We start from the raw sequence: 72,089 nt of genomic DNA on the forward strand, positions 1-72,089 counted from the left end.
CATATTCAAAGTAATTATTGATATAAAATGTGTTTTCAGCCGTGTATCACCTTCAATGGTGATCCTATGCATGGATATGTCGTAGAGTTTAACTTTTATATATAAATATATACCTCTAATGCGAGACAAAAATTGAAACTAAAAAAATTTTTGCTTAACTCAATCAATATGTGCTAGTTTTAGAATCCACTTCTAATTGGATTAGTAAGAGTTGTCTTAATCCAAAAACAACTATGTGAATATCAAGCCTTACTTATCAAAAGTACATTTTAAAAAGAAAATTACTGTAAAGACTGAAGTGGCAATATAGTTGTCTTAAAAGTGTAACAAGCTTAAGTATATAAATTGGCATTCTCGTCCACTTTTATTCGGAGATACCTGGGACAGGACATTTTTTAGCCAATTACTATGAACTATTAATTGATATTTTACTATCCACAGCGGTCAATGTTTATATGCAGATTAGTCATCAATTGCTAATCAAGTACACCTCCCAAATTACAATCTATATAACGAATTGGTGCATGTACACATTTATTTACATATATCATTATTAATTACAAAATTCTTTTTTTTAATGTTAGTTGACTATATTTGAAAGAAACTGTATGTCAACTATTAAAATTTAAAGAAGTACAAGACCTGTATTAATTATTTTTAAATATACACATCCCTTTGTCGAGCGTTTTCCCTTGGGGAAAAAATCGGAGATTGTAAATAAACAAGATTAACTGCAGACGAAGAGATTGTTTGAAATGATGCTTAATAAAGTATGATGCAATCCCAGTTATCAATTTTAACAGAGACAAATTCTGACTAACACTTTGAATTCGATATTTCTGAAATTGCTAGAAAAATTTCTGTCATATAATAAATACCCAAGGAAATTAAATAATATCTATACTATTAAATGAGAAGACCTCATTTTGATTGTCGCTTCTCTTCCTTCCACAATAAATTAATTAACATGCCTCTGTGTCCTATAAGTACCATGCATAGTCGCATTTGTCATCCTCGCTTATGATTATTCAGTTTGGGCTATTTTGGCAGGAAAACGAAAATAAAGGCGTCCGAATATTGTTTCCGTCATCGGACAGACTTTTAAGTCATAGACAAGATTTCCTTTAGGTTAGGACTGTTTTAAAATTACACATAATTTTCATAAGTACTTGGGAACAGGACAATTATTTTCGCGTTTTTCTGTATACTATGATCATACAGATACTATAAATAAAGTGTATTTGCTATTTACTATCAGTTCAAATATAATATATCAGTGACCGCCGTGGGTAGTAAACTTGGAATTGATAGTAAATAGCAAGTACACTTTATTCATAGTATATATATGTTCATAGTATACAGAAAAACAGAAAACAAAAAATAACGGACTTTGGAAAAACAGGGGGAGGGCTAAAAATAATTGTCCTGTCACCAAGTACCTATGACTTTTGATACCTTTCCTGAAATTCTCCAGTCATAAAATCGTTTACAAAAATTCATCCTACAACAGTTTGCATACTTTCAACCACGCTCTAAATGCCCGCGATTTCGCGGGTGTGTTCTAGTAAAACATTAAGAGACGAAAGGAAAAAGGGACACCAATCTGATAACGACAAATAAAAGCATGTCAAATATTAAATAATAAAATCGTTCATTTGCAAAGTATATCGAAAAACAAAGTCATGGTCAAAACCATGAAAGACAACTCAAATCAATCGTATGATAGGTAAAGATACGTGTATATACGTGGTCTTATGACAGTAAAGTTTTGGCGGGAATCTCAATAATCACGTGATATATAAAAATCATGATATCTTTCGTTTACCATCATCTTAGAAATACTTGATATTGATAAAATTTATCCTGCATGGGCTTTATAGTTTAGGAATACTTCGTTAAAACTTGAATGACGCATTAAACAAAATTAATAGGTTAGCAATAACCGGTCCCGTTACGTGCGTACGTCGAGTTATGTACGTATGTCATTTTATTGGAAATCTCTATAAAGAGGTTAAACTCCTAACTATCCTACTGTCTGTCGATACATTTATTTTTGGCATTGCACAAGTCATGTCTTCTTTGACTGTCCATGACGTTAAATTACTAAATCCCTGGGATATGTTTTAGTTGATTTTAGTCTCTGATGCATGATTTATTATTATTAACTGTTTTGGCTTTTAACTAGCTGTCAGTAACTGCGAGTACTCTCAAATCGTACTTTCTTGTTTATTTGACGTGTTGATACTAATTGTAATGCTTTTTTGTTATTTAATGTTATTCATAGTTATATCTGGTCTGTATACCAGCTTTGATAAGTGTTTGGTATTACTATGAATTTTCACTTCGTACTATGAACATCAAAATCATTTATTTTGTAAAAATATTTCCTTTCTCTGTTGGAACTGTACACGTATACCTTAATAACAAAATTATTTTCATTTACCTGTGTTTAAAGAAATTGCAAATGGCTGGTGTTTTTGTTCGAGCATATTGTTTTTCTTAAATTGTTTAACATTTCATACCGGTATAACATGTTACTTTTATTATTTTTCCCTTAGTTTATTTATTTTGTATTTACATTGTATCATAGGTCAAATTTATTTGTTCAGTGTATGTTCACTGGTGTTAATATGTCCTTTGATTGAGTTAAGCTATTTCAGTTGATATTTTATGGTGTGTTTTTCTATGTTGTGATGTTACACTATTGTTTCAGAAAAAGGGTGTAGGTTTGGTACCATTAAAACGTTTAAACCCGCTGCATTTGTCAGGAATCTGATGTTCAGTAGTTGTCGTTTGTTGATGTGGTTCATAAGTATTTCTCGTTTCTCGTTTTTGATATAGATAAGACCGTTGGTTTTCCCGTTTGAATGGTTTTACACTAGTAATTTTTGGGGCCCTTAATAGCTTACTGTTCGGTGTGAGCCAAGGCTCCGTGTTGAAGACAGTACTTTGACCTATAATGGTTTGCTTTTATAAATTTTGACTTGGATGGAGAGTTGTCTCTTTGACACTCATAGCACATCTTCTTATATATATTGTATTCATCTAATTTCTTCGATATCTTCTCATAGATGTTGGCACAATAATTTGAATCTTCCCGTTCTCATGCAGACAGGGTTATAATATTCTGGTTTTTGACATAGGAGGTAGCGGAAAATTGAATCTGCATATTGACTTTCTTTCTCTCTACAAGTTTTTGCATTTTAAGTGTTTGAAAAGCTAATAACTTTACATGGTCATGCTGCTTTAAACATGTAATGCTTTGTCTATAACTGCCAAAGAGAAAACAACCCAAACAAAGGGCAGAAAACAGCCCAAGGCCACCAATGAGTCTTAAACACAGCGTGAAAATCCCGCATCCGCATCCGCTTCAGCTGGCCCCTAAACAAAAATGTGCACTAGTTCAGTGAAAATGGACGTCGCACTAAACTCCGAAACATATAAATGAACTAAAATAAAACAAAATATACAAATAGTATACCAAGATATCGTATAAACTAAGCCAATGTGATTTTTTTTAACAGAAAGCGAGCAAAACCAGGCTGTCATCCCTTGCTGCTTTATAAAAGCAAACACATATTCCTTTTTAGCTTCCCCATATACAGGAGAACTCCTTAATTTTTGGCAGAATTTGATACCCTTCATTCTGTCTAACAAAAGTATCTTTAGCACCAGGTGCTAATACATCATGAATAATAACTTTTTCCCCTTGCATTTTAGATTTTAACTGACTTATATCCTGCAAGAGCTTATTTTGACTTGTTTTTTTAATTTGTAGAAAATATTTTTTATGGACAAAGCTACTCTTCTATCAAGATTTCTCAATCCCCGTTTGCAAATAGTACTGTAATGTAATAGAGTAATGTGCTAATTGCTTTATTCTCCACAATAAGTTGTAGGAAACGACAATAATTCATTATTAATATCTTCGAAGATCTTTTTTAGGCGTATTACCTTAAACAGGTTTTTAATTCAGTGTTTTGCCACATTCCCTGAAATCAGCTGGTTGCAAAACTATTCATATTACCTGTATTTCTCCTGACAGGTTAGTTCCCTCAGTCTGGTTATCACTTTCAATATCAGAATCATTATTTCTATTTACATCATCATGTGGGTAATTTAGGGGATGTCAACTAACAGAGTTGTTCCCTATATTTACAGGAGGCACGATACAATTTCTGTCTAACTATTTCCAATTTTCTGTGTTTGGGTGTGCATTTAATATTTATAGTTTCACAATAATTTAGCATACGAGGAAGATACCTCACTGTTTTTGGTTTTTTTTTTGTATTTCCGCAGAAACATTAACTACTTACCTTTTTAGAGATAGCTGCCCTTCTCTTGGTGATTTTCCGTTCTTCTAAATCAGTTAAAACCCTGCAATTTTGACGGAATATCTGGAAATGTCATACCATTTTATACCGAACACTTAGGTACATTCCTAGTATCCAAATATTTGTGCATGTTCCTCAAATCCATTCTTTATTGTCAACAGATATTAACCCTTAGGAACATTTTCTGAACAAAGTTTTATCACATTCAAGGGAAGTTGATAAGGAAGCACCCTCTACAAACCAGGTTTGATTACATGGTGTACAAACATATGGCGGAACTTTGTATACAGACAGGTGAAACACTTTTGTGGCTATCAAGATCATAGACTATTGAATGAGTTTGTCCCTCTCCGTTAACTGAGGATAGATTTGCATTTTGCTTTTCATTATTTATACATATGCTCTGCAAGTGATTTACTAAATGTTTTTGAAACTTGGCTTATCTCTTTTTCCGTGTTTTTATTCCCTGCAGCTGCTTAACTTCCCTTTTCTTTAACTCAATGTTCTGGTAGGGATTTTTAATGGTGTATTATTATATAAATATTCAGGTGCATGTCCCAATTCTAAATACTTTATACATGGCCTCTAACCTATATTCACACTATTATCTGGAGATTTGCTTTCATTTTTTTTTTTGATGGGTACAGCCATTTGAAAAAAAAATTATTTTCCATTTCGCTTACGTGTAATATGTGTACAAATGTATCAGTATCTATATTTTCAAAAGTAGCTTTATCATTTTTGTATTACATTCTGTAAATACTGTGTAACTGGTTGATTTCCTTTTAGCAGATGCTCCTCTTCTTATTTCACTTTTTTGGTTTAGTTGAACAGTGTGTGTTTTCAATTTGTACTTGTCAAATGGTATATATCTAGGGGGAAAATTAATTTTGTAAGAGTGGTTCAATTTCTTTGAGGGAGCAGTAGGCATACCATTTTATACTGTACTTCTTGCAACTCATTTGTAAGTGACCCACAATAAAGATTTCGTTAAAAAGTGCACAACGACTGCACACTTTCATGCAAAAAAACAAGCATTTTTCATTACCAGAACAAAGTCTGTCATTACGGCTATGAGGATCAAACTCAGCAAAGCTTCCACTATCTTTATAGCTATAGCACAGTCACAAAATATAATTATACATGCATGAATATATTCTGCTGAATGAACAACTCAATTTAAAGTAAATTCCAAGCACATTATACTCGTGTCTACATAATACAACTGAGACTTTAAATTTCCATTATTTAATCTCAATATTGTACCATCTACTTGTGTTAGGGAAGGTTATTCTGACACAGTTAGGAACCTTGGTGATAGATTTAATGACAACCAGATGTCTTTGTACTTCACCCTCCTGTAAAGTAAAATTTATGTCATCAGTTGTCCAATTTCCCAAAGAAAAAATTATGGTTAAGAGTATGAAATTAAACAGTTCGGGACACATTGTCTTCCTATACTCATTTCAGAAATAGCCTAGTCAATTTAGCTCTAAAATCGTCCAACCTGCAACTAATTGCAACACAAGGTTTTTTTAGTGCAAATTATAATTTAGACTTGTACTAACAACATACTAAAACTATACATTGATATAATTTGCGGAAAAGGTTATTTTGGAGTGAAATATGTGGTTTTTAGAGAAAAAATGCTGAAAACTGGAAAAGAAGAAAAATTGTTATTTATGGTTACATTTTTAGACCTAAAGCTTGTTGAAGACAGGAAACCTTATCTTAATAGAGTATTATGTAGTCCCCTTGTTATTATTATTCATATTGAAGTAATTTTGAGGTGAAATGAGTGGTTTTTATTGAAAAAACGCTGAAAACTGGAAACGTCGAAAATCTCCGTTGTTAATAGTTAATATTTTTGAAATTTGATCTATATAGAAAAAAGTACAAACTATTTTATGTTTTATTTGTGAAGTCCTTTAGTTATCAATATTAATATTTGGGAAATTTTGGTTGAATATATGTTTTAAGACCGAAAACCCGGAAAACTGGAAATGAAAATATCTCGGTTATTGATGGTTAAAACTTTCAAATTGGGATCTTAACAGAAAATAGAGAATACTATCTGATGTTTATCTTAAGAAGTCTTATAGTTATTAGTATCTAAAAAATTGTAATTCTTGTGTAAAATGTGATTTGTAGAGAAAAATTGTGAAAAATGGAAATAAAAAACTCGATTATTCATGGTTAAAACTTTTAACATAGGATCTTTATAGACAGACTATATTATCTTATGTTTATCGCATATGTATTCCTCTTGTTATCGATATCAATAATAATCAATGTGTTGTGTGAAATATTTTGTTTTACACACTAACTACAAAACAAGAATATATCCATAGTACACGGATGCCCCACCCGCACTATCATTTTCTATGTTCAGTGGACTGTGAAATTTATAAATAGCCGTGTCCATTACCAATCCCAGCAAAACATATTAAAACCTTTGTCAATAGGTGAAATATATCGATTTCTGTATCGACTTTTCTAAAGTTATGCTGCGTATACTATACATTTATTTTGTGGTTATTTCTATCGTAGACTGATTTGACTTTTTATAAATAGCCGTGTCCATTACCAATCCCAGCAACACATATTAACACCTTTGTCAATAGGTGAATTATATATCGATATCTGTACAGACTTTTCTAAAGAAGTTATGCTGTGTATACTATACATTTATTTTGTGGTTATTTCTATCGTAGCCTGATTTGACCTTTCTTGTGTAAAATAATTACTGTTAGAAAGGTGTGTGTCTGTGTGAAGATTATCTGGATTTACTCATTTGCATATAGGCAATGGTTATTCATCTGTAATGATGTGTGGTAATTAAGTAGAAGTCTTCGATTTTCAATGATTTAAAAATGATTAAGCTGCACCTGGTGTTTCGGATATCATTTAGGTCATTTTTTACCAAGGCCGTAAATCCTCATCAGGTACTCTAGCCTTGTATAATTATAATTACTATGTAATTACAATTAGATTAGTTCTTGCTGTGGTAACATATCAAATGTAGTAGTATTTTTAGGGCACGACACCTGGTGAATCTGCAATATCATTATTATTTTGTGTCCTTTCTTATCTAATTACTATTTAATTGTTTACAGTGATTATAATTTTGCCGAGGTCAAGTACTCCTTCACGTTCTTATGTTTACGATAAGCAATCATAGGTGGTCTGGGAAATAAATTCTTAGCAATTATATCATTTTCAATTAATTGCCAATGTTTTCTTATTCGTCTTCCTAATTGTTTAAAGAGTGGATTGAATTTAGTTGCTAGAACTAGTGGTGGACAGTTTTGTTTATTTCTTTTTTTATAACATAATGTATTCTGTCTGTTTTTTCTCAGTGCTTTATCTATCAACGGATTAATTTCAGCTTCCAAGTATCCTCTTAGTGTAAGTTTTTGTTTGAATACTTCTATCTGTGTGTCGATGTCATCTCTGTTACAATACGATCTAATGAACCTTGTAATTTCACCAATTATAAATCCTTTGAATACAGATGCTGGGTGAGCAGACGATTTTTCTAAGTATTGGTAATTATCTGTAGGTTTGCGATATAATTTGACATCTAATATCTTTTCTGTTTCAAATCGGGTTCCTTTAAATATTGTTACATCCAAAAATTGTATTTGATTATTAGAGATTTCATGTGTAAATTTTAATAGTGGGTGAATACTATTTGCAATTTGGTAAAATTCCTTAAGAGATTGTTCGCTTCCTTTAAATAATAAGAATCCGTCATCTCTGTAGACAGAAAGAAGAGAAATGTCAGACGAGTATGGAAAGCGTTTCAATATTTCAGAAACGATTTCGTATATTCTTATATCTGTTAAACTAGGCGACATTGGGGATCCCATTGGAACCCCAATTTTCTGTTTGAAAATTTGCCCGTTGAATTCAAATTCATTATTTGCAAGGGCAATTTTAAGTAATTCCAGTAAAGCCTTTTTGGGTGGCACTGGGATGTCAAATTTACACTGCATTATTAGTGGCCATGCTCTGTCAATTGCATTAATAATTTCAGTATGATGTAGATAGGTGTACATACTTGAAATGTCAAATGAGCTCATTAATATGTCCGCAGGTGCTCTTATTTTTTCCAATTTGTTTATGAAGGAAGTTGTATCTTGTGTGTATGTCCAAAATTTATTGACAACTGGTTTAATAAAATAATCGATATATTGTGCAATTTTTTCCAATGGGCTATTACATAAGGATACGATCGGTCTTCCTGGGACGTTTACATTCTGTAAATAATTGATATCAGTTTTAATCTTTTGTCTATCCGATTGATTAATTTTATGAAGTTTTGGTAGGAAGTATAGTCTCCCTAATCTATTTCCCTGGTCATTGATTAGAAACTTAAATGTAACTTCATCAATGTAGGATTCATTGTGTAGACGATGAATAATAGTGTTGATACTTTCTAGTATTTCCGTTGTATGAGATTCGTTAATTCTTTCATAGTGTACATTGTCATTTAATTGGTCTTTTGCCATTTTTATATATAGCTCTTTATCAAGAACAACTGTTGAGGAATTTTTATCTGCCTTTTTGATAATGATACGATCATTTGAACGTAGTGATTGTAATGCTTTTCTTTCATTTTTAGGCAGGTTGTCCTTAAATGATTTAATTTGTATTTTTTCCAATTCAATTCTTGTTGAAAATAAGTAGTTTTCAATTGCATTATTAGCCCAGTTTGGCTTATTACCACTTTTGGAAAGAAATGGATGACGATTGTATTGGTGAGATCCATCATCAAAATGATATTTGCATCTCATTTTACGGGCTAGTTCATTGAAGTCATTTATGAGAGTTTTCTTAGCGTTTCGAAGATTTGGACTAGGAATGAATTTAAGTCCTTTCGCTAGAACTAGAATTTCAGCATTACATAACTTTTCTTTTGTGAATATATCAACATATTTTGCAGCTCTCTGTACTTTTTCCGTGTGTTTATATTGTCGTCTCTTATGTTGTCGGTTTATATTGTATATTTTCCTTTTTTCTTTATTTTTAGCAATTTTGCGTTTCTGATCCCTAGCTTTGAACGATCTATTCTTTCTATTAGACATGATTGGATGATTAGTCTTCCTTGTGTGCTTCTTCTTATATATATAATAATTTACGTCTTTGAGTTTGAATTGATATGCTTAGTTCAGATTCAAATTGAGATAGGTTTGCTTATAATCTCTAATTACGAGATATAAGATGTAGTGAATTTCTTTGGTGTAATATAGTTAATAATCAATCTCCTTTTTAGAAGTTTTTTTCCGATTGCGAAAAAATCTTCTCAGAGATGATACCTATAAGTGTGTCTATTTGGTATCTTTTAATTATACATTGATCTCGTTTTTAGAAGTTTTTTTCTATTTCGAAAAAAATCCTCTCAGAGATGATGTCTATAAGCAATAATTTTGTTTCTTTGAAATTTGCTACATCGATCTCGTTTTTTAGAAGTTTTTTTTCTATTTCGAAAAAAATCCTCTCAGAGATGATGTCTATAGGCAATAATCTTGTTTCTTTGAAATTTGGATTGGTAATGGACACGGCTATTTATAAAAAGTCAAATCAGGCAACGATAGAAATAACCACAAAATAAATGTATAGTATACGCAGCATAACTTTAGAAAAGTCGATACAGAAATCGATATATTTCACCTATTGACAAAGGTTTTAATATGTTTTGCTGGGATTGGTAATGGACACGGCTATTTATAAATACTGTGTAACTGGTTGATTTCCTTTTAGCAGATGCTCCTCTTCTTATTTCACTTTTTTGGTTTAGTTGAACAGTGTGTGTTTTCAATTTGTACTTGTCAAATGGTATATATCTAGGGGAAAAATTAATTTTGTAAGAGTGGTTCAATTTCTTTGAGGGAGCAGTAGGCATACCATTTTATACTGTACTTCTTGCAACTCATTTGTAAGTGACCCACAATAAAGATTTCGTTAAAAAGTGCACAACGACTGCACACTATCATGCAAAAAAAACAAGCATTTTTCATTACCAGAACAAAGTCTGTCATTACGGCTATGAGGATCAAACACAGCAAAGCTTCCACTATCTTTATAGCTATAGCACAGTCACAAAATATCATTATACATGCATGAATATGTTCTGCTGAATGAACAACTAAATTTAAAGTAAATTCCAAGCACATTAAACTCGTGTCTACATAATACAACTGAGACTTTAAATTTCCACTTTATTTAATCTCAATATTGTACCATCTACTTGTGTTAGGGAAGGTTATTCTGACACAGTTAGGAACCTTGGTGATAGATTTAATGACAACCAGATGTCTTTGTACTTCACCCTCCTGTAAAGTAAAATTTATGTCATCAGTTGTCCAATTTCCCAAAGAAAAAATTATGGTTAAGAGTATGAAATTAAACAGTTCGGGACACATTGTCTTCCTATACTCATTTCAGAAATAGCCTAGTCAATTTAGCTGTAAAATCGCTCAACCTGGAACTAATTGCAACACAAGGTTTTTTTAGTGCAAATTATAATTTAGACTTGTACTAACAACATACTAAAACTATACATTGATATAATTTGCGGAAAAGGTTATTTTGGGGTGAAATATGTGGTTTTTAGAGAAAAAATGCTGAAAACTGGAAAAGAAGAAAAATTGTTATTTATGGTTACATTTTTAGACCTAAAGCTTGTTGAAGACAGGAAACCTTATCTTAATAGAGTATTATGTAGTCCCCTTGTTATTATTATTCATATTGAAGTAATTTTGAGGTGAAATGAGTGGTTTTTATTGAAAAAACGCTGAAAACTGGAAACGTCGAAAATCTCCGTTGTTAATAGTTAATATTTTTGAAATTTGATCTATATAGAAAAAAGTACAAACTATTTTATGTTTTATTTGTGAAGTCCTTTAGTTATCAATATTAATATTTGGGAAATTTTGGTTAAATATATGTTTTAAGACCGAAAACCCGGAAAACTGGAAATGAAAATATCTCGGTTATTGATGGTTAAAACTTTCAAATTGGGATCTTAACAGAAAATAGAGAATACTATGTGATGTTTATCTGAAGAAGTCCTATAGTTATTAGTATCTAAAAAATTGTAATTCTTGTGTAAAATGTGATTTGTAGAGAAAAATTGTGAAAAATGGAAATAAGAAACTCGATTATTCATGGTTAAAACTTTTAACATAGGATCTTTATAGACAGACTATATTATCTTATGTTTATCGCATATGTATTCCTCATCGATATCATTAATAATCAATGTGTTGTGTGAAATATTTTGTTTTACACACTAACTACAAAACAAGAATATATCCATAGTACACGGATGCCCCACCCGCACTATCATTTTCTATGTTCAGTGGACTGTGAAATTGGGTCAAAACTCTAATTTGGCATTAAAATTAGAATGATCTTATCATAGGGAACATTTGTATTAAGTTTCAATATGATTGGACTTAAACTTCATCAAAAACTACCTTGACCAAAAACTTTAACAAAAAACTTTAATCTGAAGCAGGACAGACGCACAGACAGAAAAACATAATGCCCCTAAGTGAGTGGCATATAAAATGAAAATTTTAAAATCTTGGTTATTTCTAGTTTGATTTTTAAAAACGAAAAAATGGAGAATGGAAACAGGGAATGTGTCAAAGAGAAAACAAGGCCACTTATGGGTCTTTAACATAGCAAGTAAATCCGAAACACGGAGGTGGGCTTCAGCTGACCTCTTAATTATTTTGTACACTAGTTCAGCAAAATGAAAACCACCCTAAACTCCAGTACATACAAATGAACCAAAATTATCACAAAAAAAAACACACACAAGACAAACAAAGGCTAGATGATCCTGACTTGGGATAGGAGCAATAATGTGGCAGGGGTAAAACATGTTGTGTGAGAACTCAACCCTCTCCTAGTTTCTCTAGACAATATAGAATAAACAAACACACAGTAAAAATTTTAAATATGTGCATTTTGTGGAAGTTTGAAATTTTATCTTATGTTTCGGTCATGTATAATTTATAGTAATTATACGTGTAGGTATAATAAACAAAAAATGATTGTGTTAAAAAATAACTGTAAATCAGTTTGGTTACTGACTTTGATTTTGTCATGTTAATTGCTGGAAAAAAGTCAATTTTCTAGTGTCCTTGCATCGTCATTGATTGTAGTCCTTTTTGTGTATTTTTTCATTAGCTACGTTTACAATATTTGAATTGCATAAAGTCACAGTTAAACACAGACGACGTGATTGCAGATTTCTCTTAATGTGTTGCTAATTTTATTTAGCAAGCTCTATCACTATCCACGTTTAATTTCAGGTATATAAGCTTTTTAAATTTAGGAACATATACTAGTTCACTGAATTAGCATTAAAAGAGGGGCAACAGATACCAGAAGGACAGTCAAACTCATAGATCGAAAATTAAATGTAGATCTGATATTGTTTAAGGCAATTTCAAGAGCAGCTTTGTCAATACGATTATAAGTCTACCTCAAGAGCTTGAATTTAAATAGTAATTGTACTAAAGTGGTCCAATTTTGGATGTTGAAAATGAGATAAGCACTGTTGAATGAATTAATGGGATCACTTCCTGGAGGAAGTGTTAATAGCAACAGCGCCTTATGCGTGTACCCTATAAACCTGCATGTATGTGGTGGTCTGAAACATCAACCAAATGGTAATGACAAAGAACTAACATGGGTAGTCTGCTATATGGAAATATTATGGTCAAAGATATATATACTTACTAGTATATAAAGAAAAGCATTACCAAGTTCTTTATTTAATATATCTCATTGAATTAATTTAATAAAAGGTAATCAGCTTTAGCCTAAGAACTGTAAAAATTTGATCATGCATCATCTGTGTATGAATTAAAATGTGTAGTGTCTGTGGGCGACTTTGATGGCCAGATATAGCGTTTAGATAGTCATGTCTAATCTGAAAGTATGTCTGCTGGTTTTTATTAGTCGTTTGGGTTGCTTTCTCGTTGACTTTAAAAACCTCAAATCTCTCTTTATTCATAAATATACTCTATTACAGATATATCAATGTTAAAGACGCTGTTTTCTGCTTCCGGAATGCTGACCTGTATTCAACTCATTTGAACGAAACTATAAAGATATTTAAAAAAAAAATACACCTCATGCCAAAAGAATATAAATGTTTATCTTTTAAGGTCCACTAAACTCTATCAGTGATCTCTTGGTAGTAAGTTTGGTCGCTTGCCAATGAAAAAAGTAAAATCACAAAAATACTGAAACCATCACTTATTATAAAATCTCCCCACTTTAAAAAAATAAGAAGATGTTGTACGATTGCCAATGAGAAAACTTTCCACAAGAGATATCAATGATGTGGGTGTGGATGTAAACAACTATAGTTCATCGTCAAAATATAAAACAAGTCAAACGAGAAACTCAAAGGCCTGATTAATGTTAAAACAATAAACGGAAAAACAAATATGACAGACAGCAAACAATAACAAACAAGTAATAAAGGGCCACTGACTTGTGATAATCATATTCATAGTGTGCAGGGTTAACCCTGTTTGCGAGCACTCAACCCTCCAATAATCAGGAACAGTTTTTATTTAGGGGCCGACTGAGGACCACCTCATGGTGCGGGATTTTCTCGTTGCGTTGAAGACCCATTGGTGGCCTTCGGCTGTTATCTGTTCTTGATCTGGTCGGGTTGTTGTCTCTTTGACATACAATATTCCCCATTTCCATTCTCAATTTTATTTAAATAGCAAACAACGTAAGAACAAATTGTAAAACCCAGTTGGAAAGGGCTCAACTCAAAAAGACCAGCACGGAGTATATAACCAATTAACAAAAAGACACTGAGTTCTCATAGCTAGTTCAAAGCTTAGTAATTACAGTTGATGAATAAATACTGTTGGCACCGACTAAAATATAAATTAGTACACTTCCGATTAGTAACCAAAGTGAAAAGTGGATTCAGTGATACAGTCAAAGCTTTATTTATATGGTGTGTGAGTACTGAGATCGTCGCAAATTACATGAGTAGCTATTTGCTTCGAGGAGCCTGAAATTTTCATTTGTGAAAAAATATTTAACATAAAATCATTTTACACTCATCATTCTTATTTTTTTATGAAACATTGTTGGGTTCTAAATCTTAACATATTTGTTCCAGAAGGTAAATGAAAAAAATATATTGTTTTCTTTCTAAAGTTGTGGAGAAAAAATACATTAAAGACTTTGAATCTTGGAATAATTTTGAATCTTGGAATAACATTTTTTATAAAAGAACAAAACATGTGTTTCTGGAACCCCTCCCCAACAAAAAATAAACTGTCTGTGCCTTTAACACAGGGGCAGAATTCTTTCAAATACCAAGTAAGAATGTGACTAAGTTGGTTACTCTAATTCAGAACAGTTTTCCATTTATAGGTTACTTACCAACACTATTTTGGAGAATTAGATTCTTGGATTGTAAAATAGCAGAACACAATCTCGGTGTATATCTTTATTCAAATATACAAATTTTGAGACAGGAAAGTGATTCATTTGTAATATTATTCTTTTAAATTGAAATAATTATGTATTGTATTGTATTATTTCAACTGTTTTATAAAATACAGAACATCTTTTGTATAATTTTATTTTTTTCAACTTTGGCAAATAAGGGGAAGCAACTCATATAACCTTACTTTTACTACAAAACATTTTTATAAATTACACCACTTTCCGCAAAATATATTTTTATATAGTTTTAGTATGTTGTTCATAGATAGTAACAGACTTGTTTTTCAGAGAAAAACTTTGTGTTGCAATTAGTTGCAGGTTGTTCACTAAATTGACTAGACTAAAAATAAATCTGAGCATTGGTGATAATCACCGTGAATATATAATTTTATGTACCTCGACATGGTACACACTTTAAAGGTACACAATAAAATTTCCTTGTGATTATAATAGCCAATTAATGTACTATTGAATTAGTTACCATAGTTAAGTAGTGCAGTCTATAAACTAATATAAAACAAGCGTATGTAGCATAGAAACTTTAAAACTTCCCGGCTGCAAAGCAACTCAAGAATATTTTTTTTTTAGGAAAATATTGATTTTGATTTATTCTTAACATAGTGCAATTAAATATTTAGGTTCAAGTTTGGTTTTCACTATTTGTGGTTGTTCATCATGATAGCTTGGTGTATCTCTGGAACATTGAGTTATATAATGTTACATCTTCATATGTCAACTTTTTTTTCCAATAACATAATTTTTCTTCAAGCAATTGCCCCAAACAACATTAATCTCCAAGTTAATAATTCCAAGTATGTAATTCCAAGTATATCTCCATGAAATGACCATGCCAGGTCATTAAATATTGTTCGTTATTGTCAGTGTTCAACTATGAGAACACCTGGTACTATTATATTTTTTATGTCTGCTCATCTGTCAGTTTTGGAAGGATATAAAGTTTTCGCTTGCTTCTGATAGTGAATGAAAGTACGGATGAACTGAATATACTCTCATCTGTAATTACGATAAGTTTTATCTTCGTTCTCATGGATGCTATTACTATGGTTTTAGTAGGTACTGATTTGGTCAGGATTACTTCGCGTTCTTTTGTATACTAGTAAATACCAATTTCAATTTTGAATCCAAAATACATGTAATTATGGTGGATTGAATAAAATGCTGTCCAATTGAGCCATCTATAATCATAACTTATCTTCTATTAAAACAAACTAGAATTATATTAGACTTCAATATGCATTCAGAAATATTAAAACAAACTAGAATTATATTAGACTTCAACATGCATTTAGAAATATTACATTCTTTAGATTATCAGACGGAACACAACTTCGAGACAGAGAGATAGACATACAACCTGTGTTGGTGTAAGAGGAACATTGTCTGGTTCGTCAACGATTATAATGGGGGAAAAGGGGCTATGAATTGCGTACCTTATTTTTCTGCCCTAAAAAATGGTGCATATTTTTCATTTATTACACATTTGTGAGACTTAAACCAGTTTTGCATACAAGCATGCTGCAGTGGTTTGTGTTGTTTCCGTCGTTTAAACGATTCTAGAGTCGGGAAGTGGTACAATAGTCCTATGATAACTGCTTATTACCTACGGTATGTGAAGTGAACTTTTTATTTGTACGCTTTACATGTTTTACCTGTCAATTAGGTTTTCTTTCACTTCTTCTGCTTCTGTTACAAACACTCGAAAATTCTTCCAAAAACGCGTATCACTGAACTAGGAACCGAATGAATTATGCCGAATTCCCGTAGTATCACTTTCTTCTCTTTTGCAGCAAATCATTTCGTCACTATAATATTATAATTATTAATTTGGCGGGAAATTACATAAATGTTACATAACTGGCGTTTACGTTAAGGACTCAACTATTGAATCAACAAAAACCGAAAATGATTATGTCCTTCACGTGTTTACACTTACTTGTTTTTCACTTATGCTAATGTGCTATGTCTATATGTCATTTTGTTTTTCTTTGTTGACAAATTTGTTTGTTTTTTATAATGATTAAGATTATAACACAGTGTTGACTGCTGTACCCCTATTTTTGACATTTTTACCTATGATGTCTGTTTGTTTTGTTCACACATCGTTGTCAATGTAATGGAAATTTAAGCGACTGTCATACAATTGAGTTTGGTATTTTTTGTTATTTTATTTTTCAAACCTTTATATTGCATCATATACACTTGAGGCCATGTTCAGTCGACTTTTCATTTTTATATAATCGAATGAAATGATCTTATAAACAACTTTCGATAAAAATTACCCTCGAAATAAATCCGATTCTTTTTTCAAACGGATTTTAAATAATTATAGTTTGTCAATCGGTTGGCTGCTCATAATGCAAAATGCAGCTCTATCGAAAGTTTTGAAAACTAACAAAACACACCGTTCGCTTCTTTAATGCCAAGTTTTAAGGAATTACAAAAATAAATACCACACAATATCACAAATAAAAAGAATCAACTTTTCGAAATTTCTATGATGATGTATTTGCCACCACGTAAAAACGAAATGGCCATTGCCTCATACCATTTAAGTCACTGCCTTTAAAAACCATCGAAAAAAGTATGGTATTTTATTCAATTTTTAGATCTAAAGTTCCATAGAACAAGATTTTTTATTTCTTTATTCTGTATTATTTAAAATCACCATAGATTATAAAACTATTGAAGATAAGAAGGCATCAAATGTACGTTTTAAATATTTTCTAATGTAGTGTCGCATTGAAGTGCAGTTTGCATGGGCGTCTGAACATTTGCCCTTCTTCACGGATCCACTTGGTACAAACTGAAAATAAAACTGCATTTAAATAAAAATAAGCTTAGTAAATAGTATTTTGATCTAACTTTCAAACTTTTCGAAATCAGTATACATCGTCATTATTGTGCCTGGTTTTTATATCCATAATCTAGTTCGAAATGAAATATAGTAATTTAAATGTATTGAATTAAATCCACAATTAAAATGTAGAATTTTTTGAACGGCTTTATAAGTTTACACAATATATTATATTTTATCTTTTAGTTTTATAGATATGTACATAGTAGTATTGATTCACCAGTCCTTCACCATTCATTTGATATCTTAATTACCAATATATATTCTACTGAGGTTTGATATTCACACCTATGCGTGGGAGCTGTTTTGTTTTGAGTGTGTACTTCTTTCCGATATGTTCTTTTTGACCGGGCCTGAGTTGGTGGTATTACATCTTATAAAGTCTACCCCAATATTTGCTGTATACATAAGTTATTTCCTGCCAAGTTATCTAATATGTATCGCAATGTACCCGTGGTTTTCTAAATGTTTGTATAGTTTTTGCTCGCATCAGTGTGATTGTCGGGCTAAATAATGACAGCAAATGTTTGATTTCTATGCCAGATTTAATTATTTTATTGATACTACTCCATGGCATTGTTCTTCAATTCACAATTGTGGCGTGAGCGTCAGTTTGGTGCTAGGGACGGTTATAATATGTAGTGATTTTTTTACACCGTGTTGAAGGCCTCACTGTGACTGAGATGAAAAACAGCATAAAAAGCGCGGTTCCTTCTTTTTTGGTGGTTTTTGCTGTGCATAAAACTGAGAATGGAAATAGGGAATGTGTCAAAGAGACAGAAAACAGCCGAAGTCCACCAATGGGTCTTCAACACAACGAGAAAATCCCGCGCCCGGAGGCGGGCTTCATGCACTAATTTTGTGTCATGAATGGAGATATACCATGTCCTTTCTATTCTACTAAATGTAACAATAGTCAATTCATCATATAAAAACATCAAACACATGACTAAGAAGTTTCTCGTTCAGAAAATAATCCCGAGATAATTTTGATCCGGACGTATTTGATTATTTTTATATTTTGTATTACCTTTTCTTTGATCATTGTTATGTTGGATAAACCTATATATATATAAATAGTTTGAGATGGCTTTATTAGTTCCACTACTAAGAATTCTTGCCCTTTGACAGTTTCAGTTTATGCTTTACACGTAACATTAGGCTCCTAGTTACATAATCATTATAAAGTATAACATGTATTTTTTACATCACAGTGTATCAGGGAACAAACCATCAGGTTAAGTGTAGGTAAGGCACGGACGTTAAAGAAAAAAATGTATGTTAAAATCAACTTTTCGCATTTGTCAAAACTTTCTTATATGCCTCCATCAAATATTTGACTCGTTGATTTAACCATTGCATAATGCAAGTATTATTTTCAAACTTAACAAGTTAAGTGCTTTAAACATGCTATTTGTGTTACTGACAGAATTCTCGCTTCGTATCACATGGGCTGAATCAAACCTCTATAAATAAAAGCCAAGGACATCTTGCGTTTTCATGAAAATGTTCCGTTTACCTAGATCTACCCTTTTTACAAAACGAACATCTTATACTGTACTATTAAATCACTGTTGCGGGTTAAGGAGAGCATTCAGAGCTCGTTTTGTATATAGATTAGACCGTTGGTTTTCCTGTTTGAAAAAATTGTTTTACACTAGTCATGTTGTGGCCCTTTATTGCTTGCTGTTCGATGTGAGCAAAGGCTCCGTGTTGAAGGCCGTACTTTGACCTATTATTGTTAAATTTTTATACATTGTGACTTGGATGAAGAGTTGTCTCATTGGCACTCATACCACATCTTATTCATGGACAATTTAGTGGTTGCCGTTGGTTGCTGTTTCGATATTTGTCTTTCGTTTATTGTTTGTAGCATAAATCCGGCTGTTGGTTATCTCTTTTGAGTTGTTTCACATTTTTTTTATGCCAGGGCCTTTTATAGATTACTGTACGGTATGGTTTTTGATTATTGTCGAAAGTCGCACGGTAAACTTTAGCTGTTTACATCCTCAGTGGTTTCTGGTGGATAGTTGTCTCATTGAAAATCATATAAAATCTTGGTATTTCTATATCTTTCATTTTCACTTCCATTGTCTTTCTAAGTCGGTTTAAATATTTGGTTCTACAAACAGACGTTGCATTGAATATACAAATAAAGAAGCTTACTCCATTTTGATCCTAATAACACAGGACATCCTCCATGAAAAACACGTTCATCTACCTCTCCATTTGGAAGAATATTATACCAAAAAGCAGCAGATCCCTATAAAATAATTTTTAAAAATGCTAGTATTGATCTTATCTATCTCTTTCCTGAAGCAAAATTATTTCACTTCTGGATGGAAATGCCTCAACTTTGATTTGAAAGTTGATACACTAAAATGTCTCTCCTATTGCATATTGGATTTTTAAACTCATGAGATTATCTCACTTGTCAAATGAAAAATGTACATGTACTTAATTCAAATGCGGAATATTTTCTACCAAACATGTACAATTTCTACGCTACATATTTAGAACTATGTTTACTTAAATTCACTTGAAAGAAGATCAAGACCATATGACATATGTCAAACTGTCTTAATACTTTTTCAAATAATCTAAGTACATACCAAATATTGTTGGTCTATCAAGCATGAGCACGGTTGAACAGAACCCATCTGCAGTATCACCTGACCTTACCTCATTTTCAGGGTTGATTGATCAATGTTAAATTTTCATGGTTAAGTTTGTTTCTTAGATAATATAGGCAATAGGTCAACTATATTTGGTATATGGAATGACTGTAAGGTGTCTATGTCTGTCTGGCAGGCATGATCTGACCTTGACCTCATGTTCATGGTTCATTGGTCAATATTAAGTTTTCATAGTTAAGTTTGTTTCTTAGATACTATAGGCAATAGGTCAACTATATTTTGTGCATAGATTGATTGTAAGGTGTACACGTCTGTCTGACATGGTTCATCTGACCTTGACCTCATTTTTATGGTTCATTGATCAATGTTAAGTTTTCCTAGTTAAGGTTGTTTCTTAGAAACTAAGCAATAGGTCAACTATATTTGGTGTATGGAATGATTGTAAGGTGAATATGTATTTCCGGTTTGGTTTATCTGACCTGGACCTCATTTTCTTGGATCATGTTAAGTTTATGAGATACTTGTAGTAAAGCTTTATATTTAGAACTATCAACATAAAATCAAATGTCAGTAAAGGAGGCGAAACATTTCAGCGTGTGCACTCTTTTGAATATCATGTTATTAGAATAATTTTACAAATACTTATATAATGATTAAAATCAATATTATTCAGCGCTTCACCTTGCTGTTAAAAACAATTTTGAAACAGTGGAAAATTTTATATGTTTTGTTAAGAATTGCACAGATGGACATCCTTAACCGAAACGAATATTTGTACCTGAATGTCATTTCATAGCTGTACTTCCATGGGGCTCGGATCAAAATATACGGGAAATTAAATCATTAAAACAGTTGACGGGCAAACAAAGATATTATGGTGTGAAAGAAGGTAAAGATTTAACAAATTTTTAAAATGGCCTCAGTGAAAAATCAAATTATATAGAAATTGGTCTTTCATCTTTTTACTCCGTATTTGAAACACCCGATTACACCAATGAGGACTCACATATACATTCATATAACAATGCATTGCAAATTTCAATATGTGCGCGTATGTTTAACTGTATAATTATTCAAATACATGTTTGGTATGTAGATAATCTCATTCAATGAATAAATGGGGAATAAAATAAAACATTTTGGGGACAATATTGATTGCGTCTAGTCCATAGTAAAAAGTTTATTTAAACTTGAGGACCACATAGGAATATCGATTAAAAATACTAATTTCTGGAACACGAATCGAAATGGGTCTTTTGAGTTATGAAGTATTCTATTACACAAATGTTATATAGGTATTGATTTGATATTAAGAATGAATCTATATTATAATAAAACATGATGATACATAGAAGTTGTATCTGTAACTAATAAAATATGATAAAGATAACTCTTCTGAATAAAAAGAAAATCGTATAGCTGTAATAGACCACTTTCGAGTTCATCCTTCACCTGAAAAAACTCGTCAATTATGCATGCCTTTATGACGTCATTTACCAGATAGAGGGGATCGCCTGTATACCTGATCTATTAACGTTCATCAAGCGTCTTAGTGATCGTCATTGTGCAGGATAAACTAGAAATAATGTTTGTTTTGTAAGTACTTAATCACAATTCCCTAATGACAGTAGAGCTGATTGTCAATTATGAGAATTTAATTTGCCGAATAATTTGTGCAATATAGCATTATAGTTTTTCAACCACTTGCTCAACATTGGAACGGAAGTGACGATGCCCCTAAACGCACGAATGATGTTCACTAAAACCAGAGTTTTTGACGGAAATGCATCGAACTCGAAAGTTGTCTATTGTTAGAAATTAACTATTATGCATTTTGTTTTGTATGCTCATTCATATATTTCAATAAAAACGTCATGCTAGAGTTGTAGTTTATATTTAACAATACATTTGATATATTTTTCTTACGTTAAATGTTGCATATTGTGAAAATTTATTAGCTGATTTCAAATTTTGATGAAGACTAAGTTGTCCAACCACAACACGGATTATAACAAAAAAGGGAAGTAATTTTTCCGACTTTGAAAAAATGCGCAACGGATTTCGGTTTGTATGCAAAACAAATGTATATTGTTTGTTTTAATATAAATATTTACTTTGAGATACAGCTGTATCAACCAATTTTTGCAATATATCATTTTCTTACGTATATAAGTAGACTAATGTAATTCTACGAATAATTTTTTTCAAAGTTTCATAGAAACACTTTATCGACTCACCAGGTCTCGCTATTTTGGAATTCTTGCAATTACCTGAGTTTTTGTTTGTTGCATTGATTTGTGATTTGCCTCGTCCTAATCGTGTTACGAGATTTGAACATCGGTTATCTACTGTCACCTTTATTTTTTCTATATGATTTTCTTCAACATTTTGCACCAAAAATCCTTATATGTTACTTATTTACCGTGTATGTGTTCACCTTGCACATATTTACTTGCTAAACGACGCTTCGTCGGTAACCAGTTACACGAACTAACGCCAGTGAAATTAAAGTCAGGTTTGTTATTTCCCATTTTTTCACTTAGCGGTAGTTCACTCTCTATACTACGTTTTCCTAAGAGTCAAGAGCCTGTTGTTCAGTGGTTGTTGTATGTTGGTGTGGTTCATAGATGTTTCTCGTTTCTCGTTTTTATATAGATCCAACCCTTGGTTTTCCTGTTTTAATTGTTTTACACTAGTCATTTTTGGGCCCTTTATAGCTTTCTGTTCGGTGTGAGCCAAGGCTCCGTGTTGAAGGCCGTACTTTGACCTATAATTGTTAACTTTTTATACATTGTGACTTGGATGGAGAGTTGTCTTATTGGCACTCATACCACATCTTCTTATTTATATTTACCTGACAAAATAGATGATTTCAAATTTCCCACTTACTTTACATGAACTTTATTGAATATTTAAGCTACATATGACCACGGTAATGTTTGCAGATGTCGTTACTGCAACCCATCTTCTTTCCTCGATTGAGACATCACCGAATGAGACTGATCACAGATTTTGTGTTGGTCATGAGGGACGCGAAAGCCGGTACAAGTAGTGCTTGCCATTCAGATACATCTGAGTTCAACCATTATTTTTTTATTGCTGAGGTTCTTGTAGCTCAATATTTAGTTTCCTGTAAAGGTTGTTTTGGGGCTGTTGTTTGCTTTAGGCCATGATGTTTTTGTTCTTTGTATTTTCTCGACAAGTGACCAATATGACTAAAAATAATTTCACTACCTTCAGTTGTGGAAAAAATTACTAGGTTTAGACTAGCCATGAAAAAGAGTTTGTTTCTTGTAGAAAAATATATAATACAGAGGGAGCAAAAAAATGTACTCGTAAGTCTTTTAAATAGTACATATACGAGAGAGATTGACCATTCATAGACGTCTTTATATTGAAAGTATACAAGAAGTCATTGATCACCATTGTGTTCGTAGACAACAGTGTAAAATATCTGTAAACTAATCTGAACACAGAAAATATTCATTTTAAACTTTAAAACTGCAAACCGTTTGCATGAAATAACTACATATTATTGAACTCAGACGTACCTTTGTTATCGGTATTCTTGTGTTGATTCTAGGGAAAATCGTAGCACCTCCAGCCCTAACGTCATTCAACTAGAAGGATACAAATTAAATAAAGCTAAAGTAAATATTAATTGTTCTAAAAGTACAATTATGTATTCAAAAGCCAATTTTATTTCTAATCTTTTTATTGACTTATCTATGTCGGTGAACCACGACAAGATTTTACGAAAGAAAGAATCACCACCTGTATAATGTTAATTATCCTAGTAAAGACAAGATTTTTCCATTCAACAAATGTCTTCATTTTGAGTACACTATATCGCTTACAAGGTGAACATTAATTTTAATGATTCGATAAATTGGAAATAGCTATTCCATAGAGTTGAAGCGACAAAATGGATAATGTAGGTATTTTGTCTAGTCTCAGGTCTAGTGAAATAGACAAATTAGATTAAATTTATGTCACACGACTGTCGGGGACATTAATCGAAAATATACACCACCTGCAGTTCACACCCCGTTAATGTATTGTTTGTTATCCTCAGTTCAAAAACCTTTGGGAATATTAGAATATTCCAAACCAAAGCCCAATTCATTATAATTTCAAGAGGTCCAAAACACTTCCATTATTGATAAAAATTCTGGTATAACGTACAGATCGACTGCAAATAAATATGAATATTGCTAACAACATCCTAAACCCGTGGAAACTACTTTGAAATATGATGAAAAGGTAGTGTTTAAGTAGAATTTGCTAATAAGGGTTTGGAAGCTGTCAAAATAAGCTTTTACTGTGGGATGCATTTGAGAAATTCATGTGTATGCCAGAAAATGGGTAAATCACAAGACAGATGAACCAAAACTGAACACTTTATCTGAATTGATCAAAGCTATTCGGTCATGCGTTCTGAAACATTCAAAATCTATGATTCACAGTAATCACGTGTTTGTAACCATTTTCATGAAGCCCGAGATTCTGGATGGTTTATACTCTCTTCACGACAAATATGTTGTATTTCCAGCAAACTAAGCCCCAAATCAACATTGTTTTTATGCAAAAGCATTATTTGCAATGTCTAACTAAAGAACTTGGAATTCACTGCAAAATTGGGCATCTTACATTATTCACGAACGAAGGGATTTTAGACAATCACTAATCCATCCTTCTTTTCTCTGCTATTTACATTAAAAAAGGAAGATCAAAATCTCGCGTATTTTACTGGATACCTAAACTTCACAAAATCATTAAAAAGAATAAAATATACTTTAGCTGATGTTTGATTTCACATATTTCTAAAGTTCTTACATTTGTACCACCATTCTTTAGACACTACGGTAAGAGGTAGCCTTTAGAAATAATGTGAAGAAGTACATTTTGTTTATTCAACAACTATGTCAATCTGATGTGAAAATAGCACATTATAATTGTAATGCGTTCGACGCGCTTTCTGGATTTACCTTTATTAGGAACATTCAAAGCCAACTATTTGAAAGCCAGTGACATGTTAGAAACGAAACACGCGAAGATCTAATGACATAAAGGAACCTAAAATAATTGTCATATCCATCTATGGTCAACTTAGCCTGAGGAATCTTCTTCAAGTTCTTCGTTCGCAATCCTTTAATCTTTACATAAGGTTTAATATTTTGGAGCTTTTAACTGCTATTCCCATGCTCCGTTAAAAAAACCACTACATCGTCTTATAAAACAGAGCTTTTTCTTCAAACATAGGAATCGTCTATAAAAAATCCTTGTTGTAAGTCATGAATGTCTTAATAACTTTAATATCTTAGTATCCTGCTTTATTCATAATAGGCGAGTGACTTTAACCATAAAATTAAATTTTTAATGCACCCACCTAACACACGGCTAAATTATATATCATTTGAAAGCTACACATCTGTACTATATGTTTTGCCCGGTCGTAAAAAAATCGTACGGTGCAATTTCCGTCAAATCAAGATCAAAGGCCAAGGACGAATAAGTGCATATTTTCTAAGATTTCAGCTTGATTGCATAATATGACTTTTATATACTAAATTCACATATGCAAACCATTTAAACTTTTAGCAGAGATATTAACGGTCATTAATCAAATGCATTTTAAAATATTTAAAACGTGTTTTTGATAGACAGCACATGTTTCCTGAAATTCGAGTAAAAGTTAACAAAATGTGTGAAAACCCAAATTTTTCTTTCTGATGCAACTGCTAATCACTTAAAACTAAGTAAAACCTTGTAATAACTACCAAAGAAGTTTTTGACATCATAAATTTCCTAAAATTATGCTTACTTCTAATCAAACAGCAAATCATAACAACTCATGCAGTTGCCCAAAATACCGCCATCTGCGAAAAAACAGCTTTTAAGCATTTCTTCCTATTTAAACATTGTATGTGGTCAATATAAGATTTAATAAACAAATTCTTAAGAATCTGAAAAATTTAAAGTAAAAAAATATGTGTGCGAATCATACTATTGCTTGAAATAAAGGGGGCGAAACTAAGAGATTGCAATCTGCATTGTAACTACCAGCCTGAAATAAACATCTTTTGACTTTTCTAATTGTTTGATTTGTAGCTTCATTATAAATATTGATGTAGTGAAAAGACCTTTTATTTATTTAATGTGAACCATAAAAAATAAATTGAAGATTTAGACAAAAATAAATAAAAAATAAATTGATGAAAATTGAAATTTAAAAGAATTTAAAAACCAGTAAACACATTATAAAACTTGACTTCTTGATTGCTTAAATTGCGTTGTTCATTGTTTAAATGCATTAATTCATCAAATAAGAAATATTTTGAAGAAAACAATCCATTAATACGCAACGATTCTAGTTACAACTAGACTTTCTGAATAGCTTGAATGACTAGTTCATTTTTCATACGAGGATGACTTCATGCAAGAGCTTCTGATGACGACTGAAAAGAAGCTACCATTATCTTGAAACTTCACTTTTCACTATATAGATGATGTCATCTCGCTTAATAGTGCCAAATTTGTCACAATGTTGGACTCGTATTTTCAATTGAAATTAAAAAAAAGGCTCAACAGATATAGTTTACTCTACCACTTATCTTGAAATCGACGATGAGGGTTGGTTGAGAACAAGTTTTACGACAAAAGAGATGAGCATAAACCAACCCATAAAAACACTCCTTACTAATTCTAGTAACGGGTTTTACTACTGAAACGGTCATTTTAAACTGAACAACTCTTAAATGCCTGAATTTACCGCAAGGAAAAATGTCAAGATCTTTTTCAGTTGTTCAGTACATGTTCAGTACACTAACTACTGCGATCGATTAAGTACCAGTCAGTACTGGTTCAGGTAATTAAGAAAAAACGCCTAGCGTTAAATCTAGTACTGACAAGTACATTTTAGTATACTTCAGTTCATCGAAAGAATCGTTGTCCAGTACTTTTCAGTGTATCAAAATAATATGAGGATAGCTTCCCTTTGATTAGCAGAGGAATCAAAAAAAAAAAAAAAGCGAAAAAAAAAATTGAATAAATAAATATAAAGAGACATGATCGGCAACGGGACTGTAGATACACGGTTTTGTTAACATGCGTTTCATTTTCATAAATTGGTCATTTATAACATAGATAATAACTGTTAAAATATTTGTATGAAAATAGCAATAACCAAATAACATTCTAATAATTATTCTTTAATGGTTATGCAAATATAAAATATTGATGACTGTAAACTGAGACTACAGCTGTAAATCGATTTCCGTAAAGATTAGAATGATGAAAAATCCCGATAGCTCTCGAAAATATAAACGCTATGATTTCGCGCCGTTTGTCTGGTCTTTTGGTAGTTTCTTGCTGTGTCCGACTGAAATAACGTAAGTATATATTTTGAAAACATTTTGACATTTTCGATTGATATACATTCCTTACTTTACACAAGGATTTGCTATACAAATCCTTGCTTTACAAGAGTGTTTGTTTGATTTGTGAACTAGTTGAATGATCAAATTATAACTATCCAAAAAACCAAGCTGATTTGAAAAAGGTTATGAAATTTAAAAAAAAGACACCTCTTTTTGTTAAAACAAGAATTTAATAACAATTATGAACTTTCATAACAATCCTTGATAACCTTTTAAAAAAGGAAATGTGTTCCAAAGTTACAGTAAAAATGTATTTTAATCATATCTAAAAATTATTTTTGTCAAATTTAAAGACATGGCATACGAGAACCACTTTAATATGGTTTAATTACCTCAGTACAAGTGAGTTTTACAAGTAAAAAGAAAGCCCTACTTTTCTTAAAACTCGTGTATTACTTATCTAGTGAATTCAAAAAGCCCTGCGATTTAAGTTTAACAGGATGTTGCAATTTTGAATGAATGTTATTTAGAATTTAAAACTCTCTGGTAGGTGTAATCTTTTTAATAAGTTTTCCAGAGCAGGAGGTATTGCTTTATACATCACCACTAATCAGAAGAAATATTTTAATAATTTCTTTAAAGTTTGATCCCTTTTTGATATATTTATATTATATATATAAAAAAGGGATAAAATATTTAAGAAATTATATAACTATATCATATATACTCTATCCCAAATTATAATAAAAGATATATTTCAAATATCCTAGCTTTTTTTATCTAGATTAATTAAATTCTAAAATTTGACAGCATTACACCAAACTACACAATGACCTGGGTTTCAGTAAGATTAATATATTACTAATATAGCTTTATAGTTTGATGAAAAAACAAGTTGATTTGAAAAAATTATAAAAAAAAATAAAGTGTACTATCTGAATTTTGTCCGAAATTGGAAATCCTAGTTTTTTTTACCTAGATTAATTTGAATCTTAAATTTAACAGCAATACACCAAACTACACAACAACCTGGGATTCAGTAAGATCAATATATTACTAAGATAGTTGTATAGTTTGATGAAAATCCAAGTTGATTTGAAAAAGTTATTAAAAGAATTAAAGTGTACTATCTGAATATAGTCCTAACTGCAAATTCTAGCTTTTTTACCTAGATTAATTTAATTCTTAAATTTGACAGCAATACACCAAACTACATAACAACCTGTGATTCAGTAAGATCAATATATTACCAAGGTAGTTGTATAGTTTGATGAAAATCCAAGTTGATTTGAAAAAGTTATAAAAAAAATTAAAGTGTACTGTCTGAATTTTGTCCGAAATTGCAAATCCTAGCTTTTTTTACCTAGGTTAATTTGAATCTTAAATTTGACAGCAATACATCAAACTACATAATGACCTGAGATTCAGTAAGATCAATATATTACTAAGATAGCTTCATAGTTTGATGAAAATCCAAATTGATTTGAAAAAGTTATAAAAAAATTAAAGATGCCTATCTGAATTTAATCTTTTTTTTTTTTACCTATTAATTAAATCTTTCATTTCACAGCAATGAATCAAACTACCAAATAGACTGGTATTTTGTAAGATCTATATATAATTTAGTTAGATGAGCTGATTTACACCAGTGAAGACTAAATTTGAAGGTCCAGACTAGTCGAGACAGGACGAGACTGGTTGAGACAGGTCGAGTCTTGGTCGAGACCATTTCAGACTACACCAAGATCATCAAGTACTGAATCAGACTAATTAAGTAAAGTCGAGACCTAGTCGAGTACAATTAAGTACAGTTAAGTACTGTGGAGACAATGTCGAGACTAGTCGAGTAAAATGTGTGCTCGACTTTACTGGTCGAGCACAAAAACTGGTCTTTTCAGACTCAGAGCAGTTTGTAGTGAAGGTTTGAAGGGTCCAAAATTAAACTTTGTTTGATTTCAACTAAAATTGAATTATTGGTGATTTTTTTATATGCTGAATCTAACCATGTTGTTAGATTTTGGATATCAGTCCATTCTAAGTAAATTAAATGTCCCATTTCAAATTTTTAAGATCATTGACCACAATTATTTTGTGTCAGAAACCTATATTATGTCAAACATTTGATCACAATCCAAATTCAGACAGTATCCAGCTTGAATATTGTGTCCAAACTTGCCCCAACTGTTCAGGGTTCGACCTCTGCGGTCGTATCAGGCTGCACTCAGCGAAGCATTTTATTTAATTTTCATTTATTGTCTAATTGAAATGCAGTATGAAATAACTGTGTTCTAGGGCCATGCTTGAATGCTTTCTCCTACCTAAATAAAAGTTGTTGTAATTGTGATTTTCTTCTTGGAATATAATTTTAGAGTACTAGTACTTACAATATTTGTTACACAAAACATATATAAACTAAAGAAACAAGTCCAGTCTTAATATCATATATATATGTTTTTTTGTAGATGATTCCCAGCTAGAAAAATGAAGCAGTCTACAAATGATAAATGTGCACTTATGATTTGTAGGAAATATATACAGATGTCAATTGTGGATGAATTCATAATTTTGTGTATATTATTTATTGTTTTATGAAAAATGAATAGCTCAAACAGCATTGTACAGTACCATGAAGTGATGCTAGGATTAAACTGGACAAGAAGCAAATAGTACATTGAATAAATAGCACACTAATAATTTGTTAGAAAGATCATACAACTGGATGGCTGTTAATACCTTGGATAATTATTCATTTGAAATAGCAATTTGGAATTATAAGTATTCAAAGTCTTAGTGCATATATTTGTAGTGCATCATCATGCTCATACATGTATCTGAATTTAATCGTGCCTTGGAATAATAAAATTTCATAGATTCAGTGAATATTTATATTATAGTACACCTGAATTTTCTGGATATGTTGCAATGTTTACCGCCAATTGACTGCTTACTGTGCTTAAAGTCTAAATGTGTACCGATACATGTATTTCTGATAATCTTAATTACAAATGCACTGTTTATAACCAAACTGGCATTTTATTCTGGTCAAACAATACTTCAAAGTATCATTTTATTTATATGACCATTGATCACAGCTATGTTTGCTATTAAACAAAATTCAGACAACAATAAATATTCAATTACATGTACATGTAATTATATTCATGATATTGTAGTCTTGTATAATATAAATTAAGGAGATGTGGTATGATTGCCAGTGAGATAACTATCAACCGGAGACCAAATATGATGTTGCAACAAACAACTGCTAAAAATGTGCCTACCAAATTTAAGTAAGGGTGATTGTAAGTTAGTTTCTTATTCTAGACTTAAAATTAGTATTTGCTACTCCTCAGTATACATGACGAAGCATGTAGTATTCAAAAAAGAGTTGAATGTCTTTCAGCAAACTATTTCTCTTTTGAGGTAGCATGCTTAAAATCTAGTTAAACCTAGATCGGTCTACTACAAATTAAAGCAGGTTTCTTACATACATGTATAAAAATGGTGTCCATAATATGCATAGTGTTTGCCATTGATGTAAAGCCACCTTCATTCATTGGAACAGAAAAAAAACATGTGAATACCAGTGTTAATAGAGGTCACCAGCTGGGGTCGAAGTCACATTATAAAAAAAGTTCAGTTAAGGCTATGATACAATACCAGTAATGCATAGATGGTAATAGTATGTCCCATTATTTGACCGGATTGAAGAAGTCCAAAACTTTCTTGTAGTCTGGATGGGGGCTCCTTAAACATGTTAATTTTTGTATTCTTTAAATTTGTAGATCATTTTTCCTCATCTTTGAAAAAAGTGTTAATTCAGTTTAAATTCTTTTGAAAATCATTTTACTATTAGATTTTATTTTATTAGTTATACAAGTGTATGATTTCTTTATTCTGTGCATCATTCATTTCTGTAATCAGTATTGTAATTTTTATTTACAGTCGTTATTCTTTATACTTTGGCTCCCCATTTTTCTCTATTCTTTATATTTTTTTGCCATTATTCTAGATTGATTTAACCCCATCCAGACCTACATTACTGCGGAGTCTTATATTTTTAGCAAATTCCCTTCAGGAAAAATTGTATTCTTGTGGATATTTAATTTAGTGGGTTTGCCTAGTCTAAATATAATTCTTTAGAAAATGTGAACTTCGTTGAACATTTAACTTTGTGCTTTATCTATTACCATGAAATCCAATATTTGGTTTCCCAAACACTAATGAATCCAAAGTAGCAGACATCTACCCATCAACCAAAAATTAACAAATGTCTTAAGGTCAACATACACTTATAAAAAAGTTTTTTGGAAATTTTAACTAGAGAATAAAAAAAAATTAGATGTGGTATAGTTGCCAATGAGACAAAAACCCACCAGAGACTAGATGACCTAGAAGTTACCAACAGACAACTATATATAGTTCACCGTACGGCATACAGCAGTGAGTAAAACCAAGAATGTATATATAAATCCTTGGCAAAACCCAAACAGCATATTTTCTCCAAAGAAAATTTGGTCACGAAGATTGAACCTCCCCGACTGTAATTTTGTAAAATAACCTATTTTATCTCGATTATGATTCATTACATGCACTTGGTCCTATAATATAAGACTTCGGAGTTTCATATCATTTACATTCAACGTTTTTTATCGGATATATTTTTTTTACCATCAATGTTGAAACCCGTTTTTGTCGAGCCTGCGACTTTTGTCGCAGAAAGCTCGACATAGGGATAGTGATCCGGCGGCGGCGGCGGCGTTAGCTAACTTCTTAAAAGCTTTATATTTTAGAAGCTAGAAGACCTGGACGCTTCATACTTTGTATATAGATGCCTTATGTTACGAAATTTCTGTCTGTCATATGTCCAATGTCCTTGACCTCATTTTCATGGTTCAGTGACTACTTGAAAAAAAAGTCAACATTTTTTGTAATGTTAATTTCTTTCTTATTATGAGTAATAGGATAACTATATTTAGTATTTGCGTACCTTGCAAGGTCCTCATGCCCGTCAGACAATTTTCATTTGACCTCGACCTCATTTCATGGATCAGTGAACCAGGTTAAGTTTTCGTGGTCAAGTCCATATATCAGATACTATAAGCAGTAGGTCTATTATATTTGGTATATGGAATGATTGTAAGGTGTACATGTCTAGCTGGTAGGTGTCATCTGACCTTGACCTCATTTTTATGGATCAGTGGTCAAAGTTAAGTTTTTGAGTTTTGGTCTTTTTTTCTTATACTATATGCAATAGGTCAACTATAAATTGTGTATGGAATGATTGTAAGGTGTACATGTCTAGCTGGCAGGTGTCATCTGACCTTGACCTCATTTTCATGGTTCAGTGGTCAAAGTTAAGTTTTTGAGTTATGGTCTTTTTTTCTTATACTATATGTAATAGTTCAACTATATTTGGTGTATGGAATGATTGTAAGGTGTACATGTCTAACTGGCAGATGTCATCTGACCTTGACCTCATTTTCATGGATCAGTGGTCAAAGTTAAGTTTTTGAGTTTTGGTCTTTTTTTCTAATACTATATGCAATAGTTCAACTATATTTGGTGTATGGAAATATTTAATGATCTATATGTCAGTCAGGAAGGTTTTATTTGACCTTGACCTCATTTTCAACGTTCATTGCTCAGTGTTAAGTTTTTGTGTTTTGGTCTGTTTTTCTTAAACTATAAACAATAGGTCAACTATATTTGTTGTATGGAAGAATTGTTAGCTGTACATGCCTGCCTAGCATGGTTCATCTGACCTTGACCTCATTTTCATGGTTCATTGGTCAATGTTTAGTTTACTTGGTTAATGTTAAGTTTATGTGACAGTTGTACTAAAGCTTTATTTTAGGACTATCAACATAATATAAATGATTAGTAAAGAAGGCGAGACATTTCAGCGTGTGCACTCTTGTTTTTTTTTTACTATCAATGTTGAAACCCGTTTCAACATTGATAGTAAAAAAAAATTATCCGATGAAAAACGTTGAATGTAAATGATATGAAACTCCGAAGTCTTATTTATAGGACTATACATGCACTGTGTTTCTTATTTGAGTCTCGTAGAGATTCACACGATACATAGACCTTTCAATTTGCATTTGTAGTGAATAAAATTTCAGTTTTCAACTGATTTTACCGGTTCATGTAACCACGTTCCTCCTTGCTCTTTTACCGAAGACGAACACCCTAAAAATACAATTGTATGTACCACCAAACGTTTACAAATGGTTTATGGTGTTTAAGCATTTATGCATATATTTTTAATCATGTACAAATATGTTGTTAATATCTGTTTCCTTGTCAACCATGTCAACAGAAACCACTTATAACTACAACAAACACATTTTCGGGAGACGGATTTATAAAAGTTTTTCCAAACTTGTTTCCGAATCCCATATTTGAATTTCGTGTACCATTGTACTCCTTAATTGTTATTATTTTTCATTAATAAATACTGTTTAAACTAAACACATTTAATTTGCCGCAAACTTAATATTCACTACAGTTATGCCATCGGATGCCAAAAGCAAAACAAATGAAATCAGTTAACAGGATTTAAATTATTTTTTGTAAATAATTTGTGAAAGGAAACCCCAATAAATACAAGACAAGACAAAGACAAAATGTTTTATTTCCTCAGACACAAACGTGTACAAGAGGTCAAAACATGATAAAGTATACACATAAATCGACAGCAGAGTAATGTATAATAGCACGTGATTTTCATGACATTGAGATATATACATTATATGTTACCTATTAAGTTTAAAGGATTACATTTGTACAGATATCTTCCTATTTATTCAGTGATTGTGAGTACCTAAATATATATATATATAATGTATAAAAAATGTATCTACAACACATAAGTAATCTTTCTAAGAAAAGTACATACTTTCCTATACACCTTTATGTTGCACAATGAAAGTAAACCGATTAATTTCTGCCTTGAAGGATATTGTAAGTAATAATTAGGTACGAGATTTTGTCTAAGAAGTGACACACTAGGATGTGCACAAACACACATATAATGATATTCGTCGCCAATATTTTGATTACATAGATGACATATCCTATTTTCTTTTAAAATCTTTTTCCATCCATACAAGAAACGGGCTATGATTACCCGCAAAGAATAACAATAAGAAATAAATAACCAAATATATGTGACAATTTAATAAATTCCAAACAAGGTAAAATTGTCCGTTCGCTGTTACATGTAACAGGATGAATAATATATCGGTATAAGCTAGTTCGGCATTTCTATGGGTTACACGTCAGTATGACAGCAACCGAACGACAAAAGACATCTTGAGAGCAGCATGGGGTATTCCAACAAAAGACCGGAGTATATAGACATGATAGAATACCGGTATAGCAAGCTCTAAATCGTCCAAAGTTTATAAAAAAAATGAAAACAACATGTTAATAATTTAATGTGTATTAATGTCATTATCAAATTGTGAATAAGTCAAACAAAAACAATCAAAAATCTGAGACGATGGTCAGTTTCTTTCTTTGAAACAGGTTTACGTCTATCAAAATCACTCACAAGAGTTTTTGTGTCGGACATATATTTGGATCCATCCAAGCACGGTATATTAAAAATAAGGAGATGTGGTATGATTGCCAATGAGACACCTATCCACCTAAGTTCATCGGAAGTGGATGTAAACAATTATAGGCAACCACGCGGCCTCCAAAAATGAGAAAAACCCATATAATAGGCCCCGAAATGAAAAATATGAATAAATAAATTGAGAATAACAACTTACCAAACACAAATATGACAGACATGAACCAACAACAACCACCGAACTACAGGCGGGGTTAAACGTGTTTGAAGGTGCCAAACAGCCCCCCCCCTGTTTTTTTACCTAGGGCAGTGGTGTAACAGTACAACATAAAAACAAAATATAAAAATCAATCAAAAATGTCTTAACTCATCAGATCAATACAAAGTAGAAAAACATCTAACAAAAACACAGACTCGACGTGGCATGGTTCCCCCACAAAGTCAGATCTGTACTCAGCAGTTACTGACACCTAATTCAAAGCCAATAACAACTAATAATAATTAAAAAAAAAACAATGTATATAGGATGATCACGCGTGTTAAAATCCTGGACAAGTCTACCTTTTTATTCATAACAAATTACTTTTTTGTTTGTGTGTGTAAAAGAGGGGATTCCTTTATTTGATACACTTGATTTTTTATCAACAGGATAAAATGGCCAGAGACATTACACCTGATGCACCGGCGGGGTAAAGCCAGTGCTTGGACACATACAAACCTTTGCAAGAACACTTTTGAGGGGTCCTAAAATGATATGTTGCAGGGCACTCACTTCCCACATAATACTTTGACGAATTACGGTTAAAATATTTGCTCTTCATCACGGTTGACTTACTTTGCAAACCTCATTTTTATTGTTCTTGTTCTTGATCACTGAAATAATTGTCACTGGATATTACAAAAAAAGATCACAATGATCGAATTCGTTCCAGTCAATTTTAGATATGAATATTGTGGATGGTTAAAAGTAAATTCTATCGATTGGAGAAAAATAGTAGACAAAAAGGTATATGTTCAAAGAATACAAAATATATACCATTACAAACCGAACCACAGACTGTGAAAAAAAGTGACGCGTCATAAAATCGACATAACAGGTTATATCTCTTTGATACTATATAAGCTAGATTAAGATTTCTGAATTTTTTTTCGTACCAAGCTAATTTCAAATGATTTATTTTTTGTCGTGATTTTTTTTTATATAAATTTAAGATTAAAATGAATGGCAAATACTTTCAATCTGACTAGTTCTTTTTCTTTCTCCCGGATCATTTTTTTTTTTTCAGAAAAAAAACATAACCCCCTTTAATTGTCTGTCCCTATGAACAAATTACACGAGGAGCTATATGAGCAAATTGGACCTTTTTCATATTTCAATGATTAAATTTGTTAAAGATATTATAAATACATGTACATGTATATATCTTAAGACTAATAAAGCTGAATAACGACAACTAGCAACCTAAAATACAAATGTATATTAACCAGTAAAATGCCCAGGACTCTTTATAGTTATCGTATATGCACACAGGACAGGACGGATATATCTATTCGTTGCACGCTCTTTATTTTAGTAGTAAATTTTGGTAGATTTTGAAAACGAACTTCGAGAGATATTTATTATATTTATAAAATAATGAGGGCACGTGTCACTGATTACACAACTACTCAGCCGTGAATTATCCAATCAACAAAATTGATTGGATTATCCTTATTGTTTATAAATATTATGTTATTAGAACAGTGTTTTGAATAAAATTGAATAATACATGTTATACGATGTTTTTAAGTTGTTTCGGAATTGTTTAATGTTATATGTATTAATTTACTTTATGCGTAGTGCATTTTTACGATTATGAAGTAAAAAATAAAAACTCCCTTTCAATGCATTTTAATACAGTTTCTCTTATGATCGTGACCTGTTATATATTTCTTGCATGAAGACATATTTCTCGTATCACACTGCACGGAGCGTGATACAAAAAACTTTAATTTTGATTATTAGAAAAATACCTAAATATGATAAATGACAGAAACTGAGAGGAAAACGGAGATAAATTAATATTTCAGAATTTATTTAAATTCATTCAAGGCTTGTAATACTGGACAAGAACAATTTTAATAAGAAATTAAATCTTACTATATGAGATTTGATCATATGAAAATCGAATGTTGATAAGTACAGCAAGTTCAAGAAATGTATTACTGGACAAGAATGAGATTTAATGACGAAATATTTTTTTAGATAAAATTTGCATATGTAAGCTGTCTATTAATAATGTTCAACACTATCAGGGGTTACAAGAAAGGAGTAGGCCCGGTAAGACCCCATTTTGGCCCCAAAATATAGCACTTTTACAAATTTGTTAAAATTTAAGATTTTAGCTATTTATTGGAAAGCATAATACTTTTGTTACATAAATATTGGTTGTTTTTTACCATACAATGCACATGCATCAGGTACTAGCATCATTAATTCATGCAAAATTACTAAAATTTTCACAATTTTAACATTTGTGCTAATTTTTAGACGGTTTTTGTCTAAATTAAAAGTGGTCGCACTTGTGTTCAGTCTTAATATTTAGATATATGTTGTATTTGATGATATTACATCAGATATATCAAGGTTGAGACTGAACACGAATGCGGCCACTTTCAGTTTAGACAAAAAAAAAAAACATCTGAAAAGTGACGTTTTATGGCATATTTGATAGATTTTCATACTTAAGCTTGAATTTCAGCGTCTATAATGACCAAATCAGTTAAAATATTTTACAAAAAACTAATTGAATCGACTGAAGTAGACACTTAATAAGTGTTTAAAAAATATAAAAAATCTTTCATCAGATGTAAGTCAAATTTTAGGCCAAAATTAGCCCTTACCGGACCTTCTCCTTTTAGGGGGGGGGGGGGGGGGGGGGGGGGGGACGATTAAGGACTTTGCAAAAACAGTCTAACTTGCGAAGCCTACTTTGATATTCTATATGACAAAAAATAGTGATTCTTTTTGTAGATTTAGAACTTTGAACACAAACATTTCTATTGAAATTGGTAGATGGCAAAATAATAAGAGAGAAAATTTTATTTGTACTTTATGTAATTCCGGTGATATTGGCGACGAGTTTCATTATTTTTTAGAATGTTCGGCAATAGACAAAAAGAGACAAACGCTGTTTAAACGGGGGTTTTGACCCCAAAGAACGCCACATTTTGCAATGAATTTTATCGATATTTTTCAACGTTTTCAAATGAAATAAATTGAATGGAAAATTTCCCGGCTTTGTGAAGATTTATCAATTGGCTTCAATATTTACAAACAAAATGAAAAGTTTATTTAACATTTTTGCAAAAACAGTATGTTTATTATTTTTCAAAGGGAAACCTTTTTTGATTGCCAAGTTTACTTGTATGTGTTTATTACCATCACTAATCACAGTGAAACTCCTAATTATTAAAGATCAAACGACCTAATCAACATGATAATTGGTTATGCATATCCCCAAAAACGGCACGTGTGGATAAAAACTTAAATAACTTTTCAAATATTGAATTGATTTTATGAAAACTAAAATTATAAGATCAAAAATTAAATTATCTATCGAATGCATACCCTTACCGCACACTAAAATATCTATTACATGTCCTGAGTGCACTTTTTATGTTCTGAGCGGTATTTAGACGTACCGTAATGTTAGTGGCCGAATAAGGCTAATTCGATAACCAGGTGTTTAGTGTTCGGTGACCCGTATCGGCGCACACTATACATGCATGTATCAGACAAATTAACAAAAAAGCTAATCGCCAACCCAATCAAGGATGTCCACCTCGGCTTTAAATCACATGTTACAGTCGGTTGAAAGTTACCTGTGTATATTTAGTTCTAACTTTTAATCGAAAAAAAAAAAAGAAATGCATGCATATGCACTAGCCTTACATGTTTGTACATTTTATTTCTACAAATTACCAAACTATTTCAACTCTCTTCTCGAATGTACTTTTAAGGATAATGATACAATGTAAAAAAAGGGGGTTAAAATAGACCAGGCTGAAGCTAGCGAACAATAACTAGCGAACAATAAGCCAGCGAACAATTAGGCGATATATCTAAAAACCGAAAAAATGAATAAGACAGCAACGGCCGTTAAATGAAAAATATTTACAGGCAGAAATTCCGTCCAAATATTGCAATTTCAACTCTATCATGAAATGGTATTTATCCCATCCATTGATAAAACAATTCACATCTCTTTTAGGCTAATATTCAGTACCACAGTAAATCTGCATCTGTCAACGGATTATTTGTAGGTGTAAAACCACCAATGCACCCACTTCCATTTAGAACGTATGTAAAAGTAGTCCTTCCCTGTAAAATACAGCACCTTTGATGTCATTGTTTAACTGAACTAAGATACACATTTGCAGAAATGGGGGTTGGCCTATTCCATGGCTTCTAGAGAAAAATAATGAGGGGTGTCACGGAGTATGACTAAATAGGTCTTGTAGAGGAGAAACAGGCGCTTCTTTTGCGCAAGGTATCGAACGGCGCTATGCTCAAAAGTCTGAAACTAGAGCTCAAAATTTGAAAAAACTTGTTAAAAACAGGGGGGTTGGCCTATTCCATGGTTTCTAGAGAAAAATAATGAGGGTTGTCACGGGGTATAACTATATAGGTCTTGTAGAAGAGAAACAGGCGCATCTTTTGCACAAGGTATCGAAGGGCGCTATGTTCAAAAATCTGAAACTAGAGCTCAAAATTTGAAAAAAAATTGTTAAAAACAGGGGGAATGGCCTATTCCATGGCTTCTAGAGAAAAATAATGAGGGGTGTCACGGGGTATGAACTATAAAGGTCTTGTAGAAGAGAAACAAGCGCATCTTTCGCGCAAGGTAACGAAGGGCGCTATGTTTAAAAATCTGAAACTAGAGCTCAAAATTTGAAAAAAAATTTATTAAAAATAGGGGGTTGGCCTATTCCATGGCTTCTAGAGAAAAATAATGTGGGGTGTTACGGGGTATGACAATATAGGTCTTGTAGAAGAGAAACAGGCGCATCTTTCGCGCAAGGTAACGAAGGGCGCTATGTTCAAAAATCTGAAACTAGAGCTCAAAATTTGAAAAAAATGTTAAAAACAGGGGGGTTGGCTTATTCCATGGCTTCTACAGAAAAATAATGTGGGGTGTTACGGGGTATGACAATATAGGTCTTGTAGAAGAAAAACAAGCGCATCTTTCGCGCAAGGTAACGAAGGGCGCTATGTTCAAAAATCTGAAACTAGAGCTCAAAATTTGAAAAAAATGTTAAAAACAGGGGGGTTGGCTTATTCCATGGCTTCTACAGAAAAATAATGTGGGGTGTTACGGGGTATGACAATATAGGTCTTGTAGAAGAGAAACAGGCGCATCTTTTGCGCAAGGTATCGAAGGGCGCTATGTTCAAAAATCTGAAACTAGAGCTCAAAATTTGGAAAAAAATGTTAAAAACAGGGGGGTTGGCCTATTCCATGGCTTCTATAGAAAAAAAATGAGGAGTGTCACGGGGTATGACTATATAGGTCTTGTTGAAGAGAAACAGGCGCATCTTTTGTGCAAGGTATCGAAGGGCGATATGTTCAAAAATCTGTAACTAGAGCTCAAAATTTAAAAAAAAAATTGTTAAAAACAGGGGGGTTGGCCTATTCCATGGCTTCTAGAGAAAAATAATGAGGGGTGTCACGGGGTATGACTATATAGGTCTTGTAGAGGAGAAACAGGCGCATCTTTTGCGCAAGGTATCGAAGGGCGCTATGTTCAAAAATCTGAAACTAGAGCTCAAAGTTTGAAAAAAAATTTGTTAAAAACAGGGGGGATGGCCTATTCCATGGCTTCTTGAGAAAAATAATGAGGGGTGTCACGGGGTATGACTATATAGATCTTGTAGAAGAGAAACAGGCGCATCTTTTGCGCAATGTATCGAAGGGCGCTATGTTCAAAAACCTGAAACTGGAGCTCAAAATTTGAAAAAAAATTGTTAAAAACAGGGGGAATAGCCTAATCAATGGCTTCTAGAGAAAAATAATGAGGGTTGTCACGGGGTATGACTATATAGGTCTTGTAGAAGAGAAACAGACGCATCTTTTCCGCAAGGTAACGAAGGGTGCTATGTTCAAAAATCTGAAACTAGAGCTCTAAATTTGAAAAAAAATTGTTAAAAAGGGGGGGGGGGGAGGCCTTTTCCATGGCTTCTAGAAAAAAATAATGAGGGGTGTCACGGGGTATAACTACATAGGTCTTGTAAAAGAGAAACAGGCGCATCTTTTGCGCAAGGTATTGAAGGGCGCTATATTCAAAAATCTGAAAATAGAGCTCAAAATTTGAAATAAATTTGTTAAAAACAGGGGGAATGGCCTATTCCATGGCTTCTAGAGAAAAATAATGAGGGTTGTCACGGGGTATGACTATATAGGTCTTGTAGAAGAGAAACAAGCGCATCTTTTGCGCAAAGTAACGAAGGGCGCTTTGTTCAAAAATTTGAAACTAGAGCTCAAAATTAAAAAAAAAAATTGTTAAAAACAGGGGAATTGGCCTATCCCATGGCTTGTACAGAAAAATAAAGAGGGTGTCACGGGGATTGACTATATAAGTCTTGAAGAAGAGAAACAGGCGCATCTTTTGCGCAAGGTATCGAAGGGCGCTATGTTCAAAAATCTGAAACTAGAGCTCAAAATTTGAAGAACAAAAATTTGTTAAAAACAGGGGATTGGCCTATTCCATGGCTTTTAGAGAAAAATAATGAGGGGTGTCACTGGGTATGACTATATAGGTCTTGTAAAAAAGAAACAGGCGCATCTTTTGCGCAAGGTATCGAAGGGCGCTATGTTCAAAAATCTGAAACTAGAGCTCAAAATTTGAAAAAAAATGTTAAAAACAGGGGGGTTGGCCTATTCCATGGCTTCTAGAGAAAAATAATGAGGGGTGTCACGGGGTATGACAATATAGGTCTTGTACAAGAGAAACAGGCGCATCTCTTGCGCAAGGTATCGAAGGGCGGTATGTTCAAAAATCTGGAACTAGAGCTAAAAATTTGAAAAAAATTGTTAAAAAAAGGGGGGTTGGCCTACTCCATGGCTTCTAGAGAAAAATAATGAGGGTTGTCACGGGGTATGACTATATAGGTCTTGTAGAGGAGAAACAGGCGCTTCTTTTGTGCAAGGTATCGAAGGGCGCTATGTTGAAAAATCTGAAACAAGAGCTCAAAATTTGAAAAAAAAATTTGTTAAAAACAGGGGGATTGGCCTATTCCACGGCTTCTAGAGAAACATACTGAGGGGTGTCACGGGGTATGACTATATAGGTTTTGTAGAAGAGAAACAGGCGCATCTCTTGCGCAAGGTATCGAAGGGCGCTATGTTCAAAAATCTGAAACTAGAGCTCAAAATTTGAAAAAACTTGTTAAAAACAGGGAGGTTGGCCTATTCCATGGCTTCTAGAGAAAAATAATTAGGGGTGTCACGGAGAATGACTATATAGGTCTTGTAGAAGAGAAACAGGCGCATCTTTTGCACAATGTATCGAAGGGCGCTATATTCAAAAATCTGAAAATAGAGCTCAAAATTTGAAATTTTTTTTTTAAAAACAGGGGGAATGGCCTATTCCATGGCTTCTAGAGAAAAATAATGAGGGTTGTCACGGGGTATGACTATATAGGTCTTGTAGAATAGAAACAAGCGCATCTTTTGCGCAAAGTAACGAAGGGCGCTATGTTCAAAAATCTGAAACTAGAGCTCAAAATTTGAAAAAAAAAATATTAAAAACAGGGGGTTGGCCTATTCCATGGCTTCTAGAGAAAAATAATGAGGGTGTCACGGGGTATGACTATATAGGTCTTGTAGAAGAGAAACAGGCGCATCTTTTGCGCCAGGTATTGAAGGGCGGTATGTTCAAAAATCTGAAACTAGAGCTCAAAATTTGAAAAAAAAATTGTTAAAAACAGGGGGTTGGCCTATTCCATGGCTTCTAGAGAAAAATAATGAGGGGTGTCACGGGGTATGACTATATAGGTCTTGTAGAAGAGAAACAGGCGCATCTTTTGCGCAATGTATCGAAGGGTGCTATGTTCAAAAATCTGAAACTAGAGCTCGAAATTTGAAAAAAAATGTGAAAAAGGGTGGGGGGAAGGCCTATTCCATGGCTTCTACAGAAAAATAATGAGGGTGTCACGGAGTATGACTATATAGGTCTTGTAGAGGAGAAACAGGCGCATCTTTTGCGCAAGGTATCGAAGGGCGCTATGTTCAAAAATCTGAAACTAGAGCTCAAAATTTGAAAAAAAAAAATGTTAAAAACAGGGAGATTGGCCTATTCCATGGCTTTTAGAGAAAAATAATGAGTGGTGTCACGGGGTATGACTATATAGGTCTTATAAAAAAGAAACAGGCGCATCTTTTGCGCAAGGTATCGAAGGGCGCTATGTTCAAAAATCTGAAACTAGAGCTCAAAATTTGAAAAAAAATGTTAAAAACAGGGGGGTTGGCCTATTCCATGGCTTCTACAAAAAAATAATGTCGGGTGTCACGGGGTATGACAATATAGGTCTTGTACAAGAGAAACAGGCGCATCTCTTGCGCAAGGTATCGAAGGGCGGTATGTTCAAAAATCTGAAACTAGAGCTCAAAATTTGAAAAAAATTGTTAAAAACAGGGGGGTTGGCCTATTCCATGGCTTCTAGAGAAAAATAATGAGGGTTGTCACGGGGTATGACTAAAAAAGTCTTGTAGAGGAGAAATAGGCGCATCTTTTTTGCAAGGTAACGAAGGGTGCTATGTTTAAAAATCTGAAACTAGAGCTCTAAATTTGAAAAAAATTGTGAAAAAGGGTGGGGGGAAGGCCTATTCCATGGCTTCTACAAAAAAATAATGAGGGGTGTCACGGGGTATAACTACATAGGTCTTGTAGAGGAAAAACAGGCGCATCTTTTGCGCAAGGTATCGAAGGGCGCTATGTTTAAAAATCTGAAACTGGAGCTCAAAATTTGAGAAAAATTTGTTGAAAACAGGGGGAATGGCCTATTCCATGGCTTCTAGAGAAACATAATGAAAGGTGTCACGGGATATGACTATATAGGTCTTGTAAAAGAGAAACAAGCGCATCTTTTGCGCAAGGTAACGAAGGTTGCTATGTTCAAAAATTTGAAACTAGAGCTCAAAATTTAAAAAAAAAATTGTTAAAAACAGGGGAGTTGGCCTATTCCATGGCTTCTACAGAAAAATAATGAGGGTGTCACGGAGTATGACTATATAGGTCTTGTAGAGGAGAAACAGGCGCATCTTTTGCGCAAGGTATCGAAGGGCGCTATGTTCAAAAATCTGAAACTAGAGCTCAAAATTTGGAAAAAAAAAATGTTAAAAACAGGGGGTTGGCCTATTCCATGGCTTCTAGAGAAAAATAATGAGGGTTGTCACGGGGTATGACTATATAGGTCTTGTAGAAGAGAAACAAGCGCATCTTTTGCGCAAAGTAACGAAGGGCGCTATGTTAAAAAATCTGAAACTAGAGCTCAAAATTTGAAAAAAAATTTATTAAAAACAGGGGGTTGGCCTATTCCATGGCTTCTAGAGAAAAATAATGAGGGTGTCACGGGGTTTGACTATATAGGTCTTGTAGAGTAGAAACAGGCGCATCTTTTGCGCAAGGTATTGAAGGGCGCTATGTTAAAAAATCTGAAACTAGAGCTCAAAATGTGAAAAAAAAAATTGTTAAAAACAGGGGGTTGGCCTATTCCATGGCTTCTAGAGAAAAATAATGAGGGGTGTCACGGGGTATGACTATAAAGATCTTGTAGAAGAGAAACAGGCGCATCTTTTGCGCAATGTATTGAAGGGCGCTATGTTCAAAAATCTGAAACTAGAGCTCAAAATTTGAAAAAAATTGTTAAAAACAGGGGGTTGGCCTATTCCATGGCTTCTAGAGAAAAATAATGAGGGGTGTCACGGGGTATGACTATATAGGTCTTGTAGACGAGAAACAGGCTCATCTTTTGCGCAAGGTATTGAAGGGCGCTATGTTCAAAAATCTGAAACTAGAGTTCGAAATTTGAAAAAAAAATTGTTAAAAACAGGGGGGTTGACCTATTCCGTGGCTTCTAGAGAAAAATAATGAGGGGTGTCACGGGGTATGACTATACAGATCTTGTAGAAGAGAAACAGGCGCATCTTTTGCGCAATGTATCGAAGGGCGCTATGTTCAAAAATCTGAAACTAGAGCTCAAAATTTGAAAAAAAATTGTTAAAAACAGGGGGAATAGCCTAATCCATGGCTTCTAGAGAAAAATAATGAGGGTTGTCACGGGGTATGACTATATAGGTCTTGTAGAAGAGAAACAGGCGCATCTTTTGCGCAATGTTTCAAAGGGCGCTATGTTCAAAAATCTGAAACTAGAGCTCAAAATTTGAAAACAATTGTTAAAAAGGGGGGGGGGTGGCCTATTCCATGGCTTCTAGAAAAAAATAATGAGGGGTGTCACGAGGTATGACTATATAGGTCTTGTAGAGGAGAAACAGGCGCATCTTTTGCGCAAGGTATCGAAGGGCGCTATGTTAAAAAATCTGAAACTAGAGCTCAAAATTTGAAAAATTTTTGTTAAAAACAGGGGGAATGGCCTATTCCATGGCTTCTAGAGAAAAATAACGAGGGGTGTCACGGGGTATGACTAAATAGGTCTTGTAGAAGAGAAACAAGCGCATCTTTTGCGCAAGGTAACGAAGGGCGTTATGTTCAAAATTTGAAACTAGAGCTCAAAATTAAAAAAAAAATTGTTAAAAACAGGGAGGTTGGCCTATCCCATGGCTTCTACAGAAAAATAATGAGGGTTGTCATGAGGTATGACTATATAGGTCTTGTAGAGGAGAAACAGGCGCATCTTTTGCGCAAGGTATAGAAGGGCGCTATGTTCAAAAATCTGAAACTAGAGCTCAAAATTTGAAAAAAATTTGTTAAAAACAGGGGGAATGGCCTATTCCATGGCTTCTAGAGAAAAATAATGAGGGGTGTCACGGGGTATGACTATATAGGTCTTGTAGAAGAGAAACAAGCGCATCTTTTGCGCAAGGTAACGAAGGGCGCTATGTTCAAAAATTTGAAACTAGAGCTCAAAATTAAAAAAAAAAATTGTTAAAAACAGGGAGGTTGGCCTATCCCATGGCTTCTACAGAAAAATAATGAGGGTTGTCATGAGGTATGACTATATAGGTCTTGTAGAGGAGAAACAGGCGCATCTTTTGCGCAAGGTATCGAAGGGCGCTATGTTCAAAAATCTGAAACTAGAGCTCAAAATTTGAAAAAAATTTGTTAAAAACAGGGGGAATGGCCTATTCCATGGCTTCTAGAGAAAAAAATTGAGGGGTGTCACGGAGTATGACTATATAGGTCTTGTAGAGGAGAAACAGGCGCATCTTTTGCGCAAGGTATCGAAGGGCGTTATGGTCAAAAATCTGAAAATAGAGCTCAAAATTTGAAGAAAAAAATTGTTAAAAACAGGGGAGTTGGCTTTTAGAGAAAAATAATGAGGGGTGTCACGGGGTATGACAATATAGGTCTTGTAGAAGAGAAACAGGCGCATCTTTTGCGCAAGGTATCGAAGGGCGCTATGTTCAAAAATCTAAAACTAGAGCTCAAAATTTGAAAAAAATTGTTAAAACAGGGGGGTTGGCCTATTCCATGGCTTCTACAGAAAAATAATGAGGGGTGTCACGGGGTATGCCTATATAGGTCTTGTAGAGGAGAAACAGGCGCATTTTTTTCGCAAGGTATCGAAGGGCGCTATGTTCAAAAGTCTGAAACTAGAGCTAAGAATTTGAAAAAAAGTGTAAAAAACATGGGGGTTGGCCTATTCCATGGCTTCCAGAGAAAAATAATGAGGAGTGTCACGAGGTATGACTATATAGGTCTTGTAGAGGAGAAACAGGCGCATCTTTTGCGCAAGGTATCGAAGGGCGCTATGTTAAAAAATCTGAAACTAGAGCTCAAAATTTGAAAAATTTTTGTTAAAAACAGGGGGAATGGCCTATTCCATGGCTTCTAGAGAAAAATAACGAGGGGTGTCACGGGGTATGACTAAATAGGTCTTGTAGAAGAGAAACAAGCGCATCTTTTGCGCAAGGTAACGAAGGGCGTTATGTTCAAAATTTGAAACTAGAGCTCAAAATTAAAAAAAAAATTGTTAAAAACAGGGAGGTTGGCCTATCCCATGGCTTCTACAGAAAAATAATGAGGGTTGTCATGAGGTATGACTATATAGGTCTTGTAGAGGAGAAACAGGCGCATCTTTTGCGCAAGGTATAGAAGGGCGCTATGTTCAAAAATCTGAAACTAGAGCTCAAAATTTGAAAAAAATTTGTTAAAAACAGGGGGAATGGCCTATTCCATGGCTTCTAGAGAAAAATAATGAGGGGTGTCACGGGGTATGACTATATAGGTCTTGTAGAAGAGAAACAAGCGCATCTTTTGCGCAAGGTAACGAAGGGCGCTATGTTCAAAAATTTGAAACTAGAGCTCAAAATTAAAAAAAAAAATTGTTAAAAACAGGGAGGTTGGCCTATCCCATGGCTTCTACAGAAAAATAATGAGGGTTGTCATGAGGTATGACTATATAGGTCTTGTAGAGGAGAAACAGGCGCATCTTTTGCGCAAGGTATCGAAGGGCGCTATGTTCAAAAATCTGAAACTAGAGCTCAAAATTTGAAAAAAATTTGTTAAAAACAGGGGGAATGGCCTATTCCATGGCTTCTAGAGAAAAAAATTGAGGGGTGTCACGGAGTATGACTATATAGGTCTTGTAGAGGAGAAACAGGCGCATCTTTTGCGCAAGGTATCGAAGGGCGTTATGGTCAAAAATCTGAAAATAGAGCTCAAAATTTGAAGAAAAAAATTGTTAAAAACAGGGGAGTTGGCTTTTAGAGAAAAATAATGAGGGGTGTCACGGGGTATGACAATATAGGTCTTGTAGAAGAGAAACAGGCGCATCTTTTGCGCAAGGTATCGAAGGGCGCTATGTTCAAAAATCTAAAACTAGAGCTCAAAATTTGAAAAAAATTGTTAAAACAGGGGGGTTGGCCTATTCCATGGCTTCTACAGAAAAATAATGAGGGGTGTCACGGGGTATGCCTATATAGGTCTTGTAGAGGAGAAACAGGCGCATTTTTTTCGCAAGGTATCGAAGGGCGCTATGTTCAAAAGTCTGAAACTAGAGCTAAGAATTTGAAAAAAAGTGTAAAAAACATGGGGGTTGGCCTATTCCATGGCTTCCAGAGAAAAATAATGAGGAGTGTCACGGGTAATGACTATATAGGTCTTGTAGAGGAGAAACAGGCGCATCTTTTGTGCAAGGTATCAAAGGGCGCTATGTTAAAAAATCTGAAACTAGAGCTCAAAATTTGAAAAAAAAATTGTTAAAAACAGGGGGGTTGGCCTATTCCATGGCTTCTAGAGAAAAATAATGAGGGGTGTCATGGGGTATGACTATATAGATCTTGTAGATGAAAAATAGGCGCATCTTTTGCGCAATGTATCGAAGGGCGCTATGTTCAAAAATCTGAAACTAGAGCACAAAATTTGAAAAAAAAATTGTTAAAAACAGGGGGGTTGGCGTATTCCATGGCTTCTGGAGAAAAATAATTAATGAGGAGTGTTACGGGGTGTGTCTATATAGGTCTTGTAGAAGAGAAACAGGCGCATCTTTTGCGCAAGGTATCGAAGGGCGCTATAATAAAAAAAATTGAAACTAGTGCTCAAAATTTAAAAAAAAAATATTAAAAACAGGGGGTTGGCCTATTCCATGGCTTCTAGAGAAAAATAATGGTGGATAGTAGTGTAAAAAGGGGGATTCTGCCGCACTTGCCATTTTTAAGCACAAATCCTGCATAGGGACCCCAACCTCAAACATAAAATGCAAATACATTGTGTTTCAACTAGTCTAAGGGTAGGAAGAAGAATATGGCTTTTTGTAAACAATGGTAGAGACACCTTAAAGGGATGTAATCCTAGGGGTAGATACAAAAATATGGCTTTCGTACAAACGATGGAGGAACTCAGAAGTTAAAACATCGTAGACGACGATTTTATTAATGATAATGTTTTCGAGGAAAAGGCAAAGGACCAGAGCCTGGAAACCCTAAAATGGAAGGAACTTCCAACCTGGGTAAAATATAAAATCCTAGAAGTGGTAGAAGTAGATTGGAAGTTTGGGAGGAGTAAGATCCTCACCTTGAAAAACAAAGAAGGAGAAACGACAAGGGTATGGGCCTGCAGTAGTCTGAACAGAGAGAAGGAAGCCTTGGAAGGAGCCTTCGTGAGAAGTACAGGCTTAAAAGTTAGTAAAAAGACCAAACAGGAGTACTTTTCTTGCGATCTTGTAAGAAATTAATTAAAAAAAAAAAAAAAAAAAAAATGGGGTGGGTGGGGTACAAAAAAAATTTTCCAATCCGACATTTCTGCCGGATCGGAAAGTTTTTTGGTTTTTGGTTTTTTTTTTATACTTTAAACGGAGCACATCTTGAAATGAAGCAGAACGGAACACATCGTGAATCGATGTGTGTAGTAGAGCGTAATGGAATGATGTGTGACGTTTTTACGGCGCATGCGCATTATGGTCCTCACTAAAAGTGGTGGAAGGTTGTCGCAGCTGATCTTTCTCATCATAGTAATTCTTGAGGCAGCTTGCGATCTTACCAAACTCAGCATCATCAATTTGTTCATCATCAGCCAACGCAGTACTAATACAATGTTCATCCAAGGATTTTGTGGACTGTGCCAATCGCAAGGTGTCGCGGTGTTTTTTCTTCTTTTTCATGATACGCCCTGAGATCAGTGTGAGTACCATCACGCCAGTGGCACTCAAGCAAGCAAGGGATCCTAGGGGAAGGGAGGCTATAATACCTATACCGGTCAAAGCTGAACCCATGGTGCAGCTGGTCAACATCAAACTGGCTACGGAACACACACCCTGTGCTATATACACTACTTTATCGAGTCGTTTGTAGATCTTCAAGGTACGTTGATACTTAAGAATATCCGCGTTGAGTTGGTCTTCCATACATTCGACTCTGGTCTGCCGCAATCCAGAATCTAAATCATCCATTTATTTATAGGAGCATACCGAGGAGGGGAATGTTTTTGAAGGGCTGTTAGCACCAAAGATCAGACCGGCTCCGTCGTGGAATTGCTGACCACGCTTTAAGTAGAGTCCATCACCATAGGTGATCCATGCGTTTGAGGGTTTGAGGTAGAGACCGTTGCCACTAGGTTTCACGGTATAAACACACCCACCACGTTTCAAGTACAATCCAGACCCTAAGGCCTTGTTGATGGCTACACCACCCAGACCGTTCAAGGCTCCAACACCAAAGGCAGGTAGAATTGTCTTAGCTACCATGGGAAGTGCCCTCATTACCAGCCCTGCCAACATGGGTAGGAATCCACCTACTTTTTGCATGTTTTCCTTCATTTGGGCGGCACTCAGCTACAGATTCATACCACCAGTACCTTTCTGGAGAAGCTTAATAATCTTTTGAACCTGCCGAGAGGTGAGCCACATCTTGTGTTCACCTTGCAGGTTTGCGTGGGACAAACGAATGGAGACCGGACAACATTGCTTGACAGCCCGTTGTAGTTTATCAGCTTGACCCTTTGTCAAGGTCACACCATGTTCGTGATGAGTCATTTATTTATACCTCACGAAGATGAAAGCGGATGGTGAGATGTTCACCCCTGAAATCGATGGGCCTACAATCTTGATCGGTGAGATACGTTTGCATGCGATTGATGGTTCGCAAGGTCACCGGCAAGTATACTAGATTCTTGGGGGTTTGAATTATCTTCATACCAGGACCGTCTGCGGGAAAGAAGCTGTAGATGGTAGACTGCTGTGTACCATTCACATAACTTCCATGGATGATATCACTATTCACCAGAATGCTGCTCATGCTGATGATATTTACAATGTGTTCCCCTTCTGTATAGCCATCTGTGATCATATCGAATGTGTAAATCTGCCGCTTGAATCCCAAGACGGTGTTGATGCTATTGACAACGTTGAAGTATACTTGATAGTGTCTGGCGAGGGTTAGCGTTGCTCTTAGGGTCGCCCGGTTGACATCGATGATGATCTTTGTTTTGTGTTTGTTGAGCCGTAGCCGCCGCTGGATCTCATTGTTGATGTCTTCGATGTCATAGGAACCTGTGCTCAGTGCGATGGGAAACCAGTTGGCACCATCGTCGGGGGAGTAGCGGAAGGAATTGTTACCTGTATGAATGTTGGGGATGGAGTTATAGGTTTCCAGGCTCACTAATGCCATCTCATAGGTCTTGGATTCCTTGAGTTCCAGTGGGGGGTTGAACCAGGTAAGGATTTGACTATCGTTTCCAGAGACAATGAACGAGGACCCCTGTTTGGGGTCAGTGTTGTTTGCAATTCGTCGCAAAAATGTGTTATCCATTTTTTTATGGTACACCATTGTCACATATTTTTGCTTCCACTCTTCGATACCGTCATACTGCTCCTTGAGTTGTCTACCAGCCTTCACCACGATCGCATAGACTTCGGCAGGGCGGCTGCAAAGAGGAGTAAATTTTATCCATTTTTTACGTTTAGAACAGAACGTTCATCTTCTGACCATCGGATTCAAACTGTAGGATTCTGTCGGAAATGATAAGTGCAAATGCTCTGGTGTTGGCCTCCACGTTACGCTCGAACTGGGCCCGGATCTGAATGTCCACCGTGGATTCTTTCAGCCGCTCGGACTGGTGACTCCCGTCAATGAGAAACAAGGGGTACAAATGGATAAAGTCAGAGGGGTTGATGCCACCGTTGCTGAGGAGGGTGTCCATGTTGTGTAATTTCTTCCTGAAGTCAGCAGCCTCTTTGAACACTCTGGCTACCCTGTTTTCGGTGAAAACGGCATTGTAGTCGACAACCGGGTAGCGTTCAGCGTTGAGAGTGACATGGATGTTTTGCAATCGACAGAAATCGAACACGGCAACTTTGCGCTCCTGGTTCCCACTTCTCTTGGTTTGGAAGACAACGATGATGTTCCTGGGCTTCTCGCGACCGCTCTTGGCAGATAAGCGCCAGCTGAACTGTGAGGCTTGGGGGACAGCTATGGAATCGCACTGCCTCATTCGAAATCCACAGTTGATCTTCGCTTTACTCTAAATGGTTTTGTATAGCTGCATCTTGTTTTCGTCTAAAGGAGTGACGTGGGGGACGAACCATGAGATCTTACGCAGGACAACTTTTCCCACGTCGACGGCGTGGAATCGCGCACGAGTGTGATTTCATGCCTGAACCCGTACAGGATCTTGTCGTAGTCATCAGCGAACTCAAAAATGTGCTTCAAGGGGATGGCGAATGAAAACGACCCTTTGTTTGCCGGCTTGGCAATGATGTGGCCACGGCGCGCTACAAAGCCGGTGTTGTTTGCATGTGCGTCGATGGAGGAATCCTTGAACCACAGTTGGTTGAGACCTTGTGATTTGGAAAAGTCGTCGGGGTAGGTCAACATTCCCATCATGGTGGTGGCGACGCCGGGGTCGTTGATGTGCTCGATTTGCTGGCCGGAGAGTCGATAGCTGATGGAGATACATGATACCATTATGGACGAGGGACATGAGATCAGCGTCGGCATATGCAGTGCCATCGTTCTTTAGGAGCCGTCCTTCTACCAAGAGATAACTCTCGGAGGGGTGTAGGAACAAATCCTGGGTTTCGATGTTGATTTGGATTTCAAAACCGGCACTGTTCAGCTGGGCACCGGCTTGTGGTTCGTATTCTCGAACCTGATATTCCTGGAGACTTTCGTGGAAGGTCAACCCTTCGGTGATTGTAAGGATGTCAATCATAATGTATATTTAAGTCGTGGATGGTTTTGATACCAGAGCCGGAGATAAGATTGTTCAACCGAACTTGCTGTGGCTTCTTGCGTTGAACACTTGACTGTTGGGGGGTTTTATTGCGTTTCCTGGGGCGGGTCACTTTATCAATCACATGATCGACGGCTTTGGAGGCCCCATTTTCAACACCTTTCAAGGCTGCATTGGTGGCAGCACTCACGGCCTTACTTCCTATGGTTTTGGCTGCAGAGGAAGTAAACATGCGTCCAGCCAAACTGGCGATTTTGTCAAACAGTCCTCTACCATCGTAGGCGTACTTTCGAGCGTAACCTTTTTTGATTTGCAACATCTATTTATAGGATGCTACGATGAAGCGCCTTATATTCCTCGATGCTGATATGTCTACCCTTTCTCATAGCATCGATAATCGACACAATTTCGTTACGCACACCATTATTTCCTGCTCGGTATGCTGCGGCACACAGTTCCAAGCGATCGAGAAGCTGCTTGAAGTTTGAAGATAAAAACACGGTTTGCAGCCCACTGCCAAACTTATTCTTTTGGTAGATGTTGGACACGATTTCCTTCAACTTGTAACCCTTATTCGCCTTCGGGGTTCTCGAGAGGGTGAAATTGCCTTGATACATGGCACCGGAACTGAGTCTCACTCGAACTTACATTTGCAGGGCCACTAAAACTTGTAGGGCTGGGGTTCCTCTGTGTCTTCATACTCCATTTCCAGGAAGAAATCTTCAAACTGATCCATTCTTTATCTTCTCCTCATATAACTCATCTAATTTGTATCGGTATTTCCCTGCTGACTTGGGGCTCGTGAGATCGATGGTTACAAATCCATAGGGTTGGGACCAGCAATGCTTACACAGAGCGTCAAATTGTTACTTGGTAAGATCGTTGCATTGGTCACGCCGGATATGATCGAGATTCTTAGCATCTTACTGAAAGAAACAGATAAAGTTTGCATTTTCTCGGATCGATTGTCGGGGCAGTTTGAAGTAGTTCTGGCACAGGTAGAAACAATCGACGTTGTTGTAGCGACCGCGCACGTAGTAATCTTCACACGTGTTCTGTTTGCCTAGCATCAAGTTGTCGAACACCATGAGGTTCTTGCGGCTGGGGTCAAGTTCCCGGGTGTCTGGTACATCGCTCCCTTGCTCGAAGAAAAATGTGCCGATACCATTTCGGTGTCGTGGTTGTGGTAAGGAGTCGACCACATCGATCAACGAGTAGGGTGACTTGCCCTTGCACTGTAGGAGGTCTCGGATATCTTCCTTAGGGAAGCCTTTTCCCAGCGCTTGCTGTAACAGCTGGTAGATGGGCTGGTGAAGCGATTTTCCGAAAACGTACAATCGATCGTAGTCGAGCCATCCATCGCGCAGGAGTAGGTTGTTCAACAGCGTTGTCTTACCACAGTCCGACTTCCCAATGATCAACCCCTCTGATCGACCGCTGCGGTAGGAGGTAGTGATTGCTCCTTTTGGGGGCGTTGGCACTGTAGGAAATGTCTTCGACGTTCGTTTATTTAAATAAAATAGCGATGATCTTCTGCGTGAAATGTCGTAGGAATACGGACACAGTTAACCCTGGCGAGACAATTACCAGCAACGGGCGATGGAGGAAGTTTGGCAACTGCAAGGTGTGCGGTGCCAAGAAGTCTCAGTTCGTTGCTACAACCGGTGCAGGGTTCATGAACAAACTAATCAACCGATTACCAATGGAAATGCATCTGCCCGGACACAACTTCACCGGACCAGGGACTAAACTTAGTAAGCGGCTACTCCCCGATGGCACCCCGAAGGCTTAGTCAAAACCCATTAATCGAGTTGACCATGCTGCATATCACCACGATCTCTGTTATGCCCAGCACAAGGATACAGCCGCACGCAACTCCATCTGTGACAAAGCTATGCTAGCCTTGCTTAACACCATTCCCAACCCTACCACACGCGAACGCATGGACCGCAGCATCGTCGGACCCATCATCGGTACCAAAGCTCGATTTGGTCTGGGTATTAAAAAAGAAAAAGTTCGCTGGACCGATGATTTAGCTGAGGAGTTGCACAAACCTGTTCGACGCCGTGTGGTAGTGGGTGGTGTGGATGAGACCTGGGCGGCCGACCTTGTTGATATGAGTGCCTTTTCCAGGGACAGCAAAGGAAATAAGTTCATCCTGAGCATCATCGATGTCTTCTCCAAATATGGCTGGTTGATACCACTCAAAAACAAGAAGGGGTGACGGTTCGGGATGCCTTTCAAGCGGTGTTCAAGGAGCGCGTTCCTGAGAAATTGTGGACAGACACAGGTACTGAGTTTTACAACAAGGATGTAAAGCAGCTGCTCCAAAACCATGATTTTGAGCTCTACTCCACTGAGAATGAGGAGAAGTCGAGTGTTGTCGAGCGCTGGAATCGCACCATGAAAGAGAAAATGTTCAAATATTTCTCAGCCAACTCTACACGCATCTACATTAATGTGTTGGATGATCTTGTTCACCAGTACAATACCGCCAAACATAGATCCATTAAAATGACTCCTGTGATTGCAAGCCTCAAGAAACATGAAAACAAGGTGTATTGGAATTTGTATGAAGACCTCCCTCCCATGCAGCAGGCACGGTTTCGTATAGGTGATAAGGTTCGAATTACCAAGAAGAAAGGCACATTTGAGAAGGGTTACACACCGCGCTGGACCAAGGAAGTTTTCGAGGTGTCTCAAGTTCTTTCCATGCAGCCACCCACTTATCATCTCAAGGATTTAAATGGGGAGGAAATTCTCGAAAACATCTTCTAGTAAGGCCACATCACTTTCCAAGTAAAGATTGTGATACTCTTGCATCGTCCGGCAACTAAATTCCTTGAACACCAGCGTGGGCGTAATCTTCATTGGAAATATGTTCACCGCGAAGTTTGTTGAAAAACGCCTCCTTACGTAGTAGCTGTGTTTCCTCCAGCTTGGTGGGACTATCTACATAATCGTATGGATATACTCCCTTCCTAATCATCAGTTCGGTGTGATCACCGAAACACTTCTGCGTTGCCTTGAATTTATCATTGGTCAGATTCTCCGTACGTAGTAGCTGTGTTTCCTCCAGCTTGGTGGGACTATCTACATAATCGTATGGATATACTCCCTTCCTAATCATCAGTTCGGTGTGATCACCGAAACACTTCTGCGTTGCCTTGAATTTATCCTTGGTCAGATTCTTTGCCAAGTTTTCAATGGAGGAGAGTAGGAATCGCATGGAGTCAATAAACCTCATCTCGATATCTCCAACCTTCTTGGAGAAGCGAATATATTTTTCATCGGTATAGGGGATACAGTTAATCTTTCCTTCTCCGAATCCTAATTCCCTCACAAATAAATGGGCATCATACCCACTCAAATTATGAAATACGATGGGGACAAATTTGGGTAGCTGAAACGCTAAATTACACTCATTGTGTGCTGCACCTCGATATATGCCAGTAAGATGATTGTGATCCCGAACCTTATTCCCACCCAAAGTGTTACCACAAATGTGACAGAGTGTTCTCTCCGCGAAATTCTCATTATCTTAATCCGTCATTACCATCGCAATTTTGGTTTCATAGGTTTTGGCAATTTCTCCGATTTCCTTTTTCATACACTCCACAAATGTCTTGGCTGCATCTTCTCCACAGTAAACGACTGAATCTTTGTAGTCACCGTGTACATATTTTATGCGGTAACAGAATCCAGATGGCTGATGCAGTTGATATGCCTTGGTGTAGGCTCGTGATGGATCTGGCTGGCAGGTGTCCATTTTTTACGTAAAGCACTCAAAATCCGCATAGATTATGAATGGTACCCTCATCTGGCGTTGGTAGTTTTGGAAACTGATGAAGGTTCCTTCTTCCGGCATCTCGATTCTGACCGGCTTCTTCTGACTGCAATATTCCATGTGCTTGTCTAGGATGTCATGTCTGGAAATGTGACACAAACACCTACGGCAGAAGTATACTGATTCTTTGTGTCCTGTCACTTGAGAGGTCAGAAGGCGTGAAAGGCTCTTAATCCAGCAGTAGTGCTGCTTGTCATTATGGGTAAAAAATATGAGGTCTATGTGTTTCTCTCCGGTGTTCTCCGATATTCTCAGGGGATATACTTAGAGATCCTCCTCTTCATCTTCACCTTTCTTAACACCATCGTAACCAAAAACGTTTATGTTGAGGTTTGGATTTTGCCGCTCGAATTGTTAATTGCCTTGAGGGAAACTGGGAATTCAATCCCATCAAAGTTAAGCTCGCCTGCCCACTGTTTGTACTGTGTGACTCGATTTGCTGATTTCCTGTCTACTTCCGGATTGTAAAGTGCTGATAACACTGCCCACTTGAAGCAATGATCATCTTCATTTCTAAAAAGGAGTATGATAGCTTTCTTTTGGGTGAGCTTCTGTGGGAGTGGGATGTAAGACTTCCCGGCGAGTGGTTTGAATTTGTTCAAGTGCATTTCTAGCTTATCGATCTTTTTAAATGTCCACCCACTACCATCGCGGATATACTTGGCCATATTTTCCTGAACCTTCTCTGCCACAAGGGAAATCTCGAAATCGAGGTCTGATGATTGGGTGATCGTAACCTGACATGATCTGAAGGTGGGATATACGTAGATATTCTCTCCGAATGCAGGGTTTGATTTCACTAACTCTTCTGTTAATGCTATTTGCACCTTCAATGCTTTCTCTTGGGTGAGGGTACTTTCGATTTCATTGGAAATGGTTCCTCGGCTGATCTGGAAAAACGTTTCCAAATTATGCTGCTTGAGTGGTTCAATGGTGACTGTACCAAATACACCTTTCAATGCATTGCGTCGGTCGACAATTTTGATTTCCTCTTCGATGGGTGCATTTTCGATATCATGTTTCACCAGCTCAGTCAGAGCAGCTCTCGCTAGTCGGGAATAGTTGGTGATTCCCCGTCTTTTGGCAATGGTCTTCAGTTCCTTTTTGGTGAAAACCTCTTCGCGAGTAAATTTGTGGGCGGTTTTGTCCTCGATTAACTTTACCAATTCCCCCTTGGGTTTCCTACTGTATCCCTTGAGTCCCTCCTTCTTCGCGATTTCTCGGAGTTCTTTCATGGTGGCTTTCACCACGATTTTCCCTCCAACTGGGGTATCCTCTTCCTTCTTCTGCTGGCGTGGTTCTTTGCTGTGTCTCCAGCAGAGCCCATCTTTTCCCGGTTTACTCTTGCAGAACTGTCCCTTCTTCCTCTTCAGTGAAGCGCCGCAAGTTTTTGGTTCTTCATTATCAAGAAAGAAATCTTTGAACTGATCCATATTCATATCAACACTATTGGATGCCATCCCTTTATTTGTATCAATTGAAGGGGTGCTTCCTTCTAAGGTGTTTGGGGCTGGGGTATCTCTGACGTTTTGTGTGAAAGACATACTTGTATATACCCTAGGATTACATCCCTTTAAGGTGTCTCTACCATTGTTTACAAAAAGCCATATTCTTGTTTCTATCTTTAGACTAGTTGAAACACAATGAATTTGCATTTTATGTTTGAGGTTGGGGTCCTTATGCAGGATTTGTGCTTAAAAATGGCAAAAAAGTTCAATTGGTCTGGGCGTCTCAATAGAAAAGTTCGTTGGACGGATAAAACATTTCGACGTAAATTCGAGAAACGATGCCTGAACGCTGTTCGTTTAGGTGAAACTTGGATTACAGTTCTATCTCAACAGAACAAAGAATTCACGTTTATTCTTAGCATCATCAATGTTTTCCTTGCCAAATACGACTGTTTAGTGCCGCCAAAGACCAAGAAGGTATGACGATCAAGGTTGCTCTTTTATACCGTATTTAAGTCAAGCATATTCATAAAACTATGGACGGAAAAGGTTACTGAATTCCACAACAAAGAGGTCAAAGTGATATGCCGAAAACACGACGTTGATCCCGCCAGAATGGAGGAAAGCCGGGTTTTCTCGACCACTGGGACCACACCATGATGGGAAGATGATCAAATACTGTAAAGCCAAATCTACGCGCACATGCGCGATTGGTACTTTAGATGATCTCGTTCACCAACAAAACACCACCAAACAGAGATCGACTTAAGACCTTTGGCAGCAAGTCATACGAAATATGAAAGAAAATAAGGTGTACTGTAACTTGTATGCAGACATGCCTAGTATACAGCAGGGTCGGACCCGCTTGTTTACCAATTCCCATGATTTCAACGGTGAGGAAATACAGGGATCCAGAACTTCTGAATACCTCGTACCGCATTGATAAGGTATTGCGAAGGCGAAATCGGGGTGATGTCAATGATCTCTTTGAGAAATAGATAGGTAATCTCAGTCATTTATTTCTTGGATCAAACAATTAGACATGGAGTCACAACCTCTCTTTTCAAACACAAAGGTTCGTTCCTTGGAGAAAATTTCAGGGACCAAATTTTCGGCTCTGCCTTGACACCATTTGCGAGTATTGTCTTCAGGAACGATGATAGTCTGTCGGAAGGGTACGATAAACGGCTGACCCGCATTAAGAGAGATCTATATCACTGCACGTAAAAGACAACCTTGTAGATTTCGAAAGAGACAAGGCTAATGCCGCTACAAGGCAGCGTTCGCACCAGCAAAGTAGAGAGGGATATGATTAATATAAGTTACAATAATTTGTTTCCAAATCCACTAAAAATAACTATGTTTAAACTAACCTCTCTAGAAGGTCTATATTCTTGATGATTCTCCAAGACTGTAAAGGTTATGAGAATGTAAAGGTTACTAGTAACCAATGGGTTTAACGGTTTTCTCTGATATAGCAGGGCTACTAGTATAAACTATGCTGCATTTTATTGTACAAGAGGTGTCGACCTGAATCAATTGGCGTGCGGGTTCGATTGAGAGGAGTCGCTTGCGGGTACACTATTGCCTGTAGGTGAAATCATGATATGTATGGGTGTATCAGAGGGAGTAAAATGACTAGCTTGAAAAACGGTAGTATTGACGGGTAAATTATGACTAGTTGATTGTGAGGATTGAATGAGTTTTTAATTTGACGGTTTTTTTAATGTAAACGAACATGTACTGATCTGTTTGCTGAATTTCTTCCACCACGTCTTCATCCGAGCAAGCTTCTATCATTAAGACCTTTCTGAATATCACTTTTCTGTGACACGAAATCTAAAATAGCTGTGACTTCCTCAATTTCTATATCGAAACTATCTCTACAGTTATGTCTCCAAAATTCTACCAAAGTCTTGTAAGTGCTCGTTTATGTCCGAAACGAATGGCTTTCAGCTTTGTATCCATTTTCCCTTCTTAAGATAGAAATAAAAGACTTCTTGACTATGTGATAGATGTACTAGTCATAGTAACATGTCAAAGTGACGTGACATTACATTAAGTGCGGCACATAGTAAACGTCATATGTGTGGTATTTACGAGAGGTATGATTATGATGCAACGTATTACCCTCAATTTTTAAGATCTCGATATCTACTCTAGTTTATTTTAACACATCACACTCCGTCAATCTATTGAATTTCTCTTTCTTGTTCTTACTATTTCTTTGCATACCAAACATTCATCACCTTGTCCTCTGCCATTTTATTTTCGTGAAGTTAACTAATGAAATAGTTCTGCATGTTTGAGTTTGTGGTCACATTTGTCCAGCTTGTCCATTATTTTTTCTCATGTTCTTTGATTGCTGCATCATATTCTATCTTCATTCATTTTATATCCGTTTAAATTTGGTCGCACTAGGTTTCATACGTGCTGTCTTTTACTTTTCTAATATCCCACCATTTCATTACAGTATCCGAACTGGCCCTCGGAACTTTCAGAATGGTGATATGGTTGTCGTTCATGTTCCAGTATTTGAAGGAACTACCCATGATCATCCCTCTTTATCAATGGCTCTTTGTGTTGTTCCATTCCCTGAACAATGCTATTCGAAGATTGGCGAGCGTTTCCAATGCATTTTGGCTCTTTCCGATGGGTCGTCCAAGTTCGTCCCAAAAATGTTCCATTGGCAATAATCTGGAGACATTGCTGGCCACGGCAACACACGAATGTGATTATTCTCAAAAAAATCATTGAAATGTGTGCCACGTGATAACGGGCGTTGTCCTGCTGAAAATTGTGGTCAAAACGATGCCTTCGGAGAAACGGGAGAACGAGTGGAGCCAGAATTTCGTTCCTAAACCTTTTTGCATTTAGGTTACCTTCAATAATTGTCAGATCGGTGCGTTCCTGGTAAGTTATTCCGTCCCATACAATAATTCCGCCACCCTCAAACAGATCCGTTTCCTGTACGCACGCATCAGAAAATCATGCATTTCACCTCCGGTAGACACTGGCTTTGCCGTCGTTAAATGTCAAGTTGAATTTCTATCCATCGGTAAAAAAGACTTGTCTCCATTTTAGCCTATTCCATCGAATCCGTACCCGAGTCCATTCAAGTCGCGACATCCTGTGACGTTGCGTAAGGATAGGTCCCTTCAACGGACGATGAGCTCTTAGGCAAACTTGATGCAGTCGAATACAAACTGTTGGGAATAAAGCCTGTTTTTGTTTCTTCCATGAGTTTGTCGTGCTGTTTGTGACAAGTTTACAAATCGATTCCGGAGATGAATAATGCGGATGTGACTGTCTTGACGTAACTTCGTTTCACGTTGCCTGCAACCTCGGGGACGATTATTTGTCGTGCCAGTTTCTCTAAGACGAGTCTTAAGCCTTTCAATATTCATTCTAGAGACATTGGGATGATTTGCAACCTGTATTAGAGTCATTTTTGCTGCCAACAACACAATAGCTCGTTCTTTCTCATTAGAGATTTCCAATAAAATGACTTTACTCGACATAACCGACCTAACTCAACGTATATCTTCCTATTGTATCGAAGCATGACGGAGGGGAGCATACACTGCATGCATTGTTTGCTCTTTGAACACGCATTTTTGCTGATATAGACTTAATGTAAAAATCAACCCCAACTACTTTTTTTAATCTTTAAATATTTTGTTATTAAATTTTTAATGATTTTATTGACAAAAATATTTTAATGGAATAAGTAAACTAGCAACTTGTAATCAAATACACCCATCATTTCTTGTCATTTCATTTGACCCATATTTCAGTTCTTCTCAACATATGAATTTTAAAAACTACCAAGTAAACATTTAGCATGAAAATATTAAAATAATGAAATCCGAAGCGAGAAGGTTATCTCTTTTTTTTTTTATTAGTTTTAACGTTTAAAAAGTGGATTCCAACACACCCGAATGTAAAAGGTGTACGCGACTAACTTTAAAAAAAAAAAATTTTTCTATAATTTAATTCAAGATAATTTGACGTGGGCAGAAATTCATATCATTGATACATTTATCAAATAGTACTTTTTAGTCTTTAACTATAATAATGCATGGGACGAGGTTTTGATCATGTATACCTAAACGTGCATTCGCAGATACAGGGGTAGAGGGCGTACTCCCCCCTTTCGATCGCCAAGGAATTTTGAACATCTCACATTTTCCACGTTATCTAAACAAATATTTCGTATAAAATCGTTCAATATTTTTTCGCGTTGCTTCGCTCGGCAGTAATAATTCAATTATCGGGAACTACGCCCTATCTCAAATATCTTGGATCCGGCCATAATCACAAATTGTATAGCACCAAAAAAAATTAAATGATTGTCGTTTGGCTTTGTTAAATACGTTTTAAAAACAACAATGTTTGAACATTAGACATCTCGCACGAGATTTAAAAGTTTAAGACTACATACTGAATTGGATTTTTTCCTGGATTTAGAGCTCACTTAACACGGAAATGTAATACTGGCGTGTAATCTAATGGACACATATTCTTGTTACTTTTAATATAAATATTAATTTATTTAATTATATATAATCCCACTAACAAATAATCATGTATCTTTTACTGATAAATTATCATTACATTTTATAGAAACTACATATAATCTGCTATACAGTTATGAACCCTTATGGTCCTACAGACACTCTGCGCTTTTGACATGACACAAGATCTTGCTTTTCTAGAGTGTTTATGTACTTTTTTACTTAATTTGTGATATGTACAAAAAAGAAGATGTAGTATGATTGTCAATGAGACAACTCTTCACAAGAGACCAAGTGACACAGAAATTAACAACTATAGACCACCGTACGACCTTCAACAATGAGCAAAGCCCATACCGAAAAGTCAGTTATAAGAGGCTACAAAATTACAAATGTAAAACAACAAAAACGATAAAACTAACGGCCTAATTAATGTACAAAAAAAAATGAACGAAAGCACAGCAACAAATGATAACCACTGAATTACAGGCTCCTTACTTGGGACAGTCACCGCCACACATAATGTTAACGGGTCCACTTACCTTGGACAGTGGTGTAACAGTACGCAATAATTGATTAATATTCTAGACTGGATTATTATTCTGTATTTATTAGTTTTAGTTGTTTTTAAGATAGTGTTCAGTAGCTGTGAATACTCTAAGATCGGTACATGGAGTTTATTTTGAAATACTAGTAATTGCTGTTTTTGTGCTTCGTTTTAGTCGAACGAGTCAATCCCTTTCTAACTGTTTTAATTATGAGTAGACATGATCATTTGATAAACATACTTCTATGATCTCTATTGGCTTTAACTTGGGCGTTTATAAAAATTATGTAGCAAATAGATGCATGCATAAAATAAGTTTTTGACATAAATTGGCTAAAATATCAGATAAGATTTTAGCCTCAAGCTATAAAACTTACAAGCTATAATAAATACGACGAAGATTTAGCCTCCAGCTATAATTCTTATGATGATGATGATACTGATGTATGTCTTATATCCAGCGACAAATATTACATATATATTAAGGATGATGAAATGATAGCAATTCGCTGGATCGAATTGTCCAACAAAATAATTGAACCCGTAATCGAGGCTGGCCTGCTACCAGTCAAATCCATATTTAATAAAAACCTGTTTATATAATTTATGCTTTAAGTGCATTTATTATTATTCTAGCAACACTTGTTTTGTTTTGATATCACTTTTTGTTGCATGATTTGTTTGATTTTTCTCCATGTTTCTTTGTATCAAAAAGCTTAGTTTTTATTGTTCCATTATCCTTGTGACTTGCTATTGTACTAATATTCCAGTAGGCATGCAATTATTATTCTAAATAGTAAAAAAATATTTTTAACAAGTAAAGATTACCCCGTTTTGATTCAGACTTCCTTGTATCACTAGCATTTAATATACATACACTGACAAAATATTGTACCTGCAATCATATTACAATCACCCTGTCTGTCCGTCCGCCAGTCTGTCCGTTCAACAAATATTTTCAATTTTCTCTTCAAAAGCATTAGTATGCTTAGCATGCATTCTTTTTTCGATTTATTCCTTACACTCCTGGGGTCAAACAATCAAACAGAGTCCAAATGGTGTGAATTACGACTACAGTGGCTCGTGCTGTCGTCAACAATAAGCAAATACTCATACCGTATTATCAGATACTAGTATATAAGGCATTAACTTTGAAAAATGTAAACTTTTCAAACGAAAATAAAACATTTTTACAAGAGTAACATTAACACAAAATGACAGAAAGTAACCAACGACATCCACTGAATTGAAAGCATCTGACTTGGGAAAGCCAATATAAAATTTGGCCTGATTAAACGCGTTTACCAGCGATCAACACTCTGTTTAACAGCACAATATAAGAAAAAAAAACCTGTAAAATTCAGTTGGAAATAGCTCAACTAATCAATATTGAATTGAGCCCAAAACAATTACATTTTTATAATGAAAGACACAGAGTACCGATCTTAAAGTACCGCCAGGTACTGAAAGCTGATTCTTAAATGTTAAATTACCTGTGAATATTAAACGTATTTAGTTAAAAAGAAAAAAAAATAAGGAGATATGGTATGATTGCCAATAAGAAATGAAGTTGATGTAAGCAATGATAGGCAACCTTACGGCCTTCATCAATGAGAAAAATCCATACCGTATAGTCGACTATAAAAGGAACCAACTTGAAAAATATGAAACAATTCAATTGAGAAAACTACCGGCCTGATTTAAAACAAAACAAGTTACGAAAAACAAATATAACAGATATGAACCAACGACCACAAGTGAACCACAGGTTCCTGACATGGGACAAGCACATAAAGAATGAGTGCTCAACCCCCACTCCCTAAGCCTGGGACAGTGGTGCAACAGCACGACATAAGAACAATCTGTAAAAACCTTCCTTCAGAGAGCTTGGTTTACACATATATCACCTTCAATGGTGATCCTATGCATGGATATGTCGTAGAGTTTAACTTTTATATATAAATATATACCTCTTATGCGAGACAAAAATTGAAAATAAAAATTTTTGCTTAACTCAATCAATATGTGATAGTTTTAGAATCCACTTCTAATTGGATTAGTAAGGGTAGTCTTAATCCAAAAACAACTATGACAATATCAAGCCTTACTTATCAAAAGTACATTTTAAAAAGAAAATTACTGTAAAGACTGAAGTGGCAATATAGTTGTCGTAAAAGTGTAACAAGTATATAAATTGGCATTCTCGTCCACTTTTAATCAGAGGTTCATTTGCAAAGTATATCGAAAAACAAAGTCATGGTCAAAACCATGAAAGACAACTCAAATCAATCGTATGATAGGTAAAGATACGTGTATATACGTGGTCTTATGACAGTGAAGTTTTGGCGGGAATATCAATAATCACGTGATATATAAAAATCATGATTTCTTTCGTTTTTCATCATCTTAGAAATACTTGATATAGATAAAATTTATCCTGAATGGACTTTATAGTTTAGGAATACTTAGTTAAAACTTGAATGGCGCATTTAACAAAATTAATAGGTTAGCAATAACCGGTCCCGTTACGTGCGTACGTCGAGTTAGGTACGTATGTCATTTTATTGGAAATCTCTATTATGACGTAGAGGTGGCATTGACTTACGTGTAACTTTTTCAATTTTTTAATGCGACCTTTTGTTAACAATAGTGCTCGACACATTTAATGACCAAAAGGACAACTCAATTCCATCTTGATACAGGTAAATGTTTGAAAAAATGCTTATTTGTTTAAAATCAGAAAATGACGTAACGTCGTCTTCGAATTTTTAACAAATTAGTAAATGATAGATAAATCATTCAGGTCACTAGTTTTAATCTTGAAAATATTATAAATTAATATATGTAATTTCTTTTAATTAAAAACCAGGGTAACGTTTCTATTTTTGCCTAGTAAACATTTATTTATATCAGACAATGCACGCACGTGGACGAGGGTACTTATACCGTCTTTAAGAATGTGGCGCTTGGATTGTCAATGATAAAGTTAACTGGTCTGTATGTAGTTTTACTATCATATCTTTTTAACAACTCAGTACTCTTTGCCGATTTTGTTTTATTCTGGTACAAAACCTCTAATATAAATAGACTTTTGAAAATAATACAAAGTAGACTGTCTATTAAGTCTGTAATACTGTAAATTCAGAAATTATTGCGATGTTTTTATTATTGCGAAAAATGCGTCAGGGTTATAATCGCAATAATTTAAACTCGCGTTTTGAATTTTTTTATATGAATTAAACATCTTATTCTCAATATCGCAAAAATTAAAATCGCATTTTAGTCTAAAATGAAAAAATCGCAATAATAAATGCACGCAATAATTTCTGAATTTACAGTAGTATATAGATTTTTAGGTTGTATACCAGCTGGCCTTCGCACTAAAGTTCTTTCATCTTCATCGTTTTCTTTTTCGAAATACCCTTGAAAAAAATTCAGCAAGTGTTCAGCCTTCTCTTTATCAGTACTTACATTACACATTTTACAATCTCTTTCATCATATAATTCGGATGGGGGAATTTGGATTTTCATTTTGTCTTCATATGACAAGAAATTCTTCTTTGCTGACTCTGATATGTCTTTTTTACGATTTTCACATTCTTGTCTGACATTTGAGTTGGCTTTGTTCCTCACTAAGTTTTAGTTCCTTTCGACATAATTAAACATAGATCCTCTTGAAGCTTTGCGCAAACTATGCGCCCTCTACAAGACCTTTATAGTCTTACCCCGCGACATCCCTCATTATTTTTTCCAGAGGCTATGGAATAGGCAAATTCCAGTTGTTTTTCCCAAATTTTTTTGAAATTCCGAGCCCTAGTTTCAGTTTTTGGACAAAGCGCAACTCGAAACCTTGCGCAAACCATGCGCCTGTTTCTCCTCTACAACACCTATATAGCTATACCCCGTGAAACTCCACATTATTTTTTTCTCTAGAAGCCATTGAATAGGTGTAATACCACCAATTAATGCATGGTACGTCACATCCGGTTGCATACGAAAATAGGTCGAAAAAATATTGCCTTGAATTTGACAGTTGTAGGTAATTAATCCATCATTTTATTGCAGTAAAACATTTCTGGGTCATAAACATATACATGTATCTTGGGTATTTCAAAGCATCATTTTTTTTATTTATTTTGGGTTTCTGTAGAATATTTTGGAAACTTGAGGTTGCATGGTTACTAAAGCTTGTACACAGGTTATATAAGGGGGGAAATTTGATTGGTTAACTGGCAGTTATAGTTATTTTTTTATATGCAACGAAATTTTATGTGAATTTTTTTCTATAGTACTGGACAGGATAAAACTTTACTCATGCCAAGTATTTTTTTAATTTGAAACAAAGATAAATTCTGCACAATTTTTTGAAAAGTGCAAATTTTAAAAAGACTTATAGGGGAAAATCAATGGTGGTATTACACCTAATATGGGGTGCTGTATATGCACCTTTGACCTTGTGAGTACTCTCATGTGTTAAAATTTCTTGCTATTCAAGTGAAATATTACAAATAATGAAATATTCTGAGTGGATTGAGTCTCCAAAACATATTTTATGAGAACATTTCCTTGGAATTGGAACATACCATGAATATTAGTTAACAGAACAAGCCACACTTTACGGTGTTTTGAGGAGCTTTTTCTCCTTTTTTCTTATATTCTGCTATATTAGAAAGTTTTTTCTCAGAAATATTTTAATAAATATATAGTTATAAGTAAATGTGATTATTTTTTAAAGCAGTACCAACAAATTATTCACTAATAGAGAAGCTTTTTATGTCCCTCTCTGGAACGCAGCGTAAATTTAAGTTTTACTTAAGGACTTATTAAAACCTCCCGTAAACTTTTATATGGATTGTTCATTCTGCTTAATACTTCAATTACTCAATGTAATTTATTATAACATTTCTATCATAAATGAGTGAAAGTTACTTCATTATTTTTATTTATTGGCCTGAAAAGTTGAAATTTTGAGGAAATGACATGTATAAATGGACCAAAAGAGACCTTATAAAGAAGACAAAGGATCCATTAGTGGTATTTATCATCCTAAAGTTATCTTTTGTATCAAATTCAACTGTTTGTAGGCAGATGAGATAAATATTTAATCATTATTGGTCCACACTATATTCTATCATGATGCGGCTTGGTTTGGATTTTTCGAAGAAATTTTGCACGAATCGCTGAAGATGTCGTCGTACATTATACTAGATTTTTCTCAACTATTGAACTGATTATGACAAAACATGACAGGAAGGCTTGAAAAAACAGTATTACAAATGAAAAAATCCCTTTCAGTGTATTAAATAAAAATGTCTTCTTCAGGTGTAATACCACCAAATCATGGCACGTCACATCCGGTTGCATACAAAAATAGGTCGAAAAAAATATTCCCTTGAATTTGACAGTTGTAGGTAATTAATCCATCATTTTATTGCAGTAAAACATTTCTGGGTCATAAACATATACATGTATCTTGGGTATTTCAAAGAATCATTATTGTTTTATTTGGGGTTTCTATAGAATATTTTGGAAACTTGAGGTTGCATGGTTACTAAAGCTTGTACACAGGTTAAATAAGGGGCAAATTTGATTGGTAAACTGACAGTGATAGTTATTTTCTTATATGCAATGAAATGTTATGTTAATTTTTTAATTTGAAACAAAGATAAATTCTCCACATTTTTTTGAAAACTGCAAATTTAAAAAAAAAAAAAAAAGAAAATCAATGGAGGTATAACACCAATAGGCCAACGCCCTCTGTTTTTTCCTTTTTTTTTAAATTTTTGAACCCTAGTTTCAGATTTTTTAACATAGCGCCCTTCGATACCTTGCGCAAAAGATGCGCCTGTTTCTCCTCTACAAGACCTATATAGTCATACCCCGTGACACCCCTCATTATTTTTCTCTACAAGCCATGGAATAGGCCAACCCCCCTGTTTTTAACATTTTTTTCAAAATTTTGAGCTCTAGTTTAAGATTTTTGAACATAGCGCCCTTTGATACCTTGCGCAAAAGATGCGCCTGTTCCTCCTCTACAAGACCTATATAGTCATACCCCGTGACACCCCTCATTTTTTCTCTCTGGAAGCCATGGAATAGGCCAACCCCCCTGTTTTATAACATTTTTTTTCTAAATTTTGAGCTCTAGCTTCAGATTTTTGAACATAGCGCCCTTCGATACCTTGCGCAAAAGATGCGCCTGTTCCTCCTCTACGAGACCTATATAGTCATTCCCCGTGACACCCCTCATTTTTTCTCTCTGGAAGCCATGGAATAGGCTAACCCCCCTGTTTTTAACAATTTTTTTTTAAATTTTGAGCTCTAGTTTCAGATTTTTGAACATAGCGCCCTTCAATACGTTGCGCAAAAGATGTGCCTGTTTCTCCTCTACAAAACCTATATAGTCATACCCCGTGACACCCCTCATTATTTTTCTCTAGAAGCCATGGAATAGACCAACCCCCTGTTTTTAACAACTTTTTTTTTAAATTTTGAGCTCTAGTTTCAGATTTTTGAACATAGCGCCCTTCGATACCTTGCGCAAAAGATGCGCCTGTTTCTCCTCTACAAGACCTATATAGTCATACCCCGTGACACCCCTCATTATTTTTCTCTAGAAGCCATGGAATAGGCCAACCCCCCTGTTTTTAACAATTTTTTTTTTAATTCTTGAGCTCTAGTTTCAGATATTTGAACATAGCGCCCTTCGATACCTTGCGCAAAAGATGCGCCTGTTTCTCCTCTACAAGACCGATATAGTCATACCCAGTGTCACCCCTCATTATTTTTCTCTAGAAGCCATGGAATAGACCAACCCCCTGTTTTTAACAACTTTTTTTTTAAATTTTGAGCTCTAGTTTCAGATTTTTGAACAAATCCCCCGTCGATAACTTGCGCAAAAGATGCGCCTGTTTCTTTTTTACAAGATCTATATAGTCATACCCCGTGACACCCCTCATTATTTTTCTCTAGAAGCCATGGAAAAGGCCAACCCCCCTGTTTTTAACAATTCTTTTTTAAATTTTGAGCTCTAGTTTCAGATTTTTGAACATAGCGCCCTTCGATACCTTGCGCAAAAGATGTGCCTGTTTCTCCTCTACAAGACCTATATAGTCATACCCCGTGACACCCCTCATTATTTTTCTCTAGAAGCCATGGAATAGGCCAACCTCCCTGTTTTTAAGACTTTTTTTTCAAAATTTTGTGCTTTAGTTTCAGATTTTTGAACATAGCGCCCTTCGATACCTTACGCAAAAGATGCGCCTGTTTTTCCTCTACAAGACCTATATAGTCATACCCCGTGACACCACTAATTATTATTCTCTAGAAGCCATGGAATAGACCAACCCCCCTGTTTTTAACAATTGTTTTTTTTTAATTCTTGAGCTCTAGTTTCAGATTTTTGAACATAGCGCCCTTCGATACCTTGCGCAAAAGATGCGCCTGTTTCTCCTCTACAAGACCTATATAGTCATACCACGTGACACCCCTCATTATTTTTCTCTAGAAGCCATGGAATAGACCAACCCCCCTGTTTTTAACAATTTTTTTTTTTAAATTTGAGCTCTAGTTTCAGATTTTTGAACATAGCGCCCTCGATAGACCAACCCCCCTGTTTTTAACAATTTTTTTTTGAAATTTTGAGCTCTAGTTTCAGATTTTTGAACATAGCGCCCTTCGATACCTTGCGCTAAAGATGCGCCTGTTTCTCCTCTACAAGACCTATATAGTCATACCCCGTGACACCGCCCATTATTTTCTCTAGAAACCATGGAATAGACCAACCCCCTATTTTTAACAATTTTTTTTTTTAATTTTAAGCTCTAGTTTAAGATTTTTGAACATAGCGCCCTTCGATACTTTGGGCAAAAGATGCGCCTGTTTCTCCTCTACAACACCTATATAGTCACATTCCGTGACACCCCTCATTATTTCTCTCTAGAAGCCATGGAATAGGCCAACCCCCCTGTTTTTAACAGTTTTTTTTTTTTAATTTTGAGCTCTAGTTTCAGATTTTTGAACATAGCGCCCTTCGATACCTTGCGCAAAAGATGCGCCTGTTTCTCCTCTACAAGACCTATATAGTCATACTCCGTGACACCCCTCATTATTTTTCTCTACAAGCCATGGAATAGGCCAACCCCTGTTTTTAACATTTTTTTTTCAAAATTTTGAGCTATAGTTTCAGATTTTTGAACATAGCACCCTTCGATACCTTGCGCAAAAGATGCGCCTGTTTCTCTTCTACAAGATCTATATAGTCATAAACCTTGACACCCCTCATTATTTTTCTCTAGAAGCCATGGAAAAGGCCAACCTCCATGTTTTTAACATTTGTTTTTCAAAATTTTGAGCTCTAGTTTCAGATTTTTGAAAATAACGCCCTTCGATACCTTGCGCAAAAGATGCGCCTGTTTCTGCTTTTCAAGACCTATATAGTCATACCCCGTGACACTCCCCATTATTTTTCTCTAGAAGCCATTGAATAGACCAACCCCCCCGGTTTTTAACAATTTTTTTTTTTAAT

At 35.1% G+C, this 72,089-nt stretch overlaps 5 long non-coding RNA genes across 10 annotated transcripts in view; 2 read left to right on the top strand and 3 right to left on the bottom strand.

The window, feature by feature from the left end:
- Positions 1-17,273: 17,273 nt before the first annotated feature.
- On the bottom strand, positions 17,274-23,977 carry LOC127726100 (uncharacterized). Its single transcript, XR_007993330.1, has 3 exons — positions 23,903-23,977; positions 19,882-19,978; positions 17,274-17,664 (listed from the first exon to the last, which is right to left on the bottom strand). It is a non-coding gene; the product is annotated as an uncharacterized LOC127726100 (long non-coding RNA).
- LOC127726093 (uncharacterized) lies at positions 20,763-33,225 on the top strand. Its single transcript, XR_007993324.1, has 3 exons — positions 20,763-20,797; positions 33,022-33,042; positions 33,190-33,225. It is a non-coding gene; the product is annotated as an uncharacterized LOC127726093 (long non-coding RNA).
- Positions 33,226-40,914: 7,689 nt separating this feature from the next.
- On the top strand, positions 40,915-47,682 carry LOC127726104 (uncharacterized). Its single transcript, XR_007993334.1, has 9 exons — positions 40,915-41,082; positions 43,212-43,350; positions 43,528-43,706; positions 44,591-45,108; positions 46,169-46,397; positions 46,576-46,714; positions 46,882-47,042; positions 47,219-47,395; positions 47,572-47,682. It is a non-coding gene; the product is annotated as an uncharacterized LOC127726104 (long non-coding RNA).
- Positions 47,683-69,689: 22,007 nt separating this feature from the next.
- The window catches only part of LOC127726105 (uncharacterized), a 12,102-nt gene continuing 9,702 nt past the window's right edge, over positions 69,690-72,089 (bottom strand). For 4 of the 5 annotated variants that reach the window (XR_007993344.1, XR_007993340.1, XR_007993337.1 and 1 more), the window contains one exon: positions 71,845-72,089. This exon is cut by the window's right edge and continues 224 nt beyond it. This is a non-coding gene — a long non-coding RNA (uncharacterized LOC127726105). Of the gene's footprint in view, positions 69,744-71,844 lie in introns of those variants that run through there. The other variant, XR_007993339.1, reaches the window with a different exon arrangement.
- LOC127726106 (uncharacterized) lies at positions 70,663-71,315 on the bottom strand. Of its 2 annotated transcripts, none has more exons than XR_007993347.1 (2): positions 71,171-71,315; positions 70,663-70,731 (listed from the first exon to the last, which is right to left on the bottom strand). It is a non-coding gene; the product is annotated as an uncharacterized LOC127726106 (long non-coding RNA). The 2 variants fall into 2 exon arrangements; XR_007993348.1 differs by lacking the exon at positions 71,171-71,315 and adding an exon at positions 71,090-71,152.

This window comes from Mytilus californianus, unplaced genomic scaffold (assembly GCF_021869535.1).
Source record: "Mytilus californianus isolate M0D057914Y unplaced genomic scaffold, xbMytCali1.0.p SCAF_16, whole genome shotgun sequence".
Classification (NCBI taxonomy): Eukaryota; Metazoa; Mollusca; class Bivalvia; order Mytilida; family Mytilidae; genus Mytilus; species Mytilus californianus.